Source organism: Vicia villosa, linkage group LG6 (assembly GCF_029867415.1).
Source record: "Vicia villosa cultivar HV-30 ecotype Madison, WI linkage group LG6, Vvil1.0, whole genome shotgun sequence".
NCBI lineage: Eukaryota > Viridiplantae > Streptophyta > Magnoliopsida > Fabales > Fabaceae > Vicia > Vicia villosa.
Window position 1 is genome coordinate 71,142,749 of NC_081185.1, and position 72,089 is coordinate 71,214,837.

Below are 72,089 nucleotides of genomic sequence, written 5' to 3' on the forward strand. Positions count from 1 at the left end.
TGACCGTTCAAGACAGTCACTAAATCTCATGGCCATTGAGAGGCCGATCGACGTATGCTAACGAAGTTGTCCCTCGTGCGAAGAATGTGATCCTGGAAGTAGAATCCCTACCGGTTAGGGAGTGCGTAGATGCAGGTGCAGGGTGACTGTTCAAGACAGCCACTAGGTCTCATGGCCATAGAGAGACCAATTGACGTGCACAAATGGAGATGTCCTTTGTGGGAAGGACATCATCTTGAAAACTGAATCCCTACAGGCTAGGGAACGCGTAGAAAGACCTGCAAAATTAAAACGCAAATGTTCATAGTATATAAGTTGTAAACATATAATATACACATAAGCATATAAGCCCTAAGTTCATAGGTTCGACGCGACGGCTTAGGGAGTCTACCCTTCCCATTCGTATATTCTAACAAGGGTCTCATGGGGCCGTTCGTAGCCTCCGAGACTTTTTGTCTCTTTGGATTTTAGAACAGCTCATTTACCCATGAGGTTCAAGTTTTAGGGGTAGGTTCTCAGAGAGATCAGCCAAATACCAAGTCCTGCCCTCAATAAAGTCAAGCCTCGTTTTGGACATTCCCGTATATTCAACCCACTCTGAGTGGAATTATCAATAAGACTCGTAGGCGATGTAAGTCCCCCATGGTCTTAAGGATAATTCCCACACTTATGTTTTAACGCAATTTATAATGTCCCACAGTGCAATATTACTATAAACAATTAAACACTTATGCAAATAATTGTAAGTAAATAAAAATATAAATAAATAAATAAAAAGAGAAATTAAATATTTATTGATAAAAAGAAAAGAAAAAAAAAAACTAAACCCTAATCCAAAACTCTAACCCTGGCAAATCAGCCAAACCCTAATAATTAACCAAAAACCTAAATAATTAACCAAAAACTTAAACCCTACCAAAACCTAGGAGCATAATAATTCACCATTAGTGTATCCCCAGCAGAGTCGCCAGCTGTAGCAACCTGCCCTAAAAATTAAAGAATTTTAGAGTCGCCACCTATTTTACCAGGGCGAATAGGAAACCCTACGAAGTTTTAGAGAATATGGGTAAGTTATTATATTCAGGTCAAGGGAAGGTGTTAGGCACCCTTAACCCTTTCCTAAGGTTTTAAGTTTAAGGCAAATGTTTATGACTTGAGAGTATTAAGGCAAGGTTTGTGCTTTCAAGGGTGAACGGTAAAATTCGAACCTAATTAGAATTTTGGGGAAGGGGACTCGCCTTGTTACCAAGTGCCTACGTACCTCCTTATGGAGGATCAGAGTCTATGTAGTTCGGGGCAGGGTTGTACGCCTTAGAATTAATATGAGGTTGTTTGAAGGTATTTTGAATTACCTTATCGTAGTTTTGAAATTCGTAGTTTGCAAGGTATTTTGAATTACCTTATCGTAGTTTTGAAATTCGTAGTTTGTGAAAGGGATTTGTGTTTTGATGTGGCGTACAACCCTGATCATAATATGTTCTATTAATCGCGATGATTAATAGGTTTAATCACCATAATTAACAGATTTAGTAAAGAATTGCTATTTATTCTAATCGATTGATTCGATTATCACCATTAGCAAATTGAAATGTTTTAATAGATTATTTTAATTGTTTTGGGAATTGAATTATTTTATTATTAATCATCGCAATCAATTGAGTTGATTAAAACGATTAATAAATTAGAGAAGTGTAGCGGGGAAAATCTGATATCGAAGCCATGGGATTGACTCGAATCAATATTTCATTTGAAATCGCCACCGCGCTTTATTTTTTCAAAGGAAAAGGGAAAAGAACGAAAAACCCAAAGTTTTGTTTTTAAAACAAGAAAGAGAACTCAGGTTCGGGTGTTGATTATATGAGGGGAAGGTTTAAAGCACCCCTCATATCTATGGTACTCCACAGGAACCTTTTTGAAAATCTGTGTCGTGTGTGCTAAAAAAACGGGTTTGTTTTATTTTTAAAATAAGCTCGGCAAAGCGTTAAGCTTTGTGCCTACATACCTCCTCGGTGCAATGGAGAAGTCAGAGCTAATGTAGTTCCGCTTAAAGGGAAAAACGTTTTAAAAAACGAATAAACACTTTATCGTCGTCGGAGAGAAATACTCAGCCATTGATCTTGAGCATGAGAACAAATGAGTTCTTTGCTTTGCAAATGAAAGAAGGGCTCCAACTCGGATAAAATCGACGAGTATGCCACTAGCTCTCTCACGCGGAAAAGATCTCATTATATCAATCAATTTCAAAATCGTGGGGTATAACCACTCGTTCCGACAATTAACAGTGTCTAAACTTTTGAAGAAACGAGGCCACTAAGGGCAAAAGATATTTTTTAAGAAAAAAAGGTTTTGAAAAAGATTTGCAAACATAAGAATATTTTGAAAAAGGGAGAAGATTTTGAAAATTTAAGAAGTGGGAGGAGATGAAGAGGCTATCCTATTGCGTAAAATAAAAGCTAAGGAAAAGAACGGTCTAACCGAAGAAGAAGCCAACACTTGACATTGTGAGTCAAGGTAGATTTCCCATCCTTTGGACTTATCAATACCAAACCAAACATCATCACTTGGGGATCCAGATGAACTTATTGTCTTAGCACCACTTTGCATTAAGCACATTAAAATTCTGACAAAAATCGGGCAGAGTAACGGCTGTTTTCGGGTAAAATCCTTATCTCAATGCCTTGGAATTAACCATCAAGGGCTTTCAACGAAATACCTGCACACATAAACAGACAACAATCCAATGCCAGACAGACAGAACAATCACAGAGTAATAACAGAATGAGAGTCCAGAGGTCCTAAGTCCATAAGTCCGAGTCTCCAGAATGCTAGGGATAGTAACCAATAGTCCAAAAGAGAGCCTTAGGTGTTTTTTAGATTTTTGTTATTTATTATTGTTTTAGCATAAAAGTAAAGTATGGTCCAAGTGGACAAAATAAAAATAGCGGAAACATAAACATATGTCCAAATGGACAAAGAGAAAAATAGCGGAATGTAAATATGATGAAATGATAAAATAAAGCGATAAAGCGAGAAATATAAAGAGCGGTATAATAAATTGCGGAAATTAAAGTCAATTGTTAGATGTTAAAGATAACCATCTTGAAACTTGTCAAGTATGTTATCAAAGTTAGTAGTAAAGATCGATGGTGAGTGAAGGATGTTCTCGGATTTAAATTCAATGGAACTTTATCAGAAGCTTGATAAAATCATAGCGACTACACGATAAATTTCCATAAGTCTTAAATCAACCGCATACAATTCTCTTCCATATTTGATCTTTTTTATTCGGGACACGAAATATTGCGCTATGTTAAGCAGATCGCCAAGTGATTTATGTAGAAATCACCCTACAACGAGGCCGGTCAAAACTTTATGTGCTAATGCATGCGAGAGAAATGATATGTAGATCATTCTCCGAAAGCAATACCGCACGAAAAGAAAATAGGTAACGATCTAGTCTTTACTAAGAATCCATAAGAATTCTCAAAGTATTAAGACTTTCATCGATCAAAAGAAAAAAGGAGAAGAAGAATAAAATCATAAAAGATAATCAACTCACACTATCATTAATATCATTCATCTAATATTATGGATTTGGTCATTTCAAACCTATCAACATCCTAGATCCAATGATATTAATGAAGTGGAGGAAGAAGGAAGCCAAAACAAGCATAAAAAAGGCAAAAAACACATTCTGTCCCAGGGGAAATCGATTTGCCTAAGGAGGAAATCGATTTCCTTAGTGCAGGTTTTCAAATCAGGCGCAGTAACAGAGTGGAAATCGATTTCTGCAAGGAGGAAATCGATTTCCTCTGTGCAATTTTCAAAAACACAGCATTAAGAAGCATAAAACTTGACTTAAGCAAACATACAAACACCTTATGATCACATATCAATTGGAGCACGAATTTTCCATCAAATCACCATCAAATAGGACCAATATAGCATCAAAGATGCATCACACACAAGCACAAAAGAATCACATTATGGTAGATGAAAAAGGATGATGAAAATTACCAATTCTTGAACAAAACTTAGATCCACTTCAAGAATCACCAACACAAATCTTGATCTCTCAACAATATGAAGAAAAAAGAGTGAAATGGATGGTGGTTTAGCTCAAAGTTTGTGAGGTTCAAGGTGTGACTCACAAACTTTATGAGAGAACAAAGAGCTTTGGTGAATTTGGTAGGGATGAGAAGAGAAATTGCAAGGGGTTTTTTGGCTCTCAAAGCTTGAGAAATGAGAGAGTAGTGGCCTCTATTTATAGGATGAGAGCAAGAGTAGTGGCAATTTGGTCATTTGCTCTTGGTTAATTAACTTGTGTTTAATTGGTGATTAAAGTGGCATTTAAATGGTAAAAAATGGTAAAATGAGGTTAAAATGGAATTAATGAAGGGAATTATTTTGGTGAGGTGGAAAATTGGTAAAATGACAAAAATGGTCAAAGAAAATAGGTGCCAAAATCAAATCAAGCTTCCCTCTTTATTTTTTTGAATTTCGCCTTAAGGAAATCGATTTCCCCCAGGAGTGAAATCGATTTCACTCTGTTCCAGAAGAGAATTTGGCGCAAAATACACTAGGGAAATCGATTTGCCCAGGAGGGAAATCGATTTCATGCTGTCCAGAATGTGATTTTGTTGAAAATTGCTGTAGGGAAATCGATTTCATCAGTCCAAAATGTGGAAAATGCCTTGTTTATTGCATGTCTTGGCTTGGTACCTACAAAACAAAAGCCTACAAAGAAACAAAGCAATATTTTTGGTATTTGGGTTAGTATAATATGCATACAAGATAAACAATCATTGGTGCTTGACGGTCCCTCTTATTGATGAGGTGAGTGCAACACCACAAACAAAACTTCCAAGTGAAGCTCTTGATTAATGATTGGGATATGAATGATATATGATCTTAGGGTCAAAAATTGGGGTATGACAGATGCCCCTATTTAAGTTTCTTCGATCCGGAGGTACGATGATTGCAAATCTTCGTTTTGACGAGATTGAAGAGACTTAAATATATAAAACACACAATTTTTGATCCTAAGATGCAATGCAATGTTTAATGAATGCATATGATAATGATGAAACATAGCAACACTGGGGATGCAACGGAAATTCACTGGGAACACAAAATGTCTTTGTGGGAAGAATTCCACTGGGGAAGATAAGAATCTGTTGGAGAGACGAAACTCTGCTGGGAAAAGAAATTTCACTAGGGAAAACAATTCGTGCCAGAGAGCTTAAAGCATCACCTTTCACTAGGGTGAGAAAAGGGGACATCCTCTTTCACTGGGGATGAGAAATATGCATCCTCTTTCACTGGGGAATCAGAATACCTATCCTTCGTTAACAGAGAACACACCATCGTTCCACTGATGATATGAATAGAAATGCATCGACGTACCACTGACGATGAAGATAACAAAATACACCCACGTTCCACTGAAGGTGAACTACCAACGTCCCACTGGAGGTAGAAAGAGATGTATCGCCGTACCACTAACGATAACATATACCAACGTTCCACTGAAGGTATTGAAGAAAAATACATCGACGTACCACTGACGATGAAGATAACAAAATACACCAACGTTCCACTGAAGGAATTGAAGAGAAATACATCGACGTACCACTGACGATGAAGATAACAAAATACACCCACGTTCCACTGAAGGTATTGAAGAGAAATACATCGACGTACCACTGACGATGAAGATAACAAAATACACCAACGTTCCACTGAAGGTGAACTACCAACGTCCCTCTGGAGGTAGAAAGAGATGTATCGCCGTACCACTAACGATAACATATACCAACGTTCCACTGAAGGTATCGAAGAAAAATACATCGACGTACCACTGACGATGAAGATAACAAAATACACCAACGTTCCACTGAAGGTGAACTACCAACGTCCCACTGAAGGTAGAAAGAGATGTATCGCCATACCACTAACGATAACACATACCAACGTTCCACTGAAGGTATTTAAAGAAAAATACATCGACGTACCATTGACGATGAAGATAACAAAATACACCAACGTTCCACTGAAGGTGAACTACCAACGTCCCACTGGAGGTAGAAAGAGATGTATCGCCGTACCACTAACGATAACATATACCAACGTTCCACTGAAGGTATTGAAGAAAAATACATCGACGTACCACTGACGATGAAGATAACAAAATACACCAACGTTCCACTGAAGGTGAACTACCAACGTCCCACTGGAGGTAGAAAGAGATGTATCGCCGTACCACTAACGATAACACATACCAACATTCCACTGAAGGTATTTGAAGAAAAATACATCGACGTACCACTGACGATGAAGATAACAAAATACACCAACGTTCCACTGAAGGTGAACTACCAACGTCCCACCGGAGGTTGAAAGAGATGTATCGTCGTACCTCTAACGATAACATATACCAACGTTCCACTGGAGGTATTGAAGAAAAATACATCGACGTACCACTGACGATGAAGATAACAAAATACACCAACGTTCCACTGAAGGTGAACTACCAACGTCCCACTGAAGGTAGAAAGAGAAATACATCGACGTACCACTGACGATGAAGATAACAAAATACACCAACGTTCCACTGAAGGTGAACTACCAACGTCCCACTAGAGGTAGAAAGAGATGTATCGCCGTACCACTAACGATAACATATACCAACGTTCCACTGAAGGTATTGAAGAGAAATACATCGACGTACCACTGACGATGAAGATAACAAAATACACCAACGTTCCACTGAAGGTGAACTACCAACGTCCCACTGGAGGTAGAAAGAGATGTATCGCCGTACCACTAACGATAACACATACCAACATTCCACTGAAGGTATTTGAAGAAAAATACATCGACGTACCACTGACGATGAAGATAACAAAATACACCAACGTTCCACTGAAGGTGAACTACCAACGTCCCACTGGAGGTAGAAAGAGATGTATCGTCGTACCACTAACGATAACATATACCAACGTTCCACTGGAGGTATTGAAGAAAAATAAATCGACGTACCACTGACGATGAAGATAACAAAATACACCAACGTTCCACAGAAGGTGAACTACCAACGTCCCACTGAATGTAGAAAGAGAAATACATCGACGTACCACTGACGATGAAGTTAACAAAATACACCAACCTTCCACTGAAGGTGAACTACCAACGTTCCACTGGAGGTAGAAAGAGATGTATCGCCGTACCACTAACGATAACATATACCAACGTTCCACTGAAGGTATTGAAGAGAAATACATCGACGTACCACTGATGATGAAGATAACAAAATACACCAACGTTCCACTGAAGGTGAACTACTAACGTTCCACTGGAGGTAGAAAGAGATGTATCGTCGTACCACTAACGATAACACATACCAACGTTCCACTGAAGGTATTGAAGAGGAATACATCGACGTACCACTGACGATGAAGATAACAAAATACACCAACGTTCCACTGAAGGTGAACTACCAACGTCCCACTGGAGGTAGAAAGAGATGTATCGTCGTACCACTAACGATGACACATACCAACGTTCCACTGAAGGTATTGAAGAAAAATACATCAACGTACCACTGACGATGAAGATAACAAAATACACCAACGTTCCACTGAAGGTGAACTACCAACGTCCCACTGGAGGTAGAAAGAGATGTATCGCCGTACCACTACCGATAACACATACCAACGTTCCACTGAAGGTATTGAAGAAAAATACATCGACGTACCACTGACGATGAAGATAACAAAATACACCAACGTTCCACTGAAGGTGAACTACCAACGTCCCACTGGAGGTAGAAAGAGATGTATCGCCGTACCACTAACGATAACACATACCAACATTCCACTGAAGGTATTTGAAGAAAAATACATCGACGTACCACTGACGATGAAGATAACAAAATACACCAACGTTCCACTGAAGGTGAACTACCAACGTCCCACTGGAGGTAGAAAGAGATGTATCGTCGTACCACTAACGATAACATATACCAACGTTCCACTGGAGGTATTGAAGAAAAATAAATCGACGTACCACTGACGATGAAGATAACAAAATACACCAACGTTCCACTGAAGGTGAACTACCAACGTCCCACTGAAGGTAGAAAGAGAAATACATCGACGTACCACTGACGATGAAGTTAACAAAATACACCAACCTTCCACTGAAGGTGAACTACCAACGTTCCACTGGAGGTAGAAAGAGATGTATCGCCGTACCACTAACGATAACATATACCAACGTTCCACTGAAGGTATTGAAGAGAAATACATCGACGTACCACTGATGATGAAGATAACAAAATACACCAACGTTCCACTGAAGGTGAACTACTAACGTTCCACTGGAGGTAGAAAGAGATGTATCGTCGTACCACTAACGATAACACATACCAACGTTCCACTGAAGGTATTGAAGAGGAATACATCGACGTACCACTGACGATGAAGATAACAAAATACACCAACGTTCCACTGAAGGTGAACTACCAACGTCCCACTGGAGGTAGAAAGAGATGTATCGTCGTACCACTAACGATGACACATACCAACGTTCCACTGAAGGTATTGAAGAAAAATACATCAACGTACCACTGACGATGAAGATAACAAAATACACCAACGTTCCACTGAAGGTGAACTACCAACGTCCCACTGGAGGTAGAAAGAGATGTATCGCCGTACCACTAACGATAACACATACCAACGTTCCACTGAAGGTATTGAAGAAAAATACATCGACGTACCACTGACGATGAAGATAACAAAATACACCAACGTTCCACTGAAGGTGAACTACCAACGTCCCACTGGAGGTAGAAAGAGATGTATCGCCGTACCACTAACGATAACACATACCAACGTTCCACTGAAGGTATTGAAGAGAAATACATCGACGTACCACTGACGATGAAGATAACAAAATACACCAACGTTCCACTGAAGGTGAACTACCAACGTCCCACTGGAGGTAGAAAGAGATGTATCGCCGTACCACTAACGATAACACATACCAACGTTCCACTGAAGGTATTGAAGAGATGCCCCTTTATACCAATGACGGTGAAGAGCAATCAATAATACTTTTTTCAATGATTTGAGGATGCAAACACAAATGCATAATCTCAATATTCATCGTCCAGCAACCAAAATTCAATCCATGACCAAATGGAAAGAAACTGCCAAAAAGACTGGACTAAGTGAGAGAGGAACCCACTAGTTTTCTGTTCGCAGACATCTGAATAGAATAACTGAAACATATTATCCACCTTGAAACAAATTCAGTGGGGATTTTCAAGGAAAGTGAGCTTTTTCTGCTTGACTGCAAACTGTCACTTATACTGAAGCGACTTACCATTTGCTGAGCTTCTTCCACTTGACTGCAAACTGTCACTTATACTGAAGCGACTTACCATTTGCTGAGCTTCTTCCATTTGGGAATCAAGAAGTTCATAAAGCCTGAGAGATTATCACTTGCTTTGAAGATAATATTGATATGTGAAGACATACAAACTTGCTCAAATAAAGAGGCTTGTATTTGTTGTCAACAAAACATGCTGAGGACAAAACCTGCCCCTTGCTTTCAAGTTCAAATTCCAACGGAGTGCAATGACAACACTGCTGGGAAATAAGCCTTTCAATATCTGATAAGAACATCAATCACAAATGAATTCTCCATTATTGGGGAAAGCTGAATCCTCAAGAGGTGCAAAATAAATGCCTTCTCAATCTAGGTTTCCCAGCCTAGAGAGGTTCAAAATAGTATTGTAAGAGACCAAAGTTCAACTCCAAGAACAAACTGGATAGAAACGGTCAATCAAAGCTTTGCCCCTTGAGGAATAAACTCAACGGGGGATTAATTCCATCCTGAAAAATGAGCTGAGGAGGAACACCGAAGCAAAATTCTTCCACGAGGAACAAACTCAGTGGGGATTATCAATCTCTGCAAGGAATTTACAGATCATCTTCTTCTTATCAAAAAGATTGGACTCTACATCAAGCTCTATTATGGGGAATCAGAGAAAATTTCTTTGGAGAAAATCACCGTTCCGGACTTGCAGAGGAACTAAGAAGTTAACATCAAAGCAAGCAAGTTAACATGCGGGGGATTTTAGTTCAAAACTCAACACAAGGTGAGAAAGAAAACCCCACAGTCAACCGTTGTCTCAAAATGTCTTGGTAGAGAGTGACACACTCTGGACTAATCATGGCAACAACCTTTGTACTTCAAGCTAATGAGGTGATCAAGGTAACTTCTGATTCACAACTTGCCCTAGACTACATGGTCTATGAAAGGAAACTACCTCAAAAAGGTTCATAGAGATCCTTGGCGTCATAAAGCCTTGGAATAATCTGCCCCATATCAACAGATTCTTGGAGAGATTTGTCAAATCTCGACGTAACTGCCCCAGATTGACTAAACTTGGCACATTCTTTTACTCGACAGAGTCTTCAAGATTTGCCCTATGATGGTAATCAAACTTGCAAAAGCATTATACTGGGAAAACAACATGCCCCTGGCAATGTTTTAGTTTTCTACTGATAATCAGATGTAAACTTCCTGGATGTCAAACAAATGTTTACAAGCAGAAAAATGTTTATTCTGAGAATGATAATGAAAATGCAACAATTATGTAAGTCTTGAAGTGTTATTGAAAAGATGTCACAAAACCTTGTGAATGGATCACTAGTTAAGAGATGACATTGATTTTTGTATGCATATGATACCAACACGAGTTTTCAGCATAACTGATAGGAGTCAGGAACGCTTTCCTGTTTAAGTATGCTCTCGAAATAAACCCTGCTTCAATTAGGACTTTTGAGGGTTGTAACATGGCCTAGTTCACGGTTTTCAGAAAAAAAGATTTTTAGGCTCAAAGTTTATTTAGCCCACCTCGTGATGTTCTCCAGTCCTATGTTCAGTCAACTCAACATGAGTATTCATCTCTCAAAAGTTTTGTGCCATTAAGGACCTAATGAAGCTTTCTTGGGAGTAGCAGTCACCTCTTTTTGTCTTCGTTTTTGTATTCACACAGATTTGTTCATTTTTGAGGACTTTTGCTTTGTAGTCCTTTCTTTTCACTTTTCACTCTTTTCTCTTTTTTTTTTATTTCCCTAACTTTTTCCTGGACTGATTCTTTTGAATTGGTCGTCCAGCGGGATGCTCTAACTTTTGCCTAAGTCACTTGTTTTCAAGTTTTTGACTTAGCGAGCTTTTTTCTTCTTTCTTTTTTTTTTCTTTTTTATTCTTTTGATTTGAACAAATCGTGTGACATTGACTTTGTCTTGACTTGTTGAGAGGGTTGTGACTGCCTCATTTCTTGGCTGATGGAGGATAACCATTGTGGTTTCACATTTTCCAACCTTTTGATGCGCGGGGAATAACCATTGTGGTTTCCCATGATCCATCCTTTGATGTGGATATGACATGCTTGACCCTTGGATGCACAATCCTTTTTGAAATCTGAACACTCGGTCAAATCAACTGAACACTACCCTGCCCCAGGTTAAAAATTAGGGTTTTTCGTTTAGAAAAGAAACTCCTACTACAAGGCTCAAAAGGGGTTAACAAGGGATTATCTTCCTTATATCTCCGGTGTTTGGGAATTTGAAACAATGCCTGTACATCATCAGCAGGGTTTTATTCAAAAGCATACAACCAGAAATTTTGCGTTTTCAGATCATCATCCTCCTTCCAATCTTTGCATAAGCAAGAGTTTGGCAAAAGTAATTGGTATCATAATGCATAAAAACAAATAAACATGAGTGAAACGAATGGATTACTTCAAGACAAATATTATCATTGTATTAGCATTAACATTCAAAAATAAACAAGTTTCTACATGCAAACAATGCATTGAAAAACAAGAAATATGACAAATGGAAATCAATAAGAATACTAACAACTGAGAAAACTCTCTCCATCTGGGTTTGTGCTGAAGGAAACATCTTTCAAACTTCAGGCTACCATCAATAGTGATTCAATCATGTTTTGGCAAAGAATTGGCTTGAACATCAGAACCAACATCTTGGAAAGTCAAAATACCAGCATGGATTAATCTTTGAACTTCATTTTTTAGGGACCAACAGTTTTCCAAATCATGCCCAGGAGCATTCTGATGAAAAACACAAGTGACATTAGCATTGTACCACCAAGGGAGTTTCTCGGGAACAGGAGGCGGTGATCTTATCTGAACCATATCCTTACGAATCAAAGCAGAGTACAATTCTGTGTAAGTCATGGGGATAGGACCAAAATTCTCCTTTTGAGGTTGATTTTGCTCGTTCGGTGGAAAAGCTTGTTGATGAGTACTCTGCTGATAATTTGGAATTGCATGAACTGAATTGGATACAGGAATGACATGGGAAACATGCTGATGTTGATGATGATTGTTTCCTCCCCTGATTCTCTTCTTTGAAAAGTTATTACCAAACTTCTTCACACTACCAGCTGAGTTACCTTCTTCAAACAAACATTCCTTTCGGACATCTTTTTCTAGAAGCGCTTTCATATCCACCTCTCCATGGGAGTCAGTAGGTGTACGGACTACTATCCCCTTAGGAAAGGATGAGTTCAGAGTTTCAAGAAAGACCTTTGCCATCCTTTCTTCCTTCATAGAAGGATTGACTTGGGCAGCAACTAAAGCCTCAACTAGAGCAGTCAGATGCTCCATACCAGCCTTCAAAGTAACCACCTCTTCACGGAGCTCAAGAATCTCTTGTTTTATGCTTTCCATTTCTTCTTAGCAAGAGTGTTGTACTGATGATACCAGGAGAAAGGAAATAAGGCTCTAGAAAACTTCTTTAGAAAGTAGAACCAAATGCAGAATGATGCATGCAATGCAAATGATTTGTTTTTTATTTTATTTTTATTTTTGAGTTTCAAGGAATTTAAGATATTAACTTGTAAACACACAAACATTGGACTAAAGCTTCGATTAAGTTATCATTAAAATCAATCATCCATTTTGGTGGATTAGAGTTTTCACCCTATCAACACCCAAGATCCATTGAGTTTGATGAAACTTATGATGTTTACAAGGAAAGACCTCTAAGTTCCTTGAAAATCAAAAGAAAAAGAGTTTTCATGGATGCATGAATGCATGGTTTATGCATCAACCACAACCAAGAGCATGCAAGGTCACATAAGATCATAGTTCAAAGGTTCGACGTCACGAGCATGGAGCCATGGGTCCAACCATCCCAAAAGGTATGATCTAAGGAATTTTGTACCTGCCGATCGGGTTCTACGAAGGTTCCCAGAGTTTTCAATCTTCTATCGGATATTACCGGCCCACACAATTGCTCATGGGCGCCAATAATATGCCTAAAAAGACCTCGTCTGAGCGTAGTATCGCATGACAACAAGCTCAAATTGGTACTTGATCTTGTTTCTGCACTACATCCTAAAAAGGCTTAGATGGGTTAAAAGGTTCTAGGCCATTCAGCTTCTACGGACACTCACTATTGAAAGTAATAGCGTTATCACGATGGTTCGTAACAACCTCTACTACCTTCCATGAGGCCTCCACTGATTGGGGTTCCACCATATGACGCTCATGGTAAGGATTGCTCCTGACATGCGACTATTGGTCTTACCACCTCCTATCTCAAGTTACTCACAAAAGTCCGGGTTAGAACTTTATCTCATCATAGAGGAACCATCGAGCACCAAAAAGAAAAAAAAAAGAAGATAAACAAACAAAGCACGCAACAATATATACAGATAAAAACACACAGATAAACAAAAATAGGCTTAACACACTTAAAACTGGGTTCCCCAGTGAAGTCGCCATTTTTCTGTAGCAGGGAAAATCTGATATCGAAGCCATGGGATTGACTCGAATCAATATTTCATTTAAAATCGCCACCGCGCTTTATTTTTTCAAAGGAAAAGGGAAAAGAACGAAAAACCTAAAGTTTTGTTTTTAAAACAAGAAAGAGAACTCAGGTTCGGGTGTTGATTATATGAGGGGAAGGTTTAAAGCACCCCTCATATCTGTGGTACTCCACAAGAACCTTTTTGAAAATTTGTGTCGTGTGTGCTAAAAAAACGGGTTTGTTTTATTTTTAAAATAAGCTCGGCAAAGCGTTAAGCTTTGTGCCTACATACCTCCTCGGTGCAATGGAGAAGTCAGAGCTAATGTAGTTCCGCTTAAAGGGAAAAATGTTTTAAAAAACGAATAAACACTTTATCGTCGTCGGAGAGAAATACTCAGCCATTGATCTTGAGCATGAGAACAAATGAGTTTTTTGCTTCGCAGATGAAAGAAGGGCTCCAACTCGGATAAAATCGACGAGTATGCCACTAGCTCTCTCACGCGGAAAAGATCTCATTATATCAATCAATTTCAAAATCGTGGGGTATAACCACTCATTCCGACAATTAACAGTGTCTAAACTTTTGAAGAAAAGAGGCCACTAAGGGCAAAAGATATTTTTTAAGAAAAAAAGGTTTTGAAAAAGATTTGCAAACATAAGAATATTTTGAAAAAGGGAGAAGATTTTGAAAATTTAAGAAGTGGGAGGAGATGAAGAGGCTATCCTATTGCGTAAAATAAAAGCTAAGGAAAAGAACGGTCTAACCGAAGAAGAAGCCAACACTTGACATTGTGAGTCAAGGTAGATTTCCCATCCTTTGGACTTATCAATACCAAACCAAACATCACCACTTGGGGATCCAGATGAACTTATTGTCTTAGCACCACTTTGCATTAAGCACATTAAAATTCTGACAAAAATCGGGCAGAGTAACGGCTGTTTTCGGGTAAAATCCTTATCTCAATGCCTTGGAATTAACCATCAAGGGCTTTCAAGGAAATACCTGCACACATAAACAGACAACAATCCAATGCCAGACAGACAGAACAATCACAGAGTAATAACAGAATGAGAGTCTAGAGGTCCTAAGTCCATAAGTCTGAGTCTCCAGAATGCTAGGGATAGTAACCAATAATCCAAAAGAGAGCCTTAGGTGTTTTTTAGATTTTTGTTATTTATTAGTGTTTTAGCATAAAAGTAAACTATGGTCCAAGTGGACAAAAGAAAAATAGCGGAAACATAAACATATGTCCAAATGGACAAAGAGAAAAATAGCGGAATGTAAATATGATGAAATGATAAAATAAAGCGATAAAGCGAGAAATATAAAGAGCGGTATAATAAATTGCGGAAATTAAAGTCAATTGTTAGATGTTAAAGATAACCATCTTGAAACTTGTCAAGTATGTTATCAAAGTTAGTAGTAAAGATCGATGGTGAGTGAAGGATGTTCTCGGATTTAAATTCAATGGAACTTTATCAGAAGCTTGATAAAATCATAGCGACTACACGATAAATTTCCATAAGTCTTAAATCAACCGCATACAATTCTCTTCCATATTTGATCTTTTTTATTCGGGACACGAAATATTGCGCTATGTTAAGCAGATCGCCAAGTGATTTATGTAGAAATCACCCTACAACGAGGCCGGTCAAAACTTTATGTGCTAATGCATGCGAGAGAAATGATATGTAGATCATTCTCCGAAAGCAATACCGCACGAAAAGAAAATAGGTAACGATCTAGTCTTTACTAAGAATCCATAAGAATTCTCAAAGTATTAAGACTTTCATCGATCAAAAGAAAAAAGGAGAAGAAGAATAAAATCATAAAAGATAATCAACTCACACTATCATTAATATCATTCATCTAATATTATGGATTTGGTCATTTCAAACCTATCAACATCCTAGATCCAATGATATTAATGAAGTGGAGGAAGAAGGAAGCCAAAACAAGCATAAAAAAGGCAAAAAACACATTCTGTCCCAGGGGAAATCGATTTGCCTAAGGAGGAAATCGATTTCCTTAGTGCAGGTTTTCAAATCAGGCGCAGTAACAGAGTGGAAATCGATTTCTGCAAGGAGGAAATCAATTTCCTTTGTGCAATTTTCAAAAAAACAGCATTAAGAAGCATAAAACTTGACTTAAGCAAACATACAAACACCTTATGATCACATATCAATTGGAGCACGAATTTTCCATCAAATCACCATCAAATAGGACCAATATAGCATCAAAGATGCATCACACACAAGCACAAAAGAATCACATTATGGTAGATGAAAAAGGATGATGAAAATTACCAATTCTTGAACAAAACTTAGATCCACTTCAAGAATCACCAACACAAATCTTGATCTCTCAACAATATGAAGAAAAAAGAGTGAAATGGATGGTGGTTTAGCTCAAAGTTTGTGAGGTTCAAGGTGTGACTCACAAACTTTATGAAAGAACAAAGAGCTTTGGTGAATTTGGTAGGGATGAGAAGAGAAATTACAAGGGGTTTTTTGGCTCTCAAAGTTTGAGAAATGAGAGAGTAGTGGCCTCTATTTATAGGATGAGAGCAAGAGTAGTGGCAATTTGGTCATTTGCTCTTGGTTAATTAACTTGTGTTTAATTGGTGATTAAAGTGGCATTTAAATGGTAAAAAATGGTAAAATGAGGTTAAAATGGAATTAATGAAGGGAATTATTTTGGTGAGGTGGAAAATTGGTAAAATGACAAAAATGGTCAAAGAAAATAGGTGCCAAAATCAAATCAAGCTTCCCTCTTTATTTTTTTGAATTTCGCCTTAAGGAAATCGATTTCCCCCAGGAGTGAAATCGATTTCACTCTGTTCCAGAAGAGAATTTGGCGCAAAATACACTAGGGAAATTGATTTGCCCAGGAGGGAAATCGATTTCATGCTGTCCAGAATGTGATTTTGTTGAAAATTGCTATAGGGAAATCGATTTACCCAAGAGGGAAATTGATTTCATCAGTCCAAAATGTGGAAAATGCCTTGTTTATTGCATGTCTTGGCTTGGTACCTACAAAACAAAAACCTACAAAGAAACAAAGCAATATTTTTGGTATTTGGGTTAGTATAATATGCATACAAGATAAACAATCATTGGTGCTTGACGGTCCCTCTTATTGATGAGGTGAGTGCAACACCACAAACAAAACTTCCAAGTGAAGCTCTTGATTAATGATTGGGATATGAATGATGTAACATCCCGATTTTATTAGCTATTTATTTAATTAGTTTTATTTGGTGTTTTACTAATTATTCATGTTATTCAATTATTTAGTATGATATTATTTAATTTGAGATTTGTGCTAATTGGATTAATTGAATTATTAGTAATATTATGAGATATTAGTTGATGGGCCTAATTAGTTAGAAAGAATAGATTGTGGGTTAAGCCCATTTATGTGAGAAAGATAGTAAGAGAGAAATTAGGTTAGTTCTCATAACATTCATTTTTGGAGAAAGAGGCAAAAAGGAGAAGAGGAAGAGAAGAGGATTGTGAGATTCTTGAAGATTGAAGGAGTTTGAATAGAGGTAAGGGTTTGAATACAAGTTCTTATAGGCTATATGATTGGGTAATGTGTTTGATTGTGATTTTCTCTTCATCTTTGCAATCTCATGGAAACATAGAAAAGTTAGGTTTTTATGAACAAACACATGAATTGATGATTTGAAATGTGCTTAGTTGATGTTTGATGATGGTATGATGTTATAAGACCCATAATATGTGTTGTATTTGTGTCCATATCATGTATTCTGTAGTTGTTTGTGATGTGTGATGTTTTCCAACTTGATTGGGTTAAGTTTGGGGATTTTTGAATGAGTTTCGTATGCTGTTTCTGTGTTTTGGGATTTTCTGAAAATCGCCAGTTCGCGCCGCGAACCACTGTTCGAGCCGCGAACCTCTTGGCAGAAACTTGGGAAAAACTGGATCTGCTCAGTTCGCGCCGCGAACTATTGTTCGAGCCGCGAACTGCTTGGCAGAAACTTGGGGATTATTTGATTCACTCAGTTCGCGCCGCGAACTATTGTTCGAGCCGCGAACCCTGTTTTACAGCACTTTTCCAAACTTTGAAAGGCCATAACTTTTGATCCGTAACTCCGTTTTATGTGCCGTTCGAAGCGTTGGGAAGCTAATGAGATTGTCTATATGATAGGATAGAATGGATTGACACTTGTTTTATAAATTATAATGATAATTGAGAATAACATTTACCTATATGTGTATGTTATGGATGAATCGTGCATGATCAATGTTCATGGATGTATTATGTGATACGATAACCGTGATTTATGTGATTGAATTCTAAATGATAGTTAATGTGGAATAGTTTAAATTGGATGTTAATATATGGATAACATGTGATTACTTATGTGTGTGTTATGAATTATGACTTGTGGTTAATATTCATATATGTGTTAAGTGATGTGATATCCATGATCTGATATAATGAATATAAATATACATTTATATGTACTATTTGATTGTGTCTTGTTGATAATGATCATTTAAAGGTGTATGTATTGAGATGTGGATTGTATACTTGTAAATGCTTTTATGTACGTTACGTTTTGGTATGTAATGAATAACAACTATTGGTAAGATGTGTGGTAATATATGCATGATGATTGTGATTGGATATATGATGGTTGTTATGCCTTGTTGTAAATGTTAATTGTGTTGTGAATGTTGTGTACAATTGGCGGATAATTCATAGAGTTGGATTATTGTGGTATGCGGTAAGTTAAGATTGATGAGATAATCTTAATTGCATAAGTTGTTGATAATTGTACATACATTCATAGCATGGTCGGCTTTATGGTGGAAGCGGTGAAACTTGGGTTCACATGGTAAGAGACGTTGATCCTTGAATGGAAACAGGCGTAGCAGACGTGATCCTTAATTGGAAATAGGCGTGTTGGCTTTGATCTTGTCCGGATCGGGAGCGTGGCTTGGATTCTAAACATTGAATCGGAAAGCGGTGAAACATTGGATTCACATTGGGTACCACATGCATAGAGTCACATGTCTTGCATTGAGTCACATTGGTGTTATGTGATGTTTGAATGTATGCAATTATGTGATTGTTATGTGTGTATGAGATGTGATATGTGGATTTGGTGATTCATTTGATATGAATTGTTGTTGTATTATGAATGTGATATATGTGATTTGGAACACATGTGATATAGATGTGAATTTATATGTATTAATGATATATGTATATATATATGTGAATATGTGAATCATGTTTGATCACTTAGAATTGAATGAGCTATGTTGTATGACATGAACATGTGAATCTTGATTAATGGCATATGATGCATGTTTATGTGAAGAGTGATGAATTCTTGAAATGTATTCTTATTGTGTTTTACATTTCCCATTATCATGTTTTCTATAAGAAGTTGAATTCTCACCCTTCTGTTTGAATGTTATCCTTTGTTGGTAACGTGCAGGTTTCATGGATAGTGAAGCTTCGAAGGAGGCTTAGCGTCGAGATTTAGATCTCTAGTAGGGTGTCGTGACTAAGTAGTCACTTGTGCTCTGGTCATATGTAACACATGGGAGTTGGGTTTTATGTTTTTATGACTCGATGTTATGAGATGTTTGTTTACTCATATTGTATTTGTATTTGAATATGTTATTCTAGTTAATGTGTGGCCTTGAGCCAAGATGTTGAGACATGGTGGATGATGTATGGGAATCATTCTATTTTACCATTTATTCGATGAGATGATTATTCCGCTGTGGTTTGCATGTTATTTAAATTCCCGTGTTATTTGGAAATGACCATTGCATGTTTAAAGATAAAATATTTGTTCTACTTTGAATTATGTGTAACGCCCTCGTGAGATGCATGCTTCTTTACTCTGATTTATGCGAATATATGCCTTATTTGCTTAGTATAGAATTGGGGGTGTTACATAGTGGTATCAGAGCACGGTCGGTCAGTTGGCCAGGTCATTTATGTTTTCCTATCCCTTTTGTATTGGATTTGTGTGTCTGACACGATCAATACTGTTTATTTGTCGGTTGTTGGACGTCTTAGGACAATGGCTGCATGAAGGAATGTTGACATTAATGTTGAGGCGGTGATGAGGTGGGCTGGTGCGATTGGACAAGTGCCGCAAGAGAATTCCGGTTATGGAGGGAAGGATGAGTTATGTGCTTTTGGAGAATTCCTAAGGTGCAATCCGCCGACTTTTGAAGGAAAGTATGGACCGGACAAAGCACATGCATGGATGAGAGAAATGGAAAAGATTTTTCAAATCATGATTTGTACGGATGTACAGAAGGTGCAGTTGGGTACTCATATGCTGACGAAAGGAGCTGACGATTGGTGGAGTAATACTGTGCAGAGATTTGAAAGAGAAGGTATTGAAGTCACTTGGAATCTTTTTCGTGATGCATTTTTGGAAAACTATTTTCCAGAAGATGTGCGTGGGAAGAAAGAAGCGGAGTTTCTAGAGTTGAAACGAGAAAGAGAACAATCCAGTGGGAGACCTTATGATGGCAAGAGGAAACAATCTGGTTTTGGCAAGAAGCTAAGTGGGGGAGGGACTCCTACTCCACTTAAGTGTTTCAGATATGGTGTTGAAAATCATCATGATGCTGAGTGTAAGGAAGGGGTTTCTACCTGTTTCAAGTGTGACAAGCCGAAGAAGGAACAAGCGGAAGGAAAAGTACTTGCATTGTCTGGTGCTAATACCATTGCTAAGGATAAGCTAATATGAGGTACGTGCTTTATTATTGATAATGGTGCAACGTATTCATTTATTTCTTTGGATTGTGCTAAGAGGTTGAATCTTGTATTATCTGATATGCGTGGAAGTATGGTTATTGATACGCTTGCTATGAGTTTTGTTTCTACTTCTTATGTGTGTTTGAATTGTCTGTTGAGTATCTGTGGTAGAGATTTTGAGAATTGATTTAGTTTATTTTCGTTAGAGCAAGTTGATGAGAATTTTGGTATGAATTGTTTGGAGTTGAAGCAAGTAATTGTAATCTTAAGAGGAATTTTGGATCTTGGTGTTTTAAGTAATTTTGAGTGCGAGTTCGAAAGGAACACTATTATGGTTTAGTAACGACGGTTTATGTTTCACTATGATTTTCGATTGTCTATTGACAAATTGAGGACTTGATCACCCTTAATCTATTGTTGATAGAAAACGAGATCTTATTGGACGAGATAAACTTCTCTTACTAACTTGGTATTGTGTAAAGCGACTAAGGAGAAGTTGAAGATTTATTACAAGAAGTTCATGGAAGGATTTTCTAAGTTATCTTTTCCGTTGACGTTGTTGACTAGGAAAGGACAAGCTTTCATTTGGACTTCGCAATGTGAAGCAAATTTTCAAGAGCTTAAGAGAAGATTGACTTCTGCTCCTATTTTGATTTTGTCGGATGTGTTTGAACCGTTTGTGGTGTATTATGATGCTTCATTGTAGGGTTTGGGAGGCGTTTTGATGCAAAAAGGGCAAGTGGTAGCTTATGCTTCAAGGCAACTTAAAGTTCATGAGAGGAATTATCCGACACATGATTTAGAGTTGGCCGCCGTTGTGTTTGTGTTGAAACTTTGGAGGCATTATTGTTTGGATCGAGAATTGAGGCACGTAGTGACTACAAGAGTTGAGAATGAGGTAAAGAAGATGGTTAGATTCTTGAGAGATTAGGATTTTGGTTTGAATTACCATCTTGGAAAAGCGAACATTGTAGCCGATGCATTGAGTAGGAAATCATTGCATATCTCTATGTTAAGGGTTCAAGAGTTGAAAATTGTTGGAACAGTTTTTGAGATTTGAGTTTGGTTGTGAAGCGACGTATTCTTGTGGTAAGCTTAGTATTATTGAAGCCTACGTCTGGTGTTCTTAACGAGATTAGAGAGAGTCTGAAATTGGATTGCAATTGGTTGACGAGATGACATCGATTAATCAAGGTAAAGGTAATCACTTTCGGATTGACGAGATTAGAGTCATGAAAGGTCATGATCGAGTTTGCATTTTGATACTTCGAAGTTGGAAAAGAGAATTTTGAATGAAGGACATCGTAATGGTTTGAGTATACATTATAATGCTACTAAAATTTAACAAGATTTGAGGAAACTGTTTAGTGGTAAAGTATGGAGAGGGATATGGTAGAATTGTGTATATGAGTTGGACTTGTCAGAAACTGTTTAGTTGGTACAACAGTTATCTATTCAGGTTTGCCGAGAACGTCGAAGAATTGTGAAGCGATTTGGATTATTATGGATAGACGGACAAATGTGCTCTTTTTTTTTTGTGTGATAAGGATGGATTATTTGATAGAAAGACCTGCTAAGTTGTACATCGAGAGGATTGTGTGTTTGCATGGTATTCCGTCAAGTATTGTTTTGGATAAACTCCGAGGTTTTCTTTTAGATTTTGAAGAAGTTCGCGGAGTGATTTGAGATTAGAAGAGAAAATACTTGAAGGTTGAATGAAGGATTTGTACTTGGGGTTAGTGCTTGAAGAGAATTTTCGAGGACGAAAATCTTTTATGTGGGGGAGAGTTGTAACATCCCGATTTTATTAGCTATTTATTTAATTAGTTTTATTTGGTGTTTTACTAATTATTCATGTTATTCAATTATTTAGTATGATATTATTTAATTTGAGATTTGTGCTAATTGGATTAATTGAATTATTAGTAATATTATGAGATATTAGTTGATGGGCCTAATTAGTTAGAAAGAATAGATTGTGGGTTAAGCCCATTTATGTGAGAAAGATAGTAAGAGAGAAATTAGGTTAGTTCTCATAACATTCATTTTTGGAGAAAGAGGCAAAAAGGAGAAGAGGAAGAGAAGAGGATTGTGAGATTCTTGAAGATTGAAGGAGTTTGAATAGAGGTAAGGGTTTGAATACAAGTTCTTATAGGCTATATGATTGGGTAATGTGTTTGATTGTGATTTTCTCTTCATCTTTGCAATCTCATGGAAACATAGAAAAGTTAGGTTTTTATGAACAAACACATGAATTGATGATTTGAAATGTGCTTAGTTGATGTTTGATGATGGTATGATGTTATAAGACCCATAATATGTGTTGTATTTGTGTCCATATCATGTATTCTGTAGTTGTTTGTGATGTGTGATGTTTTCCAACTTGATTGGGTTAAGTTTGGGGATTTTTGAATGAGTTTCGTATGCTGTTTCTGTGTTTTGGGATTTTCTGAAAATCGCCAGTTCGCGCCGCGAACCACTGTTCGAGCCGCGAACCTCTTGGCAGAAACTTGGGAAAAACTGGATCTGCTCAGTTCGCGCCGCGAACTATTGTTCGAGCCGCGAACTGCTTGGCAGAAACTTGGGGATTATTTGATTCACTCAGTTCGCGCCGCGAACTATTGTTCGAGCCGCGAACCCTGTTTTACAGCACTTTTCCAAACTTTGAAAGGCCATAACTTTTGATCCGTAACTCCGTTTTATGTGCCGTTCGAAGCGTTGGGAAGCTAATGAGATTGTCTATATGATAGGATAGAATGGATTGACACTTGTTTTATAAATTATAATGATAATTGAGAATAACATTTACCTATATGTGTATGTTATGGATGAATCGTGCATGATCAATGTTCATGGATGTATTATGTGATACGATAACCGTGATTTATGTGATTGAATTCTAAATGATAGTTAATGTGGAATAGTTTAAATTGGATGTTAATATATGGATAACATGTGATTACTTATGTGTGTGTTATGAATTATGACTTGTGGTTAATATTCATATATGTGTTAAGTGATGTGATATCCATGATCTGATATAATGAATATAAATATACATTTATATGTACTATTTGATTGTGTCTTGTTGATAATGATCATTTAAAGGTGTATGTATTGAGATGTGGATTGTATACTTGTAAATGCTTTTATGTACGTTACGTTTTGGTATGTAATGAATAACAACTATTGGTAAGATGTGTGGTAATATATGCATGATGATTGTGATTGGATATATGATGGTTGTTATGCCTTGTTGTAAATGTTAATTGTGTTGTGAATGTTGTGTACAATTGGCGGATAATTCATAGAGTTGGATTATTGTGGTATGCGGTAAGTTAAGATTGATGAGATAATCTTAATTGCATAAGTTGTTGATAATTGTACATACATTCATAGCATGGTCGGCTTTATGGTGGAAGCGGTGAAACTTGGGTTCACATGGTAAGAGACGTTGATCCTTGAATGGAAACAGGCGTAGCAGACGTGATCCTTAATTGGAAATAGGCGTGTTGGCTTTGATCTTGTCCGGATCGGGAGCGTGGCTTGGATTCTAAACATTGAATCGGAAAGCGGTGAAACATTGGATTCACATTGGGTACCACATGCATAGAGTCACATGTCTTGCATTGAGTCACATTGGTGTTATGTGATGTTTGAATGTATGCAATTATGTGATTGTTATGTGTGTATGAGATGTGATATGTGGATTTGGTGATTCATTTGATATGAATTGTTGTTGTATTATGAATGTGATATATGTGATTTGGAACACATGTGATATAGATGTGAATTTATATGTATTAATGATATATGTATATATATATGTGAATATGTGAATCATGTTTGATCACTTAGAATTGAATGAGCTATGTTGTATGACATGAACATGTGAATCTTGATTAATGGCATATGATGCATGTTTATGTGAAGAGTGATGAATTCTTGAAATGTATTCTTATTGTGTTTTACATTTCCCATTATCATGTTTTCTATAAGAAGTTGAATTCTCACCCTTCTGTTTGAATGTTATCCTTTGTTGGTAACGTGCAGGTTTCATGGATAGTGAAGCTTCGAAGGAGGCTTAGCGTCGAGATTTAGATCTCTAGTAGGGTGTCGTGACTAAGTAGTCACTTGTGCTCTGGTCATATGTAACACATGGGAGTTGGGTTTTATGTTTTTATGACTCGATGTTATGAGATGTTTGTTTACTCATATTGTATTTGTATTTGAATATGTTATTCTAGTTAATGTGTGGCCTTGAGCCAAGATGTTGAGACATGGTGGATGATGTATGGGAATCATTCTATTTTACCATTTATTCGATGAGATGATTATTCCGCTGTGGTTTGCATGTTATTTAAATTCCCGTGTTATTTGGAAATGACCATTGCATGTTTAAAGATAAAATATTTGTTCTACTTTGAATTATGTGTAACGCCCTCGTGAGATGCATGCTTCTTTACTCTGATTTATGCGAATATATGCCTTATTTGCTTAGTATAGAATTGGGGGTGTTACAAATGATATATGATCTTAGGGTCAAAAATTGGGGTATGACAAGAAGGATAGTTAATTATCCTAATCGATCGATTCAATTATAACCATTAACAAATTGATTGTATTTTAAATGGATTATTTATTGTTAAACATCGTAATCAATAGGTTTGATTAAAACAATTAACGAATTGGAGAGGGATTACTAATCATCGTAACCAATTGAATCGGTTAAAACCCTTAGCAAATTAATTTGTTTTTTAGATTAGATTATTTGAATTGTTTTTAGGGTAATCGTAAATTGAATTTGAACACCTTAATTTTAATTGATTAAAAAAATTCTAATTAAAACTAATTAATTAAATTATTTATTGAAATTCAAACCTTAATTAATCTAATTACTAAAATTCTAATTAAATAATTTAATTTTTTGTTTTACCCTAAAACCAATTATTATTAATTAAGTTTAAAAGAAAAAGAAAAAAACATTATTAATAATAAAATTATAAAAAAACTAGTGTATGCTCTAGTGTGGTAAGCTTGTGAGTGTCCATGATGTTCCTTCAATCTTGATGCATTAGATCTAGAAAGGAGGAGATCGTGTGGTGCAGGGTTGAGGGTGTACCATGGCCTTGCATTGATGGGCCACGCAGGATCTGTGAGCAACATAAAACGTAAACAAAACAAAAGTGTCATGGGTAAGAATCGAACCCCAGACACTCTAGTTACCAACACGCAGTGTCCTTTCCAATTGCGCCTAACTTCATTTGCTGTTAAGAATATGATCAATAATAAACATAAACAACACGCAGTGTCCTTTCCTCCTTGCGAATTCGTTTATCCTTCATTCCTGCACAATCCCTATTCGTGAAACACGACCCATCAATGACAAACAATAACATGGATTAACTCAACACAACATGCCGAACACGATGGCACTCCCAGCATGGTCCAATTTCCCCTAAATCAGAAAACCCTAATCCAAAGCTTGGAACCCTAACAATGGTGGATTCCCCAACCTGCAACGAAACTCAAAATTTCCAATCCAGAAACCTTCCATACAATCATACAAACTCAAACATGTAATCAAAAGTCATTTATGAGGTATATTTTGGCATAACCGAATTTAAAATTTTCTTGACAAACAGTGACGTATGGGCGATAATCCTGAGCTTGTTGGACGTTTGTGAGGAATGAATCAGCTTCAGGGAACACCAAGGGTGCGTGTTTGATCCTCAAAAAGCTTTGAATCTTGCTGCAAGTCAGAAAACGTGTTTGATGAAGATTTTAAGAACTTGACCAGGGTCCTTCTGGCTGCAAAAAAAACCTCCTTCGCCTATAAATACATTCATATATTTATATGTAAGTGAATAAATCAACAACTTGAATAAAAACCCCATGATTTGGTTGATTGATTCCTTGATTGAAGGAAGAATAGTTTTTTGTTCAAATCTTACTATACTTGGCCAATATTGCATATTCTCTCACCAATCTCAATCTCCACGAATTTGAGTCACAAATATGATCTTTGGGTGATTGGATTTGCTTAGAAATCAAAACCAAATCAAATCTTGCATATTTCTTTCATTTATTTTGATTTAAATTATGTTTTAAATGAATATAAATTCACTAAAATTATAATAAAAATCAAATAGTCGTGGGATTGAGTTTGGAGCTTCTTAGTAACTTCATAACCAAGTTTGGATCATAAAAGGATAGGCCCATTTGTAAAAATATCCATTTTGAACCACTTTTGTTTCACATTTTGCCTTCAAAATTGTCCAACTTTGACAAGGTATATCTCCTTAATATTTTAACATATGGAAGACTTATAGGACTTTTTGGAAACCCCAAGATGTCTTCTTCAAGCCATTTTGGAAAATATTTTCCATTTGGAGATTTTATCTTAATGATATTGCTCCTGACAAAAAACAGCTTTTTGCGATCTCCTAGAAGGACCTGTAATGTTTTGGCTCATATCTCCCAAATGAAGCATTTCTGGCCTTGGCATGTGAGAGACAAAGTTGTAGAGAAACCAATTTCATTCAAACTAGGCTTTGAGTGAGAAATTTCTGATGTTCCATGTGAAAGTTATGCCTCGTCAAAGTACAGTTGACTTTTTAGACCAAAACCCTAATTTAGTAACTATGCCCTTTGTTGATTTTGAAGCTTTTCCTTGATGAATCATGATCAACCTTTGATCAAATGATGAATGATACTTCATAATATTGATGTCAATAAAAAATCAGGAGTTTTGACTATACTTTAACCATAGTTGACTTTTAGGTCAAACTAGTCGATTGTGGATCATCTGAGCCATTGAATGAGCAACACTTGGAGTTGAAGCTTGACTTTTGACATGGAGATAGTTTGAAACATAATGAGCCATCTGAAATCCATTGGAGACCTTGATTCATCCCTTTTCTTAGGAGAATGCAAAACCCTAGTTCAGGAGGTCCTTGATTAGGAGAATGCCTTGAGTAAACCCTTGAGCCTTGAACCCTCGAAGATGAAATGAGATGGGAAAATTTTAGGGTATGACACAAAGATGCCATTATCTCATCAAGGTCGACATTCAAAAATGGCATCTCTGGGGGGCATTTTGTTAGTGCAAAAATCTAGTGAAATGTGTTGATGGCGCAATTAATGGAAAAGTCTCACAAATCAAGGGTTTGAGCCCTACAAAGTGGATCTATAAGGGAGTTTAAAAAGATGGAGAAGAGTTCAAAGGTTCAAGTTTCCAAAGAGGGGAAAGTCGACACATTCTGGAAAATGGGTCGATCCTTTTCTATCGACCATATGAAAAGTTAAGACTTAGAAGAATTTTGTGATTAAGTTTACGCTAGGGGATAACATCGAAAAGAAGACTTGAGCGGGCTAATTTGAAATTCAAACTCCAACGGTTAGCAAAGGGTTGGTTCCTAAAATGAGCGCAAAAAACATAAGGAACGATTACTTAGGATCGTGCAGCCAGTCGTTTGGCTTATAGGCAGTTACTTTGCAGTTATGTAGCCTTTAGGCAGTTATTTTATTGTATTATAAATAGGAGATCCCACAAAGGGCTCTGGGTGTTCACTTGTACTGAAATCATTTGTAAAAACTTCAAATTCCCAATGCGAGGAAGCAAAGAGTTTCAAGAGTGCTAATGTACGTGAATCACCATTGTTATCTAAATGCAATTTCCTTATTTATCAGTCGTTCCTCTTGAACATTTTATTTTACTTTCATTTACGTTTGAACTATCTTTTTACATCATCGTATACGCTGTCGACTGTGGTTCTGTTATGATAATGGAATTCACTATAGAGGCTTTCGTTGTGTATCTTTTCTAAATGTTATAGCGTGCTGTCGGTCACGAGTCACCTTCAGTTGATAACATTAATAAACTTTTTGTGGAAAACTTTGCTTGTTTAAACTCTTTGTAGGAAACAATTTTCTCTTAGAGTCAAGTTTGTGTCAAATTGAGCAAGTCAAATCTTAGTTGCATTAGCACGTGTCTTAGAATAAACTAGTTGATTCTGCAAGTGACCCTTAGTTTGTAGGCTTTGGGAGGACTAGCAGTTGTTTACCAATTTCCACAGTAAACAAGACGGATGATGATTTAAAGGTTATGTGGAGTACTTTTTATCAATACTCTACTAAGGGTCCAATTGAAGTCGATGCGAAACTTCAAAGATCTGGAGAAGATGTTATCAAAATGTTACAACATCCTCAGCTACCCGTTTATAACAATATGTAATGTTAAGTTTATGTTCCACTATTTATGTAATTTCGACTATCTATGTTAAGTTGCTTTGATTTTAAGGTGTTTGTTTATGTTTGATAGTCAGTGTTTGTTTTGGATACGTGTGTCCAAAAGCTACTATTTAGTGCCTTCAAATATCCATCTCTGAACGTATTTGATAAAAAAAACTAAAATATGACGAGTTTGAATATGCACATCTGAATTAAGAGAGTATTACGTGAATTTTGTCAAAGACCCTTAAGAACTCTTAAGGGTTTATTAAGAAACTCCGTCATACTTTTGCTATTCACATTGTAATACCTAACTTCTAACTTCTGTATACTCCTATCTATCCAAAACCCAACAACTCAACTGCTTAAATTTGTTTATGTTGCTAAATTTATTTGGTCCATTTTACATTCATCGGTTTTAAGGTTAGTACTCCCTCTGACTATTATTTTAAACAAATATTTTCTTTTTATATTTATTGAATAATGAATGTATCTGATCTTTTATGTAGACAAAATACATTCATTACTCAATGAACTAAGAAGAGAATATTTACTTATAATAATGATCGAGAGAGTATTAAAAAAATCAAATCAATTTTATTAATTTGAAGGCTTAATTATAACTTTAGACCCCATATTTTGTCCTTTTTTTTTATTTTGATCTCTATATTTTAAAAATCACTATTTTAATTATTTTTTAAAATTTTTTGTGCAAATTTCGTTCCCTTATATTATTTTTTTCTGCAAATTAATCCATATTTTTGTCCCTTTTACAATAGAAAATTCAAAAAAAAAATTTGTAATTTTAAAAATTAAAGGATAAAAATAATAAAAAAAACAAAATAAAAGAATCAAAATTACAATTAAATCTAATTTAAATTAAGTTGTAGAAGTTATTTTTACATCTAGACATATATGTCGGTTTTATAGTGTCTTCCGGATGATCTATCTCTCAGTTTTTTTTTTTTTGAAACAATCTATCTCTCTCAATTGCTAGACAGTCGTGTCGGTGTGATTAATCCTACAAAGCATTATTTTCTCTGTTACGCATCAATAAATAACTTTCCACTTTTTGTGTTTTTTTTGTCACAAAAGTACCTTGGAATCTAATCTATGCACCAATCTAGATATTTTCCTTTTACACAAACGGCTAGTTTTTCCTCTCAGTTTCTGCTAATTCGTACAATGTGTTACCTTTTCAGACTCACTAATGCATCACACCTACTTTTCCTTTCCTTCTTCGAAACTCACCCAATACTCATATACAGATATACTAATGACTAAGAATTTATTTATAAATCTCAAATTTTCAGAAAAAAAACTCATTAAGAAAACTATTTATCATATTCTTAAAAAAAACATTTCAGAAACTAAAAAAACATTTCACAAAAAAAACATATTTTGTCATCTATAACTCTATAAGTAATTTATATATAACCAATAAAAAATTATCTTTATTACTATTCTCTGTCGTTTTCCCTTTACATTTTCTTTCTACGATGAAAGTTGAGACAAGTAAAAAAAAAGTAAAATATTCTCTCAAAAAGTAGTCGTTGCTTTGTTCAACTCATTAATGATATTTTTTCCACTTTATTAAACAACCCTATACTCATTCCATCTTCCCATACACACAACCCAACACACCAATTTCCACGTTCCATCCATTTCTTCCTCTTCTTCAACTGTGTGACTCTCTTTTCTTCTTTCTCTACTCTTAACAAGTAAACACAATATATGGCCACATTTCCCACCTTCTAAAACAGTCAAAATAAAAACATACCACAAACAATAAAATGAGTCTGCTTCTCATCCTTCTGTTCTCCATTCTATTCATCAACATATCAAGTAAGTACAAAAAAATCACTTATATATTTATTCATTTACTTGTTTATTTATTCATTTACTAATGTTTACTGTACTTGACACTTCACAGGCACTTCATGCTTCTCATCTCAGCCAGGAATCTGCTACGGCCAACTCGGAAACAACCTACCAACGCCTTCAAAATCAATCTCCCTAATCAAATCCCTAAACTCCAAACGCATCAAACTCTACGACGCAAACCCACAAATCCTAACCTCCTTAAAAAACACCAACCTCCAAGTCTCAATCATGCTCCCCAACGAACTCATCACCAACATCTCCACCAACCAAACCCTCTCCGACCAATGGATCAAATCCAACGTCCTACCTTTCTACCCACAAACGCTAATCCGTTACCTTCTCGTAGGAAACGAAATCATCTCCTCAACACCAAACACAACGTGGCCTCACCTCGTACCCGCGATGCGACGAATCAAACACTCGTTGAAGAAACTCAGAATCAAGAAAATCAAAGTCGGTACTTCTTCCGCTATGGATGTTCTAGAAACTTCTTTTCCTCCTTCAAACGCTACGTTTCGGAAAGATATAGCGGTTCGGGTTATTAAACCCATGCTTCGGTTCTTGAACCGGACCAAGTCTTTTTTCTTTTTAGATGTTTACCCGTTTTTTCCATGGAGCTCCGACCCGGTTAATATAAATCTGGATTACGCTTTATTTCGAGCTAATAGTACTGTTACGGATCCGGGTTCTGGTTTGGTTTATACGAATTTATTTGATCAGATGGTTGATTCGGTTTATTTCGCAATGGAGAAACTTGGGTTTCCGGATATTCGGATCTTTATAGCGGAAACAGGTTGGCCTAATGGAGGTGATATTGACCAAATTGGTGCTAATGTTTTTAATGCTGCGACTTATAACCGAAATTTTATTAAAAGAGTTATGAAAAAACCGGTTGTTGGGACTCCGGCTCGACCGGGTTTAGTTCTGCCGAGTTTTTTATTTGCTTTGTTTAATGAGAATCAGAAAACGGGTCCCGGTACAGAGCGGCATTTTGGGTTATTGTATCCAAACGGGTCTAGGGTTTATGAGATTGATCTTTCCGGCGAGACACTGGATTCGGAGTTTCCGGAGCTTCCTCCACCGGAGAATAATGAGCCGTATAAGGGGAAGATTTGGTGCGTGGCAGCGCGTGGGAGTAATGTGACAGCTTTGGGAGAGGCTTTGGCGTATGCTTGCTCGCAGGGGAACCGGACATGTGACCCGGTTCGACCGGGGAAAGAGTGTTTTAAACCGGATTCGGTTTTTTGGCATGCTAGTTATGCATTTAGTTCTTACTGGGCGCAGTTTAAGAAGATTGGAGGAACTTGTTATTTCAACGGGCTTGCTACTCAAACTGCCAAGGATCCAAGTAAGTGCTTTTTTTATTAAGCAAAATAATTATGCCACTTAATTTATTTTAATTCTACTTGGTAATTGTTCTGTGCTTATATTTTATCTTGGTGTTTCTTAATTTTTGTAGGTTATGGATCTTGCAAATTTCCAAGTGTGACTCTTTGAAGCATGAGACAAATAATGAAAAAGGAATTCTCTTCATTTTTAGTTTTAATTATTCATTAATTTACACTTCTATGATAGAAATTAGAAAGTGTATACTTTGATTGTAGTTTGATGTTAGTTTCATTTCATCAATGCCGGTTCTTCCTAATAGTAACATTGAACCTGCCAAGGAGGAACTTACATTGATGAATGATTTTCAATATTTGCATAGCAATGGACAATGGTAGCCCATTATTTGAAATCATAGTGCTAGAAGTACTTTGTTTTTACTTGCCACAATAACATTCATTCACCTTGCACAAACAATATTGATCCATATTACTATCTCATTACTATCTCCTTTTCATATTAAATGTTCTCTTTTCAATTTTTTTTTGTCTCGAGTTATTTATATATTTTAAAGTGGTATTTATTACTTTCTTTTCATTATTAAACTTTTTTTTTTAAGTTACATTCCATTGAGAAATTGTCTTAAATAACTTCAAAGTTTGTGATAACAAATGGTGCTCCCCTCTCAAACGTTAAGTCATTCATTCTTTCACATTCTTCTTCCTCCTCCTTCTCAAACACTATGTCATTCATTCTTCTACATGTATGTTCTGTTCCCTAAAACCAATGCCATATGTAACAACAAAAGAGTCATACAAAGCAATGTAAGATCCATCTTCATATTCCTCCTCCGTCTCAAACGCTATGTAATCCATTCTTACACATTCTTCTTCTTTCTCCTCTCCCTCAAACACTATGTCTTCCATTCTTCCATAGGTATTCTCTGTTCCTTGAAACCAATACCGTAAGTAACAACCAAAAGATTCATACAAATCAATGTGGAGATTTTAGGGAAACAACAAAGTCCAAAACTTTTGTTGACACGGTAGATAATGTCTGCAACATCCCTAGCCGTTATAAGTGCCAAGTTTAAAAGGAGACTGTCTTGCCATTACTATTTCAAAAAAACAATACAAACTAGACCTTGTTAACACAAAATCCATAGTAGGATCTTATGGCCTAAAGGCTTAACACTTTTAACTGTTGTTAGAGCCAAATTAACTACTCAATATTCTCCTATTGAAAAATGAGGGGTAACATCTTTAGACAAAATATTCTAACTGTTGTTAGAGCCAAGTTAACTACTCAATGTTCTCCTATTGAAAAGTGAGGGGTAACATCTTTAGACAAAATATTCTATGATCTTATGGCCTAAAGGCTCAACACTTCTAACTGTTGTTAGAGCCAAGTTAACTGCTCAATGTTCTCCTATTGAAAAGTGAGGGGTAACATCTTTAGACAAAATATTCTATGAGTTCACTTTCTCAAGCGTTGAAGATGTGCAGAGAGTCAGATCCATAAATTCATCGAAAATAAATTCAAATATCCTCAAACTATTTCCTTAGTCTAAAGATTTTGTCCCTTTAAATGTTAATCAAAGATTAGCTCAGGTTTAGGTTAAAATAATATGCATAGAAACACCAATAATATTCACAATAGCAAGCAATTTAAGAACATCAATATACATAGATTCTACCTCAAGTAAATTGGCATTGGATCGTTCTATTGGCCATTTTGTCAAGGTATTGATTGACATGGATTTGCACAAAGATTTGAGTTACAAAATCGTAGTAGAAAGGGTGAGATTTGTTTTTTTTTTTAGAAATTGAATGTGAGAAACTTTCAAAGTTTTGTACTCATTGCAATGTGATTGGTCGGTTGTGACATGCAGAAGGAATAATGCAATTCCAAATGAAAATTCTAAAAAATCTAAGAAAAAGGGAAAGAAAGCTTATGTTGCATGAGAAGATAACAATATAGAATCTTCTGACGCTAAATAAGAAGGCAACACCTGTCTCATGATAAATTATCTTAATGATAAGGCAACCTCTTAATTTTTTATCATAGTCTTTTTCACATATATATAAGAAGTTTACAAAAGAAACAAACAAACTCTCATATATAGCCTAGTAAGAACTAGCTCCCTATTTTCTACGACAAACACTCTTGGGTTCTCCATCTCTGTTTCTGCCACTTCTAGGTTTATCACCTCCGCCTTAGTTCGGGTAGATGCATCACTATTTTCTAAATCACTACCAAGTTCGATAAAAAGGGTTTCTTGATCCATCACTTAAGAGTTAATGCAAATCAAAATAAAAGAAAATGGATAGAAGCAAGTATCAAATGTGTGTTTACAAGTTCTAAAGAATGAAGAACAAAGCGATGATGAACACATAACTGGAAACCTAGAAAGTTGCAACAATAGTTACTAGAATTACAAATAGAGGGTAAAAATTGATAACACTAAGAAACAAAAAAGTCATAAAAGAGAAAATTAAAGTCCATAAACAGTTAGGATGAAGTCTCGGTTTTATAATGGCACTCATGTGCACTCAAATACTCTAAGTGCATCATCCCCTTACCATAGCCACACGAGGGTATGTGGTGACCTTCTGCAAAGCAGCTTTTCAGCGACACGATGGACATTACCACAAAGTCTCTCTCTCTCTCTCTCTCTCTCTCTCTCTCTCTCTCTCTCTCTCTCTCTCTCTCTCTTCACAGACATAACTCATCAATGAAACTCATGCTTGGACCAGTCTAATAAATATCAACATCAATATTCCTCACTACATTACTAATAGCAAGGACTTGAGGACAAAAATTTCAGACTAGGCAAAGGCCTAACAAGACCAACTTAATCTAGCTAAAGCACTCACATGATTGATAAATAGGTGTACCTCCATTGTATAGCACCGCATTGGAGCACACCCCCGCTCTCATCTCCACCGTTAGAATACATACAACAAATTTATGCAATCTAAGTTAGATTACTCTGAAATGTTTTAATTGTCACCCTATATAAGCATGACTCAAAGTCACGCCTATGTATTATTTCCATTCAAACTTGCATAGTTCCACCTTTTTCAAACATTGACTTAAGCGTTAGAGTTTTAACCTTGCAAGTACTTCCCTCTCTAACTATCAAAGATCTCAACCATCGTATCAGAAACCTTTGTGTGGTGGTCATCTTCTACATCTCACCTATTCTCTGTTCTAGTACGGAGTAACTAATAATTAAAACCCATATTATTAACATATTTCAGATGACTAAAAATCACATTCCTTCAAAGCATTCCTAATCCTAATTCTGATATTGCTACTTTGACACTGAATAATAACAACTCATTATTGGTTACAAACCAAGAACACACATAATATTCCACGTCGCCAAAAAGTAAAGTAAGATCACACACCAGCCTATACCTTCATAATTCAAATGGCTGTTGTGATTGTTGCTATGGGTGGTATGCATTGTTTTTCAATAAAAATGATCTCTGTCAATATCTGTTGAATTTCCTTGTCTCTTGTGTACATTCTAAGTCTAACTAAAAGATTAGAGCCTAAATTTATGAAAAATGTTGGCTTAAATGCAGTGTTGGTCCTCCAAATTTCTCAATTGTTTGATTTTGATCCCTCAAGTTTCAATTGTTTGATTTTGGTCCCCTGAGTTTTTTAATTGCTTGATTTTAGTCCCTCAAGTTTAAATTTCTTGATTTTGACCCCTCAAAATTTTCCCCTTTTGCATTTGTAGACTAAACTTCTTTTTTTCTTCTTCTTCACTTTTTCTCTCTTTTTTTTGTTTAAATTTTATTTTCTACAATTCTATTTTTCTTCTCTTTTTAATGGTTGAGCTTTGAACGTAATATCTTGAACATATGTCTAACGGAAAATTGTTTTGACAACTAAAAAGATAGACTACTAACTAATTAAAATAACAAACTCTTTGTCCAATAACTCCCTCATATTTAAGCATAAAGTATCAAAGTCTAACAATCATATTGGTCATATAGAATTTCAATATTTTCATAAGGGATATTGTAGGTTTGTCCCTATATTCTAAAATAACTTTGTTAAAAGGTTCACACATGTTATTGGTCGAATAGTGTTATTCTAATTAGCTAGTGGTTTATCTTTTTTGTTGTCAAAATAATTTACCATTAATTATATGTTGAATGAAATAATTAAGATTTTCAAGATAATTTGTTCAAAGTTTAACTATTAAAAAGAAAAGAAAAATATAATTGTAGAGAAGAAAATTAGAAAAAATGAGTAAAAAAAATGAGAAAAAGTAACAAAAATGAGAAGTTTATTCTCCATGTCAAACAATTGGCAAACTTCAGGGGACAAAATCAAGCAATTGAAACTTGAAGGGTCAAAATCAAACAATTGAAAAACCTGAGGGACCAAAATCAAACAATTAAAACTTGGGGGGCCAAAATCAAACAATTGAAAAACTTAGGGGGTAATAATTGCATTTAAGCCAAAAATGTTCGAAGAGAAATTTTTTTTTTTTTTTCAAAAGACTAACAGCTTTTGTTTTATTATCCCTATGTTCAAAAGCATCTATGGTAATATACAGTATACTACACATTGCACAAAGACAAACAGTTTATACACTACATAATCCCAAATTCTAGAATATCAGTAAGCCACGGTTAATTGGAAACTGAAAAGGTCACTGCAATGGACAAATTCAAATAGACATTATATATGTAATGAAAAAAATCCAAAACCCATGAGACTTATATATCCCTCATTTATATCAATAGTACTTTTATTACATCAAGAGCCAGAGGTAACATAAAGGTTAATGTTTTGTTTGTAGCAGCAAAAAATGAGCACAATTTGAAACAAAATACTAGCAAAATTTGTTGTATATTTGGCCAACAATAAGAAATTTTCAAAATTGCTAGATGAAAAATCACTCCCATGAAAACAATACATCACTTCATTCCATAACCACATTAGCACCAAGAGCTTTCAATTTCTCTATTATCTGCTCTCCTTCTTCCTTTGAAACACCTTTCTTAATAATAGAAGGTGTTTTTTCAACTAAATCCTTTGCCTCCTTCAAACCTAATTCAGTAAAACCGCGGACCTCCTTGATGACTTTAATTTTGGAAGCTGCTTCATAGGACAACAGTTTCAATTCAAATACCGTTTTTTCTGGCTTCTGCTCCTCCTTGGCTGCTGTTGGTCCTTTTGCTGCCATTGCAGCCAAATTTACAGATCCTGGTTTCATATATCCCACATTAGGCATCTCCTTTATCCCCATTTTCTTCATCAGAAGGAGACCCAATTCTGCAGCTTCAGTTAGTGTTAGAGATGCCACTTCATCAACAAGCCTGAAAACTTTCTCTGATGGAGGGCCACGATGGTCAGTAGGATCAAATGTTGCTGGATCAAAATCAGTTGGGAGACTTCGTTGATCAATTTCAACTTCCTCTACATCTTCTTCCGGTTCTTTCCTTGCAGCTTGACCTAGGTTTCTTGTAAATACATTTAATTTCCTAGCATTAAACCCTACAATGCTAGCATTAAGAGGTTGTCTATATAACAAACCATTGGGTAAACAACGTCTTATTCTTAAAAGCATGCTCATTATTGGCTTGTCCACGTGCTACCTCTCAAAATGGCAAATCAGCTACTTATGACAGACATTGCAAACTCCTAGTCCGGCATATAAATATCCTGAAAGAAGAATTTGTTTAAACATTATTATCCAAAGTCTATTGAAGTATTGTTTATTGTATACATATTAAATTGTGCAAGTGTCCGAAAAAATTGTATTGCATATTGGTTTGAGTAAATTACTAAATCTTGAAGAAATATAGACCCAATGGCAGTACGCCGTACATATTCTCAGTTTATTGATGATTTTATAAAAGTGAACTATGCTTGAAGATTCAGAAACCAATTAAAGCTAATAAACAGAGGCCGAGTGCAAAAGGCTCCCTCTAGGTGGAGTCTGGAGAGGATAGATGTATACAATTACCCCCATGGACAGAGGGTCCGTTTTCTCAAAATCCAATAGTGTAACAAAATATGGAAATAGAAGAATGATGAGCTGAGAGGAAAACAAGTTATACAACAAATCACACGACAAACAAACTCCTTAACACCACTTCCAAATAGGTATGGCAACGGAGCAACTCAATGGTCTATTTTACCTTCCTTCTTCCAACTCTATGTCTCTAACTCACAAAACTAACACCAATCCAATACATATCCCCGCCATTCCCTACTAGAAGTGGGAAAACTAACTGACCCTCCTTCTCCGCAATTTTTTTTTAAATTCTCAATCACCATGTTCTACTCCTAGTATGTAAGAAAATAGAGCAAATAATATACAACAAAATCAACAACTCAGTCTTATCCCACTAAGTCGGGTCGGCTACACATATCAACTTCACCAACATAATATTCTTATCCATGACCATGTTTCTATCCAAATTGTTAAACTGGAAATCTTTCTTAATAACTTCTCTAATATTCATCTTATCTATGCTACTTACCACCGAATCTACCGGGTCTTTTCTCTATATGCCTAAACCACCAAAATCTTCCCACCATCTTTTCGAGTAAATAATATAATAAGCATAAATTAACTTAATCAATAGAAATTGAACCTAATCAAGCTATGAAATTAAAAATCAAATCATATTAAAATCCAAACCTGTAAATTCATAGAAAATAAGAAAAACAAACAAACTTCATTGCAAATCTTACTGAGACTGAGACTAACATTTCTAATCCACCAAGAATACAAATTGAAAGAGGCACATATAATTCATCAAGTTACAAAAAGAGGAAGATTCATTCTTTTGAACAAGAACATTGTAAAAACCTCGAAATGTAGTTGTAGATATGTTAAATAAATACTCAAGTGAATCAAAGCATACGCAGAGAAAGAGATTATGGAACCAGAGAAAACCTGAAGAAGTAAGTTGGTGAAGAAGATGCAGTTCGGCGGCGGCGTGAGACGGTGAGATGTGGCAGCGGGAGGCGGAGATTTCGAAAATGAGATGCTGCGTCAGACGATGGACGTCAGAAGTGTAACCGGAAACCTAATGTGTCTTGTCCGGATGTTTATAAATGTGTTTAAACAAATTGGGTAAATCAACTTAATCACTCTCGAAAATTAATAATCTGTTTAGGATATGATTCTCCGTCAAAATTTATATAATAGGATAATTAGATAATTTACATGTGCTTCGTGTGTATAACACCGTTCTTCGAAAAATGGTAAACTCAATAAAATTTTAATTCATTCTGAAATTAAAAATACAAATACAAAAATTAAATTAAGTCCATCTTCAAATTACAAATATAATTAAAATAAAATTTTAGATGAAAAATGATAGAAAATTATAAAAAAAATTGTAAAGTGAAACACGGATGATGTGTTTTTCTTGTTTTGCATTAATTATTTATGGAATGCAAGTATTTGATAATTTTATCGGTTTCATAATTTTTTTAAATGAAAATCGAGAAGCAAGTCAAATTAGTTTGACTTTTATTGATTCAATTTGATTTTTGAACTGAATCAGAGTTGGTCTTCCCTTCTTGCTTCTAGAGTTAAAAGAGACACTAGAGTTATTATGTATTCCGTCAAATCTTCCATTGGGAGTAGTATTAACGAGTGTTATAGCACGGTCTTGGATAATTGTTATTGGTTAATTGGTACTGGCTCTCGAGTCAATTTTTGGCTTGATAATTGATTAGGTGAACCTTTGGTCTTCAAGTTTAGAATTCTCTCTAAGTATCGTAACTTTCTCACCTCTAAAGTTAGTGATTGGTTGATTAATATGTCTTGGGTTACTCTTCCCGACATTCAAAATGTTATCCCGAATCTCCTGCCTCACATATCTTCTTTGCAAATTCCCAAGCTAGATTTTCAGGACGTGCTTGTCTGGAATCGTACTGATAACGACCAATTAAGTCTCAATTAAGCCTTTAATTTCATTCAGAATCCTAATCCTAGTGCTTCATGGTCTTCATTCCCGTGGGATAGCGACATTCCCCTTTCTCACTCGATGCTTGTTTGGCGTTATTTTCATAACAAAATTCCAACAGATGAGAATTTGACTCTAAGAGGTTTTTCTTTTCCCTCTATTTGCTCCCTCTGAAATTCGAATCAAGAAACATCTTGCCATGTGTTTTTTGACTTCCCTTTTGCTATGAGTCTTTGGAACTGGTTGAAGAATAAGTTGTAGTCCCATTCTTCCATTCATAATTTATTGGATTGCAAGCTTGTGTTGAATGCTTATTGGTCTCCCCAATTCTTCCAATGAAGATATCAAAATTCATTGGAAGAATTGTATTTCTGCTATTGTTTCTCATGCAAAGTTGGTTGGAAATTGTTCTTCGAAAAGATCAAATTCTTCAATTTCTAATTTTACTTTTTTGAAAGGCTTTGACATTTCTATCTATCCTAGCAAGCCTTTGATAATCTTAGAGGTTTTTTGGTCTCCTCCTTCAGGGTGGATGAAATGCAACATTGATGGACTTGCTAAAGGTTCTTCTATTCTGACTTCTTGTTCCTACCTCGATGTGGGGACTTCTGAATTGGCAGAATTATTGGCCGCTTTAATTGCTATTGAGAAAGCTAGATAGGTGAATTGGAAGAAGCTTTGGATAGAAACGGACTGCATTCTTGTGGTGAAAGCTTTCTCAAACTCTAATCTCGTGCCTTATAAAATCAAGTCTCGTTGGCTTAATTGTTGGTCTTACACTCTTCATATTGATTTCATGATCAGTCATATTTATAGAGAAGACAATTTTCGTTTTGATTTTCTAGCTAACCTTGGTTTTCACACCAAGAGTTTCACTTGGCTACCTCATGTTCATAGAGATATTATTAGTGTTTACTTATTAGACAAGGATGATACTCCTAGGCTTAGACTTTATTCTTAAGGGGTCTTGGTTTGGTCCCCCCTTGTGTTCCTTGCTTCCTTTTAAGTAACTAAATATGTGAAAGGTCGTCTGACCTTCCATTTAAGTGTTTTAGTCTTTTTGATCAGTTATTTGTAAAATAAGCAAGAGTAAGTCTTGAATTACTAAGGCGATGCACACATGTACTATTTTGTTCTCTCTTCATCTATTTTTCATTTCTTCTAAAATCCAATCATGACGAGTGCTTGATCGATTAAGTAATTATGATCAAATTAGAAAAATTAATACTGTTTTCTAATTAATTAGAGCTTTCTTTTAATCCATTGAGGAACGTGTTAGCCTTCTAATCGATAAGGAAGCAATTTATAGATAAGGAGGGAAACTGTTTCAGGGATTTTCTTTTCTAATTTAATCTAATCAATTAGCTTGTCGTTTCTAATCATTTAAAGAGCGGTCAGACCCATTCATTGTTTTCTTTTTGAAATAATTTTTTTCCTATATAAAGAATTGATGCGTCCACTTCTAAAGTACAAAATTTTGAAACCATCTATTCTCATATCTCACTCATTTTTTCTCTAAAATTAGTTTTATTCTATACACATTATCTTATTGCTAAGAGAGTGAAAAACTTATCGTGAGAAATGTGTATTTTTGTTGTTGTGCTTTATTTGTTTATTCAAGATCTTAGTTCTCTTGTGCATTTTTAATTGACTTGAAGGTTGCAAGTTAAACCTGGAAAAAAAACTTTGTGTAAGGAATGTTGTTGGGCTGAACATGGGTAAAAGGTCAAGTTGTTGATGATAAAAATCTCAAGAGGAAATTCTTGAGAGTTGGAGTAGACTCCATGGTTTAAGGTCGAACCAGTATATTCTTTAGGTGTAATATATTTTTTCGTCTATTACTGATCGGAAAAATAGCAAGTGTACTATTTTCACCGATGTAGTTATAATGGGTTTAACCCCAGTATCGATCTCGAGGACTACGTAGGAAATACCGATTTTTATATTGATTCAATTGAACAAAAACTGAGGTTTTGATTTTGTTGGATTAAATCCTTGCACAAAAATAAAGACAGAATTATAAAGATGAATGGAAACTTTGATCTTCAATGGTTACCACCCTTGAATCTCTTCGTCTCCGAAACCCTTGATGAAGTTATCTTCTCTCCTCTCTCTGGAATTCTATCGTATACGTCAAAAAATGTCTTTTTCCGTCTCCAAATCACTTATTTATCCTCATAGGTTTTCCAGTTCAAGTAAAATACCCAAACTGCCCTCTGGTCCTTAAAAACTCACAAAACGCTGAATTTCTAACATCTAACGCGCAGGCTGACACGGCCGTGTCACTTGACACAGGATGCCCGTGTCACCCTCGGGTTTTTCTTCCTCTTCTTTCAGTAGAACTGACACGGCCGTGTCAGCTGACACGGGCTGCCCGTGTCAGCCTCTGCCCCTGTGCTCCTATTGCTTCAAATGATAGCTCCTTTTGCACTAGCACCTGTGAAACTTTTAAATGACCCAGAGTCAACCTACAACCACCAAGTAGAGAGATCAAAAACTCCTAAATAGACATGATAATCGAAGAAATAACGTAAATCAAGATAATTAACGAAACAACGGGAAATCAATGAAAACTCAAAATAAACAACTCAAAGTGTTACCGAACTTGATGATTTAGTGCCGAATTCATAACAAAAACTAGGTAGAAATGGTGACCGATCAATTATCTCGTCTATTATCTATAACCCAGGATCCATTTTGCTCTATTAACTTTTGAAAAACCATTTTAGTTCATTTCGCTTCAATTCACCTACACAGTTTTTTTCTCCATCGTCTTCCAATTCTCTTAAAATTTTTGTATTTGAGGTCATACTGAAAAATGAAATAAGCAGTTAAGCACCATGTGAACAAAATATAGACTATACGTGGTAATTATAATTGACTTTGACTAACAAAAAAGAAAAATGTGATATGTTATGAATAAATTAGGAACGAGAAAGAGTATTATGTCTTTATTTTTTTTCACCGCCTAATTCTCTATCTTTTTTATTTTCTTGACATCAATTAACTTAAAGTCAATCTTTCGAAAAGAAAAAAAATATTCAAATTCAAATATCACAATTCACATTACTCGTATGTTTGAAATGGCTTGTTCTATACAGCCTTCATAAAATTAAATGACTCGCTCTAAATTTGACAAATTGCTACGTTCCTAAGAAATCAAAAAACCTTATTTAAAATTGATGAAAAACGTATACCCATAAGAAAGCAAAATTTACTATAACAGAATGCAGATTTGGGGAATACCGAGTTCAATTTTTGATACCGAATTTAATTTTTGATGGAAATAATACTTGACCTGTACCATAACCTCTCGGCATGAGCTCTAGTCTCATTCCTCTAAAAACCAGAGTCCATAAAGAAAAAGAAAATTACCATAAGAGAAAGCATGTTTTTTCTGTTAAAATAATTGTTAGGAATAGTGGAAAACTAATATCCTTAAGAATGATTCAACCTCCGACCAATATTTATGATAAACAGTGGATAGTTAATCGGAAAACAATCATAAATATCCCAATGGTAGAACTAGCATTCTATATATTCTCATTATCCATTTGAAAGAAAACTGTTGGTCTTATTACTATAAACACATTCTCAAACAAAACCAAAAACGAGCCTCAAAGAACATGGGGTGAAGCATAATTTTAGTGTCAGTGTTGCTTAAATTCTTGTCATGTTGAGAACAACTCCCTGCCCAGGTTCTATAACCAACCGAAACGCTGGCGAATGGCAGTAACTTGACGAAAGAGAGAACCGAAACTTCGACAGGACAAGAGACAAAATCACCTTCAATTCTATCATAGCAAAATGCTGTCCAGCACAAACACGGGCACCGATTCCAAATGGCATATAAGCCTGTGGAATCTTGCAGGCTCCAAGCACACCGTTCGCAAATCTTTCGGGGTTGAACTTGTAGGCATCAGGACCCCAAAGTTCGACGTCTTGCTGCAATATCGAGATTGGAATCTGAATATTCATTCCTTTTGGAACTTTGATACCTTTTATGGTAATATCTTTGAAAGCTGTTCTGACAACAAAAGCTGCCGGTGGATAAAGCCTCAAAGTCTCTTGAATCACCATAGTTAACTGCGAATTACAACGTATTTATAGAAGATCTTTACGTAATGCATAAAAATGATAATGAGGCTTTGAAAAGACTATTAAGCGTATACCGTTTTCATGCTTCTAAGCATACTTGCATCTAGATTGCCATTTCTGCAAACTTCAAGCACCTCTGCACGAGCACGGTCTTGCCAATCTTGGTATGTAGCTAACAACATTAAGCACCATGATGCAGTAATTGCAGTAGTTTCATGTCCAGCAAAGAATATATTTTTGCAGTTATCTATAATGAACCTGTCTCGCGAAATTGAATTTGATAAGAGGCCATCACAATTCCTTGCACCCTCGAGTATCGTTTGCAAGAGATCTTGCTCATGACCTTCATCTTGACGTTGTTTTACGAGGTTTGATATATTTGAGTTGATCTCTTTCTCTAATCTCCATATCTGTCTATTGCTCTTGTTTGGAAAATATCTAAACCAAATTATGATAACATTTTCCACATTAGAATCATATCATATCATATCATATCTAACAAGAACAAGAAAATGTCTGTAATGATTCACGACGCATACCTAAAGCCCGGAATTCCAACAGATATCTTTGAGAGGAGTTTTTGAAGATCTCTAAGCTTTGTGAATATTTCCTTTCCTTGTGCATAATTGCTCCCAAAACAAGCTCTAGAAATTATGTCAGCCGACAGACTTCGCAGATCTTCATCAATTTTAATCTCTAAAACGACTCTGTCTCTTTCTATTCTACTCTCCCAAGATCTCAGCATTATGTTTGTTGAGTCAACTATTTGATCAACCATTGCCTTCAACATTATTCACATAAAAAGAAAATTGTTAGAAAGCTATTCCAAATTCTAATCAACATTTATAAGCAGTTACTTGTATATGACAGCAATGCCGATACGATTGCATACACTTACCTTCACCTTATCTAGATACAGTTCCGGCGCGATTATCTTCCTCTGATGAGCCCAAATCGGCCCACTTGATGATAATATACCTTGGCCCAAGAGAGGGCCCATATCTTTTGAAAGATAAGAAGGCTTCCCTAGATTCAAAGAGGTGTTTAGGAGGATTTCCTTCACTATCTCCATTTCTGCCACCATTAACCATTGTATACTCCCAGAAGAAAACAAATATATTGGACCTGCATGTACCAAATTAAAATCAAAGACTTGTACTTAAAACTAACAGCATAACTTATCTTTCGTCCAAACTCCGGGAGTTAAGGACAATCTATGTAGCACAGACACAATCTATGAAGCACAAACACAAACACACAGACACCAGCAACGATACTGACACCAACAATAATTAATAATTGAACGTAATCACAAATATTAGTGTTGCATCGATGTTGGTGTCCGAACTGACACGGATACTGACATGATTTTTTTCAAATAAGTCGGTGCTGCAGAGAAAATGACACAATCATTTCACATTTTGGAAGAATCTGATAAACTATAGAACATTTCTACCACTTAACCAACAAACTAAAATATCACAAAAATCCATTGGAAGTTTAGTTTAGATTTCTTTCTGTATTCAAAAAAGAAATAAGTATGAGAAAGAAGAGAGTAATTGACCGTATTGATTTGTCCAGTTGTGAATATGTGGGAACAGATTTGAAGTCCATCTATGAGATATAGAAACAGGAAACTGTTCATCTTGTTGTTGTTGTTCATGTTGTTGGAGTAAAAGGGTTTTGATTTGTGGGATGTTGCCAAAGTAGAAGTGAGGAGAAGGTCCATGAATCCCTTGCCTATGAAGCTTTGCTCTAAGTGATTTTGGTCTCAAAACCAAAACATGTAGAAAATGGATGAAAACAACCAAAACTGCTCCAAGAGACACTGCAACTTCAACAACTATGCTCATTCTTCAACACTTGTTTGTCTCTCCCACTACCAATTGTTGCTTCGCTTTCTTCTTTGATTTGTATCACAAAACGTTCCAACTTCGAACTATGTTGTATTGTCCAAAAATATAACAATAAATTATGTAAATTGCCCGTGCAGCACGAGTTATTACAATGTATTTAGACATTTTTTATGGAAGGTAAAAAAATAAAAATTTAATATTGAATAAAAGTATAGTTAAATTAAATATTTATTTGAATATTGTTTTGAATGATACCATTACATACTCAACATTTGTTTTCAAAATTAGACAAAAATATGCAATTTACATTTAGTACTAAATAACAATGTGAAATATGAAATAATTTAAGGTAGAAATTTAAAAATCTCTATTATGATATAATATTACTTATACTCTTTTAAAACATATTCTCTAAAGAGTGTCGTGTAATAAGAAATGTGGTATCTGGATCAAACTCTAGTCTCGACGTGGATAATTTTATGGTTCGATAGTAATCGAATATGTGCACGCCGTAGTCGTAGTCTGTTCTAGCATGCAATTGTCTAAGTTAGTTTATTGTTTAAGTTAGCATGTTGAGTTGGGTCAGTCTATTGGGCCAATTGTTTAGTATGTTAGTTAAATCTAAGGTTTAGTTTTCTTATAAATAGAATACTAGTCATCACTTCTCCAATAATCCCTGATAATCCTTATTGAGGAAGAAAGTGGTTTGGTTGAGATTTAATCGTAAACATTGTATTTAATGTGTAATTGAATCAAGAATCCAAGGTTTTATACCACTTTGAATTGTCTTTCTCTTATCTACTCTCAATTTTCTATCTTTGTGGTTTTTTTGTTGATAAAGAAACCGATTATACACCGTTATTCTGGCATCAATTTCATAATAAATTGGTGCGGTGAGCTTGGAGGAGAAGATGCCGTCAACAAAGTGTGCGATTGAGAAATTCACCATAGTGAATGATTTTAGTCTATGGCGCTTGAAGATGCAAGCCCTTCTTGTTCAACAGGGTTTGTTAGAAGCATTTAAAGGATCAGAGAAGATGGATGTTTCCATAACGAATAAGGAAAAGACGGTGATGATAGAGAAAGCCCATAACGCCATCGTATTGAGCCTTGTTAATAAGGTTCTCCAGCAGGTTTTGAAGGAGAAGACAAAGACAGGTGTGTGGACGAAACTCAAAGGTTTGTACATGACCAAATCGTTGGTCAATCGCCTATACCTGAAGCAAGATCTGTATTCATTCAAGATGAGTGAAGACAAAGTCTTGACAAAACAACTAGATATGTTTAATAAGCTGATTCTTGATCTAGATAATATTGAGGCCACCATTAGTGATGAAGATAAAGCATTGATGGTATTATATGCTTTCCCAAGATCTCATGCTCACTTCAAAGAAACCCTCTTGTATGGAAGAGAGTCTCTGACCTTTGAAGAAGTTCAATCAGCCTTATACTCAAAGGATTTGAACGAAATAAATGAGCACAAGTCATCATCTGTTGGTAAAGGATTGTTTGTAGAAGAAAAATTCTCGAAGAAGGATGGTAAGTTTGAGAAGAAGAAAGGTAAAGGTCCATATAAGTCTTATGGTGGTGATGCTCCTGTTATTAGGTGTTACCATTGTAAGAAGGAAGGTCATACCAAAAAAGTGTGTTCTAACAGGTTGAAAAGTTATGACGATGACAAGGACAATGGCAATGCAACCATTGTTTAAGATGATTATGAATCATCTGATGTACTGGTAGTTTCTAGCAGAAATTCTAGCAAGTAATGGATTATGGATTTAGGTTGCACTTGGCACATGACTCTAAACAAAGATGTGTTTGAGGAATTATGTGATCAAGATGGTGGATCAGTGTTCTTAAGAAACAACAAAGCCTACAAAGTTGCAGGAATTGGATCTGTTAGATTCAAGCTTTGTGATGAGTCAATAAAGTTCTTGATTGGTGTCAGGTATGTACATGATCATAAGAGAAATTTGATTTCTCTTCGTGAGTTCGACCAAAAAGAAGATGTTTACAAATGAGAGAAAAGTATCCTAAGGGTAATGAAGGGGTCAAAGGAAGTCTTGAGAGGCATCAAGAGACAAGGTTTGTATACCCTTGCAGCTGAGCTTGTAAGTGGTTCAGCAGATGTAGCATCCACAAAACTTGTGTTGAAGACAAAGTTGTGGCACATGAAACGTGGCCATGATAGCGAAAGAGGCCTAGTCAAATTGGGAAAACAAAATCTGCTAGGTGGTGACAAGGTCGAAAAACTGAAGTTTTGTGAACCTTGTGTATTTGGTAAATCCTGTAGGGTGAAGTTTAACAGAGGTAAACAAAGAACACATAGATCTCTTTCCATGTTGATTTTTGGGGGCCTGCAAGAAATCCCTCACACTCAGGTGCTAGATATTTTCTATCTATAATTGATTATTACTCATGAAAGTTGTGGGTATTCATTCAGATAGTTAAGGATGAAACTTTTGAAAATTTCAAAAGTTGGAAGAGTCTAGTAGAAAACTAAACTGGCAGAAAAGTCAAGAGGTTAAGGACTGACAATGGTCTTGAATTTTGAAGTGATGCTTTCCACAACCATTGTGTTGTGTCTGGTATTGTAGGGCAAAAACTACTGTAGGTACTCCCCACCTAAATGGTTTAGCTAGAAGGTTTAATCGAACCATTTTGAAAAGAGTGAGGTGTATGTTGGTTAGTGTGGGGGTTAAATAAGGTTTTTTATGATGAGGCAGTCAAGACTACAATACAACTTACCTAGTAAATAGGTGTCCCTCGACTGCTTTGGGGATGGAGACACCTGAATAAGTTTGGTTAGGTCATCCACCACACCTTGATAAACTTGGTTGTGTAGCATATGCTCACATTAAGCAAGACAAGGTCGAACCTAGAGCTCTGAGATGTATGTTCTTTAGATGCCCTGAAGGAGTCAAAGCTTATAGGCTGTGGTGCCTAGAGTCAGGTCACACGAGGTGTATCACAAGTCGAGATGTAGTTTTCAATGATGCTGAATTGGCTTTCAAGAAAACTGATGACATTGATTGAAGTACGAAGATCTCTGAAGAAGAGCTGAAGCAGAAGGAGTTTCTTGTTGAGATGGATCATGTTGATGCTAAAATGCATAACCTAGATGAAGTTAAAGAAGAAACACAAGATGCCGAAGAAACTGAGGAAACTGTTGATGAAACATGTTGGCAAGAGACAGGTCTAGAAAAGTCATCAAGCCACCTTAGAGACTTGGTTATGCATATCTTATAGTGTTTTCTCTAATCTCTGCTAGTGAGGTACTTGATGAAGAACCTAGAGATTACAAGGAAGCTGTGAGGAGTCAAAACAAGACTGAATGGTCAAAAGCCAAGGATGATGAGATGAAATCTCTTCATGATAACCACACTTGGGATCTGATCGTGAAACCTGCAGGATCCAGGTTAGTCAGCCATAAGTGGGTTTTTAAGGTTAAGGAAGGAATCAAAGGAGTGATGTCAAAGAGATTTAAGGCAAGGTTGGTTGGTAGGAGGTTCACTCAAAAAGAAGGAGTCAACTTCAATGATGTGTTATCACCTATTCTAAAACATAGATCCATTTGAAATATGTTGGCCCTGGTGGCACAATTCGAATTAGAACTTGAACATATAGATGTGAAGACCGCCATTCTGAATGGTGATCTAGATGAAACAATTCTGATGAAACAACCTAACGGGTATGCAAAAAAGAGCGAGGATTATGTGTGCAAGTTGAATAGGTCATTATATGGCCTGAAACAAACCTCCTCCACTGCCACAACACCCCCTCCCTCTCCACAGCTACACCTGATACCTCCTCATCACCTACACCACTGGTCTAGTTTGCACCACCTACTAGGACTATGGCCACCCGTAACATGCAGGGTATCTACAAGCCCAAAAAACTCCTTAATCTTTTTGTTATCATTGATTATCCGACCATCTCACCTTTTACTTAAAATACCAAACTAACCCTATCTGATCCAAATTGGAAATTCACAATGCAATATGAATTTAATGCTCTTATTAAGAATAATATGTAGGATCTGGTTCCACGACCTTGTGATGTTAACATTATTCACTGTATGTGGATTTTCCATTATAAAAAGAAATCTTACATGTGTTTTTAACGATATAAAGCTTGTTTTGTAAGTGATGGCGGGTCACAAATTGTAGGTGTAGATTGTGATGAGACGTTTAGTCCTGTAGTCAAACCCGTAACTATTCGCACCGTTATCACCATTGCTCTATCCAAGTCATGACCTATTCATCAGCTAGATGTTCACGATGCATTTCTACATGGTGATCTTCATAAGAAAGTCTATATGCATCAGCCACTAGGTTTTTGTGATACTCATCATGTATGCTACTTACTAAAAATCACTCTATGGTCTTAAACAATTGCCTCGTGCCTGGTACAACGCTTTGCTGACTTTGTTGTCGCCATTGGATTTCAGCACAACACCTCTGAACACTCACTCTTCATCTAGCGTCGTGGCTCCGACATGGCTTACATCTTACTTTACGTTGATGACATAATTCTCATCACCTTCTCTTATGACCTACGCAAATCTATCATGTCACTCCTTGCCTTCGAGTTTGCTATGAAGGATCTGGGACCGTTGTGCTATTTTTTGGGTATTGTAATGACCAAACATGCAGAAGGATTATTTCTTAGTCAGAGTACCTACGCTAGTGACATTATTGCTCAAGCAGGAATGACTTCATTCAAACCATATGCTACTCTAGTTGACTCAAAGTAGAAGCTCAGTACCTCTATCGACACTCCATATGACGATCCTACATTATATCGGAGTCTTGCTGATGCTTTGCAGTATCTCACATTTACCCATCCCGATATCTCATATGCTCTTCAGCACGTGTGTCTTCACATACATGCTCCTTGCACTGAGCACATGTTTGCACTGAAACGCACCCTGTGTTACATTTAGGGCACCTTACAATATGGTTTTCATTTATATTCTTCTCCCATCAAGAAACTTATTTCCTACAGAAATGCTAATTGGGGTGGTTGTCCTGACACTCGTCATACTACTTCGGGTTATTGTGTTTTTCTTAGTGACATCCTAATTTCACCGTCTTCCAAGCGACAACCAACACTTTCCCGTTCTAGTGTAGAAGCTGAGTACCAGAGTGTTGCTAATGCGGGTTCAGAATCATAATGGCTCCGCAACTTTCTCTTGGAGCTTCACTTTCATGTTTCCCAGTCTACTGTTGTGTACAATGACAATGTTAGTGCTATATACCTATCCGCCAATCCTATCTAGCATCAGCGAACAAAACACATTGAGATAGACATTCACTTTGTTCGGGAGAAGGTCGCTCGTGGCCAATTCCGCGTTCTCCATCTTCCTTCCCGACACCAGATTGCCGATATCTTCACCAAAGGGCTCCCTAAAGTTCTCTTTGATGATTTTTGGACCAGCTTAAGTGTTCGTCAACCTCCCGTTTCGACTCTAGGGGTGTAATAGAATATGTATTTATTTGTTAATAGAACTTGTGTGATACACGTGCATTCGCACGGGTACCCGTTCTAGCACGCTTATTTTGTTTAATATTATAATTATTTATAAAAAAGAAATTTATGTAATTATTATTATGATGTATTTCGTTCAATAAAGATACATAATAAAATTGATAAAGAATATATATATATATATATATATATATATATATATATATATATATATATATATATATATATATATATTAGCAAAATTATAAACGTTCGCACGGATACCCATTCTGACAGGCTAATATTTGAGAAATATAAAAATTAAATAAAACATAATAAAAATGAAATTGATAAAAGAATTGAATATATATCTTTTGTAGTAGCAAAATAATAATTGAGTTGGATTGATATGTATTTATATTTTTATATAAGTTCTTCATCGACTATAACATGTCATAAACTGTAAATCTCTATATATAAAATAGTCATCTTATTATCTTAATATCTCTCGATATCTTACAATGGTGAAGAAATTTTAATCTAAACCAGAATGAGAGTTGAACCACTGCGTCGACGTCACCAATGAAAGATGAGTTATTCTCGCACACCCCTTAACTAATCACAAATATATTTTAGATTTGGCTAGTCCATAATTTAATTTATGAGATACGCATTTGTTAAGAATTTGGAAGTGAATCAAGCTTATAGTCCATTGTGTTGTTTTATACTATGTATTTAGCGTGTATTGGAACTCTAGACATACTTCTGCAAAGTCAAACATATTGATAGTTTATGCGATATTAGATTTTAGAAAAAAGAGTTTTACAGGCTTTCTATTGAGAAAATAACATATTCAGTACCAACTATTGATATGGTTGTTGAGTAATGAATGCTTGCAAATCTAAATCCAACTTGATTGGGCTAGGTGAGGTTTTATTTTGTTCTCATTGTCAAAATTGTCAATTAACTCAGCCAAACTTAACCATATACGTATCTATGAAGCAATTTGCTTGGACCCACCTCATAGTTGAGATCAGGATTTCCAAAATCCATTCAGGCCATTCCTCCATATCCACCATATTGTTTGTATTTTCAGGATGACTGCAAGCCAAAAGTAGAAGATCCTAAAATGCCGTGCTCTGCAATGACCTAGGTGCAAGTGGAAGGGAATGCAGCAACCCCAATAAAAGTTATGAACGCTCAAAATGTTAGAAAATTAAAAACTAATTTCTATAGAATGGAATCGAGGCTAGAATCGTGAACGGAATCACTTTTTTTATAAGTATTTCAAGCACTCCCAATTTGTCTTGGAGTTTCTACGCAGGAATACCCAGGATAATTCAGCCTTCTCGAGTCCGCACAGGACGGGTGAAAACTCGAATGTACGAAGAGTGTATGGAATTTATTCTAGAGGATTTGCATTTTTGTGTTATGTTTTTCTAAATTCAGAATGAATTATTTATAGACCACATTGGTATTGTTTCACAAGGTAGCGACCCTTGGTGAAACAATGTCTTTTACCAAAAGTCACAATGATTGGCCTATAACAACACACTTCAAAAGTTGCATGGTTTCATTTTACAACACTTCATGAAGTGTTGCCATTTTTCAAATCCACTTCTCTTGTCATTTTGGAACAACTATTATAATAATTACAACAATCCCCCAATTGTTCTAATAATGACAAAGATCAATTCCAGAAAGTAGAAAGCAAAAAAGTGTTAATACAGTTAGGTATCTTTCGATTTGAACTTAACCTTAGTAAAGACAACGCAAAGCCTAATCGGAACGTTAGGTAGCTATGCTTTGAACCGTCATCCCATGTGATCAGACCGGCGTTACTATAAACACACTCTTTAAAGGTTCTTCGCCTATCTCGCCTAGCACTATTTATGGTCATGTGCTTTTCCTGTTTTCATGAATTTTTCATGAGAGAAACTCCAACTCTCACTATAAGACGGCACCATCTTGAAATTCATATAGGTGAAGTTCAAGTTGTATCTATTTCTTGAGATACATATCCTCCTCGATATAGAACTTCATTAAGATTTTTTAAAAAAAAAAAAAAAACTCAACCCTCAATTATGTAATAGTCAACATTGTCACAAAATGTTGCACTAACTTCCAAATCAACGATTTGTTGTTACCCATTGAATCTTAGATTAAGATGTATTAACTTCATATTTGGTTGCTATCATTGTCGGAGCACTTATTCAAGGAGTTTCAATCTCACACCTCTCGAGGTTGTCTTTACTAAACCCCTGGCCAGTAGTTTAGTAAATGAATTATTCAAATTATAGAACAATCATATATATATATATATATATATATATATATATATATATATATGTGTGAATGAAATGATTACATGTTTAATCAATTTTCTCTCGGAAGACTGTCTAAGGCCTTAGTGCCCAGACTTTTCATTTTACACTTATCTGAATTCTCTTGCTAAATTGGCTTAACTATCACATCGTGTTAACACCTTTGAAACATTGTCTTTAGCCAATGGAACTTCCAACAGAAAGCCCTTCAACCATTCAACTTCTTGAGTAGTGGAAGCGAGATCCACACACTATGGCTCCATAGTCAAGAGAGTGGTACATGTTTGTTTCTTGCTCTTCCAAGAAATCTCACCCCCAACTAGTGTAAATATCCACTTAGTTATAAATTTATGATCTCTAATACTCGATATCCAACTCATATTGGTATATCCTTCTACTATGACAGGAAACCTACCATAATGGAGGTCAAAATTTGGTTTTAAAGATAATCAAAATCCTTGTGATGTCATTCCAATGCTCACCATTTGGATTGCTAGTAAATCTACTCATTTACTATTTGCAACTGCTATATCGCATATAGTACATTGCATTAGAAAACCAATTTCACTTGTGTATTTTAATATAGCCATAACTCTTCCATCATCATTTTGACACTAAGATCAAATTAAATATTCACTTTTTGAAATATGACAGTTTGAACTTATCAAGAACTTTCTCAACAAAGTGTATTTGACTAAGTTCGTAACCCCCACTGTTTTTGCATTACTTTGATCCCCAAAAGAGTGTCAACTAGTCCAAGATCTTTCATCTTGAATGTGGAAGTTTTCTCAATATAGTGTATTTGACTATGTTTTAAACCCCCACTCTTTCACTTTACTTTGATCGAAAAGAGTGTCCACTATTTCAAGATTTTCATCTTGGTTGTGGAAGCTAGAAACCTCTTTGTTTCTATGATTCCATTCATCTCTTTGATAATGATCAACATGTAATCAACATAGAGACAAAGGAATATCATAATATTCTTACACAACTTTGTGTACAAACACTTATCACAAGAATTAGATGAAGAGGTTTTTAGATAATTGTGCATGATGATGCAAGAAGGTTTTTAGATGAAGTGAGAGATAAAATTATGAGCAATTTAAAGTAAATAGTATGAATTGCAATGAGTACCTTAGTTATGTTCACTTCTCTCAAATCTTCTCTTGAACTTCTATGTTCAACCTTCTTGATCAACTACATCATTGATGTGCATGACACTTTTGATCCTTTTCTTCTTTGATAACCTTTGTCTTCATCATAACTAAATATAAGATATATTCTTCACAATCTCCCCCTTTTTGATGATAACAAACTCTTTGAATTCTTATTTTGAAAAGATTGAAAATTCTCCCCATAACTTGTGTGTCTCCCCTTTAATTTGTGAACTTTGCAATGACAAAGTCAAACTTTTAATGTCATTGTTCCAGTGCTTGTTTTAATCCATACAAGGATTTAACAAGCTTTCACACCTTTTGTTCATTACCTGCAAGAAGCATATAACCTTATGGTTTCTCTGTATAAATCTCCTCATCGAGATCTCCATTTAGGAGTGTCATATTGACGTACATTTGATGAACTATAGGGTCATACAAACGAAGCTCCAATTTTCGTTGTGCTTGCTACTAGTGCATATGTGTTGAAATAATCAACACATTTCTTTGGTCTAAAACCCTTGGCTATTAATCTAGACTTGTAGGTGTTTAGTGTACCATCTTTATGATACTTCCTTCTAAACACCCATTTGCATCCAACCAAGTATGATTTGACATTGTTGAATCCATTTCATCTTAGATAACATCATTCCAAGAGGAGTCCTTTGAAATTATTCCTTATAAATCTTACGATCATCTTCCACTTGAAGAATAATAGGAATCTTACAAACAAAACTCTCACTATTTCCTTCTACACAAGAGAAATAAGTCGAAAGACAATTTTGTTCGGTCCTAGATCCTTAGCATTTCAGACTCTATACCTTGTCCTTAGTTCGGAATATGTTTCAACAATTCGTGAAGAACTTTCCGTTCAACAAGCCGTGTGGAAAACCTTTCTCACGAGGTTCTTCATTTGTGAGAAACTCGAATTTCTTATCCTCCACGACAAGGTTCTCAAAATTAGAATCCAAATTTAGAGGTCTGTATTAGTCATGATCCATCTATGAATAATCTTTATATGCCTTATAATGATAAGTCTCGTTGAATACAAATAAGTATTATCATAGAATCCAAATTAAAATTCATTTGCATAATTTAGAATTATAAACTTTAATAAATCTAATCACTTTAATTATTCTGTAAATTTTCATACATTAATAATAATAATAATAACAGTTAAAAAGATGCAGATAAGTTGATTAATTTTACATTAATAATAATAATAACAGTTAAAAAGATGCAGATAAGTTGATTAACTTTACAAAGAGACATATGATTTTGCGCCTTTATAGGTTATTATGTGCAACAAGTAAAATGTAAAAACACTATTTCAAGTGCAAATAAATACACTCATAAAGTTTATATATGTTGTTCTTTAGTGAGAGTAACATCTTTCTCTTTCACTGTGTATGTATATATTGAAAGTTTAAGTTTCATAATACACAATTAATGTACAGTGTCTTGTAGTAATATTCTTTCTGGAATACGTACACCGGCCATGAAAATAATATTATTGCAGCCCCATCATATAAATTTAAATTTACACAGCCATATCAATAGCAACGGACACTTTGAAACGATTTAAAAAAGTGTATTCCAGTGATATATATATATATATATATAACAGAATTCCCAGTCGGCATCATAATTTGTTTTAACTTTTAGGATTATTTTCATCTATACATATCAATCACAATTTTCTACTACAAAAAATTATAATAGGAATTATCTCTATACAATAAATATATATTTTATATATATACTGAATTTGTTTTTCATTATGAAAATGCTACTAGTACTACTTAGACCACTTAACATTGTTACTGGACATCAATAATACTTAAACAAAGTAATATTCAATTAATTTGGTTTTTCTGTACATTAGCGTTATAATTTTTTATTTTTTTTCAAACCTTCATATGCAAGTAACAAATTTCAAACTTAAAACATGTGCATGTAACAGAAAGTTCTGAACCGGGTGCAGTTACCGTGCATAGATAAAAATCTATGCACCATGCATAGATTATTATGGACCCTTGGATCAAATTCTAGACATCAATTGTTATTACTCAATACTCAATACTCACCACTCAGTACTCAATACTCAATACTGGATTTCCAATGACTTATGTAGGCTTATGTATGGTGCATAAGTAAATCCTTATGCATATTAGCCAAAGTCGTTTTGAACCGATATGAAAATTTAATAATTTTCGTACAGGATCAACACAACATTTTACATTGACAAATATAGTCATTATTCAAATATCAATTATTAAAAACAATCGAGGGTACTTGAATCCATAATGTCAATTTTGTTCTTCAGTTTTATATCAAGTTTTTACGGTGTTTTAATTTCTATAAGAAATAATAAAACGTACCCGGTGTAGCAACCTGCCCTAAAATTGAAGGTTTAGAGTCGCCACCTATTCTGAAGGGAGAATAGGAAACCCTACGCAGTCAAGAGATCGGGGTAAGTTATTATAATCAGGTCGAGGGAAGGTGTTAGGCACCCTCAACCCTTTCCTATTGGCTTTGAATCTAAGGGTCAAGTTTTATGGCTAAAAGTTAAGGTTAATAGCTAAGGAATTGAATAGGGAAAAAAATGAGATTTAGAGGGAAGGGGACTCGCCTTGGTTATCCAAGTGCCTACGTATCTCCTTAGGGAGAATCAGAGTCAACGTAGTTCGGGCACAGGGTTGTACGCCTTAGAATTTGATGCGGAGGTGTTTGAAGGCTTTTTGAATGGCCTACCGTAGTTTTGAATTTGATTTGAAAGGCATTTTGAATTGCCTGATTGGGAGGGATGAAAATCCGTAGTGTCGTGGTTTAGTGTGTTTTGAATGTTTGGGTTTGGGCGTACAACCCTGATTTAGTATGTCACCGTTAGTTGTGATGATCAATAGGTTTGATCATTATAGTTAATGGATTGAATGAGCATTGCTGGTTACTCTGATCGATAGATTCGATCGTCGCGGGCAGCAAATTAAATGTATTTTAGGTTTTTATATTTTATTGCTTTATTCAGATATTTGATCAGTACGACATAGAGAGTCGACTATTTTGAAGGCGGGACGAAATAGATATTCATCCGTCATTTATCCGTTAAAGGGGAAGTTAGAATTGATGTTTTTATTATTGGATTTGATTAATTAAATTAATCGATTGTTAATCATTGCGACCAATAGGTTTAGTCGGAACGAGTAACAAATTAAATCCTAAAAACTTCGGCCAAGTGGCCAATGGGATTGGGCGAACCCTAATGGACTTAATAGATTTTTCTAGGGTTTTTGTGATTTATTAATTAAATTAATTAATTAAATCAATTAAGTCAGACAATCAAAATAATCGAATAATCGAAAATATTATAATCCTAACCCTAACCCTAATTTAATTATTCTATCCTAATTATATTATTTTTGATTTAATTTAACCATTAATCTAATAAGAAAACAAAATAATAAAAACAATAGAAAAAAAAACAAATAAAACAAAAACCTGGGCGCCGATTGCATGTGGGCATCCTCTGAGGGTTCATGATGCGCTTCCAGTCCTGGGTGCGTTGGATCCGGATGGTAGTGAGATCATGTGGCATATAGGTGAGGACGTATGATGGTCCTCCGTTGGGGTATTGTACAGGATCTGCAAGTGGATTAATTCAACAAAATATATGCAGGGACAAAGGATCGAACCTGCACCCCTAGCTTCGTGTGCCATCTTCTTTACCAACTCAGACGCGTGCTTCAATTGTTAATAATACGCAAACAACGAATGATATAGGTAACATGGAAATTAAAAAAATAATTACGCGCGAGGACTGTTCTTCTTCTTCGTTTACCCATCGTTCTTGGTAATGACTTTTACCAACAGTCAACAACCATAGCCATAGCGCCGGTCCCCTTCAAAAATCCACATAAGCCACCTGAATCAAAAGCAAAGACATGGTTCGCTCGCAAATTCCCTCCCGATCACGATGAGCCTATCACCTTTATCCAATTCCTCCTGTAATCAAAACCCCTAAATCGTACCTCAAAACCCTAACAATGGCCAATAGTAATTCCTACACTCAAACAACAATTCAATGGCATAGAAAGTTTGAAAATATGATTCTGAACGTGAATATGTATTCAAATACAATTTATATTGAATGTATGGAGGAAATCGAAAATTTCAACATGATGAATAAACGTGAGGTACAGAGCGCGTTTCCGGGTTTGTTGGATGTCTGCGATGGACGAATCAGTTTCAGGAGATACCCAGGATATGCGTTTGATTCTTAAAAGGCCTTGAAATTCGCTGCCATTGAGAGAATGATTTTGTCTTTTTTATGAAAATGTTCAGAACTCGGTTATGGTTCTCCCGACCGAATTTTCGTCCCCCCTTGCGTCTAGGTTTATTCTCTCTATATATGGGACTCGTTTTTTGTGGTTCCAGAATTGAATCTTTTCATTTTGGAAGATTGAGATTTGATTCTATATGAAATCCTTCCACTTTGGTCTTTGATGCATAACCTTCACGATTCTCCTTTCCTGAAATTTTCCCAATAAATCTTTCCAGCCCTTTTCTGATTGGTTGGAGCGAATTAAATATTTGGGACCTTTGACCATTTAAATCATGATTTTCCTTTTTGATACAAATTAAATAAATAATAAAATATATATACAAAATATACACAAATAATTAAAACAACAAATATAAAATCAAATAATAATGATAAAATAACAATAATGATAATTCTATTATATATAATTACTAAATCCTAATTAAAATAATAAACCTAATTAATCCTATTAATAAAAAATTAATAATGCTAAATACAAGTAGTTAGTCATGTTAAAATAATAATAATAATCAAAATGTTAGTAAAACCCCGAAATACCCTCAAAACTGATAAAACCCTTGTAATAATTAGGCCCCACGTTTGGGTCTTAAACACCTGTTAATTGCGCTCCTGTTTTAACTTAACCTGATTTATAAGAGAGCGGGTTTGACAATAGAAATGTCAAACCCCATGACTCTTAATTTTGACCTTGATAAATTAACAGACGTAGATTTGATCGGGCAAATTTTGGGGTATGACAGTTGCCCCTGTTCAATCTTCTTAAACCTGAGGAGTTAGATAGGCACGTCTGCCTATCGTGATCTAAAGGTAGAAGATGATTGATGTCATACCCCAAAATTTGCCCATACAGTTTTCCCCATTTCAATTCAAAACAATACGCAAAGCCCCAAGTCATCTTTTTCAAAAGAACACACAAGGAGCATGGAAAATTATTTTGACATGGGACCAAATACATTGGTTAAAGGACTCTTCCAGCTTTCTAAAAAGCCCAAGAACACTAAAAAATATGGAAAATTGAGGAAATTATAGGATGTGAAAGTTGAGCAATTTTCAAGAGATGTACAAAGAGAAATGTGGTCCAAAAACGATTCTTCTTCTAAGTGGGCTTGATTTCTTTTTGTTCTAACATCATCTTAAGCCCATCGATGACCCATTGGCCCTTACATTCATTTTTATTATTTTTATTTATTTTTATTTTGAATTTAATCACTTAAATTCAATTTAATGTGAATAAAATAATGAAAATAATCAAGGATTTGAATGGAATTATATTTTTATCAAATATTGAGAACTAAATGGTGATCAAATCATGGGAATTTCTGGGAGAGAGAAAAAGATATAATTTAAGCCAAAATAGCATGTTTTTGCATGATTTCTCAATCAAATATTTTCTCCATCAATGCAATATATTTTTGACACAATTCTTAACCTAATTCAATCCACTATATATATATGCAAGGATACCAGATGCTCAAGAGGACGAAAAAAGAAGAGAAGGGCTAGGGTTTCAAAGCTTGAGGAAACTTCAAGAAAAGGAGAAAACTTGCACCACTGCTTCCAGCCAGCTACAAGAGATTCGCTCGTCTTACTCCATCTCCAAGGTAACAAAGAACTTGAATATACTCATAACTCATACCCATGACACGTACAACATGCATACCAATGGTTTTTTTTTCACATAGTCTTTGAATTCTTATGCTTTACTATCCATGCTATTTAAATGAAATATAACCATGTGCCCGAGTTTATGCTGATAATTAGAACATGTTTGAACCATTTAAGCAAAGCTCTAAGGCCATGGATGCAATTTGCCATTGTTAGGGCAAATTGAGTTCTTCGTTCGGGTTACCACTTGCAGGCGTTTTTAGCCCAAACGGATGCCACCATCGTCTTCAGGAGGAGATTTTAAGTCAACCTGGGCCTGTACTATTATTTTTATTGATCGTTCTCACGATTTTCACGTGTGCAGAATCTTTTCTACGAAAACATGGCTTTTCCGCAGGTAAATCCATACCTGATTCCGCAGGTAATTCTGCAAGGCCATGCGAAGAAGAAGATCAACAGTGGTGGAGACTCATTGACTCCATGCGTACGATTTCCATTGGATGGTCAAGAGGCAAACCCTCTCTCTTCGCGCGTGTCAGCGTATTAGTGGCTGGTCAAAGATTCCACAACTATCTCCCCTCATGCTATTGGTTCACGCTATCCAAGGGGGTCCCACTTTGACTTCTTTTTTTTTTGACTTAACCATTAAACGTTTGTTTCTTATTAATTGTTTGTTGTTGGTTTTCTTTCAGCGAAATCAAGATAGTCCAAATGGCAACAAGGAGGCGTGAGGAAGGCCAAGGGTGTGGGTTCGATCCCCACACCACGCAACTTTATTTTTCAAAGTATTTCTTCATGAATCCGGTGCGCCTCCCATACGAAGACCACGGTACACCATCAATCATAGCCATCGGATCCCAGCAGCAAAACAATCCAACGTCCCAGTATATGCAGTAACACCATGGGGCATCACAAGCCATACACGCTAGATCCAGAGCTAAGTCTTCTTTATTTATTTTTTGTTTATTCTATTGTTTTTTTCTTCTTTCTTTTTTTTTGAAAAAATCCATCTTTTTAAAATAGCTTTTTTTACTACTCTTAAAAATGATATAAATTCTTACCAAATTATTTTTAAAAAATATATATAATTTGTTTGAATTGATTTAATTACATGTTTTAGTTAATGATTTTAACTAATTTAAATTGGGTTCAGGTTGTAATTAATTAAATAATTTAAATTAACTGATTAATTAGGTTTATAACCAATAATTGATTTTAGGTTTGTTAACCTTGATTTTAAAAACCCTCTTTAATTCGTCTTTAAGTTTTTCTCTGACCCTTGTAGGCTTGTGATAATTAAATTAGGGTTTGTTAAATAGAACTTTCATGCACTAACATTTCTCTTCTTTGTGCCAAACTTTTAGGATTAATCAACAATCCTTCAGCCACGCGCCATCAATCAAAAAGCTATGTTTCTAACTCTCTTTTTGTTTAATTAGCATTTTAATTTTTATTTTGCCTTTTGCCCAAAATAAGGTTTGCCTCGAATAGTCAATACACTCACCCTTATTTTATTTTCTTTTTTTAATTTTCAGGGTTAGAGGAAGATTAAAGCGTCCAGGGATGTTTAAAACTAATTATTGATCCTCTTATTTTTCTGCCTTTTAATTTCCCCCGCCCCGCAGGTGTTTATTGTAATAGCGTAGGATTTTTTATTTTTCTTGCCTTTAATTTTCTACAATTTTAAACTGCGTGGTTAGTAATTTAGGGAGTGATAACATGAATTGAACGTAGATCACCTAATTACAGATAAATGTCATCGAAGTTAACCACGTGATTGTTGCACCCACACACCTTTAGGGTAATTCCTCTTGTTGCCTTTGTTACCTGTTGCCTTTCTGTTGCCTCTAAGTGTACTAAATAGTCAAGTCCCTCGATTCCGAGGATACCTGAAGCAAGGTTGCCTAAAGAGATTAAAAATCATCTAGTCCCTCGAAGTTGCCTCGGTAAAAATGATTGTCCCAGTTGCTAAGGTATCCTCGCATGATGCCTAAAAAGATAAAATGACTATTATATCCTTCCCTTAGACTACCTGCCCTCTTTATGGCAAAGGACAGTCTTATGGCGAGCGATAACTCGACGACCCTTCAACATCCAATTGAAAGACTTCCTGCCCTCTCATGGCATGGATAGATCCTTTCGCCCGAAAAACTAAAAGAACGTTCTTTTCAAACTTAGGGAAGTTGCTACTAATTGCTTGCTCTATTTCAAATTCAAAATCAAATTCAAACTCTTTTTCCACTATTTTTCAAATACTTCTCAAAAGACTACGCTTATTTACAAGCTAAAGTTCTTCTTCAGAGTTTTACTTTTCACACCTCATTTTCAAAACAATTCAAACAAAGTGAGCTAAGAAATTAAGAGCCCATGGAAAACCATGGATGCAAAGGGTGCTTTTTAAACCTTCCCTTTGTATAACCTACCCCCGAACTCAAAATCTTTTCAAAGGTCTTTCCTGTTCTTTTTGCCTTTCCAATTGGATAAAATAAAAGTCGGTGGTGACTCTTGCTTACCGCGACATTTTCGATTATAAAAGTCAGTTCACCGTATTACAATTGAACACTGAGAATGCCCTGAAATTTGCATTTGTTTGGGAAGAAGTTCCGTGGGACATGGGCTTATAGATGCCCCCCAAGGTAGATACCCCTTTTTTCCTCTAGAACGTGAAGCAGACGCTTTTGAAAAGAACCAGGTGCTTTGATTGTAGCACGACCTAAAAAGGCAACCTGAAATTCATGTAATGTTATGATGCATGCGATGTATGATGCAGCGAGCTTCTCAAAATAAATGAGGGCGATGTATGGATATGCATTATGTAAGTTGAATGATGCATGATTGTTAGTTATGTCAGTTGAAGTATTTTAGTAATTCTAAAAAGAAAGATAAAAACTTTGTGTGTTATTGATGATGTTTTGGAGAATATCACTGCCGAGGGACTCACGTGATAAACCCAATTGAAGAAACCTTTGAAAATTTTGTTGTAGAACCCTTTGCAAAACCCCTTTGCTCGAGTGTGAGAGAAAAGAATCGTCCTGCTAAAGCCTGAGTCTTACATAGCGAGGACTTGTAAGAGGGATCACTTGTCACCAATAGGATCCTTTGCTAGGGTTATAGCAAACTCACCTGCACCAATAGGATCATTTGCGAGGGTTATCGCAAACTCACCTGCACCAATAGGATCCTTTGCTAGGGTTATAGCAAACTCACCTGCACCACTAGGATAATTTGCGAGGGTTATCGCAAACTCACCTACACCAATAGGATTATTTGCTAGGGTTATAGCAAACTCACCTGCACCATTAGGATTATTTGCTAGGGTTATAGCAAACTCACCTGCACCATTAGGATTATTTGCGAAGGTTATTGCAAGCTCACCTGCACCATTAGGATTATTTGCGAGGGTTATCGCAAACTCACCTGCACCAATAGGATAATTTGCGAGGGTTATCGCAAACTCACCTGCACCATTAGGATTATTTGCTAGGGTTATCGCAAACTCACCTGCACTAATAGGATAATTTGCGAGGGTTATCGCAAACTCACCTGCACCAATAGGATTATTTGCTAGGGTTATAGCAAACTCACCTGCACCAATAGGATTATTTGCTATGGTTATAGCAAACTCACCTGCACCAATAGGATAATTTGCGAGGGTTATCGCAAACTTACCCGCACCAATAGGATTATTTGCTAGGGTTATAGCAAACTCACCTGCACCAATAGGATTATTTGCTAGGGTTATAGCAAACTCACCTGCACCAATAGGATAATTTGCGAGGGTTATCGCAAACTTACCCGCACCAATAGGATTATTTGTTAGGGTTATAGCAAACTCACCTGCACCATTAGGATTATTTGCTAGGGTTATAGCAAACTCACCTGCACCATTAGGATTATTTGTGAGGGTTATCACAAACTCACCTGCACCAAGGAATTACCTGCCATGGTTCTGACAAGCGTACCTGCATAAGAGGAGATCATTTGCTATAGTTCTAGCAAACTTACCTGTATCAAAGGAATTGCCTTCCATGGTTCTGACAAGCGTACCTGCATGAAAAGATCATTTGCTATAGTTCTAGCAAACTTTTACCTGTATGAAAAAGATTCACTTGCTATAGCGCTAGCAAGTTTATCCGCATAAATTCCTTGACGGTATCCGGTAGATGTATGAAGATGATGCTCGTGACTCGAGGGTCGGAGAGGGAACGATATGTTTAGGAACTCACGACTCGAGGGTCGGAAAACACACCAATCACAACACGAGGGTTGGAGATTTTACGACTCGAGGGTCGGAAAACACACCAATCACAACACGAGGGTTGGAAACTTACGACACGTGGGTCGGAAAACACACCAATCACAACACGAGGGTTGGAAACTCACGACACGTGGGTCGGAAACTCATGACTCCTGTAGTATTTGAATGCACTTGATGATATGTATATGCTAATGCGTATGTATGTATGTTGATGCTAATGTCAGTCCCAAGATTTTTATCTCCTTATAGAACCTGTTGAACTTGTTTACTCCATGCTTGCACCTATACCATGACTATGCTTATGCGAGTGGAACGAAGTAATGTCTTCTATAAGACTACCTGAAAAGGTTTCTGGAATGGATATGAATATTTGTCTTAAAGAAGACTACCTGAAAAGGTTCTTAGCAAAGAATGAGGAATGTCTTTAAAGACGACTACCTGAAAAGGCTGAGAGATGTCTTTAAGAAGGACTACCTAAAAAGGTTTTTAGCAAGGATAGGAATTTGTCTTAAAGAAGACCACCTGGAGAGGTTCTTGGAAAGAGATTGTCTTAAAGAAGACTACCTAAAAAGGTACCTAGAAAGGATCGTGAGATTTATCTTAAGGAAGAATACCTGAAAAGGTTCTTGAAAATGACAATGATTGTCTTAAAGAAGACTACCCAGAAAGGTTCTTAGAAAAAAAATGTCTTAAAGAAGACTACCTGAAGAGGTTCCTGGAAAGGACAATGAATGTCTCAGAAAAGACCACCTAGAAAGGTTCTTAGAATGTCTTAAAGAAGACTACCTGAAGAGGTTCCTGCAAAAGGATGACAATTTGTCTTAAAGAAGACTGCTTGAGGAGACTCTTAGAAAGGATCGTAAGATTTGTCTTAAAGAAGACTACCTAAAAAGGTTCCTAGAAAGGATCGTGAGATTTGTCTTAGAGAGGACTACCTGAAAAGGTATGGCGTAATGTATCAACCAATGTATGTAATGCATGACTTATATGTTTTTGCATGATGCTCCAATGATAAGTTGTTGATCATCGAAGCGTATAGCTTGCTAGTGTTGTAAGGTTGTTGGATGCTAGCGCGATTCCCCAATACCTATTTTTTGAACTTTGAAGATCGTAGTTAGGAAAAAGATTTGTTCGATGTTTGTAGAGTGTGAGAACGCCTTTCCCTTTTTGCTGTGCGCCTTGCTCCAGTTTGACCCTTTGAATTACTCCACGCCTTTAACCTTTTGAGTCGTTTTACCTTATGGATTTGATATCCAATGCCCCAATGTTTAGCGGAAAAAGATGCCTATGATCTCCAAGCCATGAAGGAAGTGCCCCGAGAAATGACCTTGTCATATGCTTCGACATTTGGATTGAAGGTTATGCCCTTGATTTCCAGGATATGGAGGGCTACCCATAGTGTTCTATCCTTTGAATTTGAATTCTACCCCTGTTTGACATGCCCCTGTTTGTTATTGCTTTGAGGTGTGCCCCAAGTCGATTGAACCTTAGGAAGAACGACCCTAGTTAATAGGATGTTTGATTGTATGCCCCTGTAACCCTTGAAATTTTGCCCCTGTTTAGGAGAACCCCCTAGATGTGGTTCCCCCCATTCTAGAGTCTTTATTAGAAAGGATCACCTTTGATTAACCCATTTCGAGATCTCCTCGATGCTAAGTGTATACTCGCAGATGACGTTGTACCATTTGAGAAGTAACTCCAATGCAATGTGTATGCAAGTTTTGAAATCGAAGTCCGTTATGAATTAGGACTGGGTGATTTAGAAATGAATGCTTGAAGAAGCGCAGTGGTTAGAAATAGTTTTAACAAACTTAGGAGTCAGTATAGCAAAATCCTGCTTAATATGCTTTCGTAGTTAACCTTGCCTCAATTAGGACTTTTGAATGTTGTAATTTGGCCTGGTTCACGGTTTTAAGAAACAACAGATATAAGGCTCAAAATTTATTTAACCCATCCCCTTTCTCCTTGATGTTCTCCAAATCCTAAAAATTCGCCTAATCCAATGAGCGTGCTTTGTATGTAAGAGAATCGTTTCAGTTTTGATGTTGAGCAGAAGCTTTAGTAGAGATCCAAGCGTTGATGTGAAGCTTTGATGGTTTAGCAGTCACAAGATTATCCCTTGTATTTCGCCTTTGTTTTGATCCCTTACTTTGGCATGAGCCAATTCCTTTGAAATTGATCCATCGGGATGCCCTAATTTTTGCCTAAGTCGTTTTTGTTTTCTTTTATGGAATTTTCAATTTTGACTTAGCGGGCGTTTTTTTCCTTTTTTTCTTTTGAATGCTTCTTTTGAGATTGATCCTTGGATATTGAATGTTGTGAATGCCATATTGACTTTGATTTGCAAGCTTCGACTTTGATACTTCCTGAATGATGTATTGAGGAAGAAGATTGTTGTGAATGTTATCTCCATTGCTTCCTCAATCTTGGATGAATACGAGGAAGAAGATATGCTTGAACCTTTGCTTTTCTTGATCCTTACTTGGATTGACTGATTCTCTTGACAACCAAAATACACCATTGAATTAATTGAAATCTACCTTGCCCCTGGTTAAAATCAAGGTTTATTTGAAAAGTAGAAACAAACTCCAACTCCTGGCTCGAGGGGGTGACGAGCGATTAACATCCTTATATCTCCACTGTTTGGGAATTGAAAAAAATGCCTGTACATCGTCGGTTCGGTCTTACCTTGAAAACATATGTTAAGCTGGACTTAGTCATTTGTATTCTTCATTCTCCCTTAAGTTTGTTAATAATCCTAAATCTGAAATTGAAAATAGCATAGAAGTGTGCGAGTGGAAAGTCGTAGTATTGAGCAAATGGATTGACTCCAAAACCTGCATGGTCATCCCATTAGAATTGCTAATCCGAAGGTACAACTTTTATCTTGAGTGACACTTAGCGATCGTAGGGGTTGAAGTTCTGAGTATGATAAACACCTATTGATCCTAGGGACAACCTCCTTTGTAAACCCATTTACCTTGTTTTACTCCTTAGTTGATGAACTTGTAGAAGTGAAGGGTAACCTCGAGTTCTCCTTGAACACGTCAAATCTGTCGGGAATAAATTGTTAGCGGTGGGTTTTCGTCGTTTCGGAACTTCATGAGTTTCCTTATACTGAACCTCTTTTGCTTTTCTAGAGGATAGTATCACACCATTTGCAATCTCCAGGGTTTGTAGATTGATAAAGAAAATTTGTGACCCTTTTGCCCCTTGGTGTGGAGTCAACATATGTCGCCTTCCCTCCATCGTAGTTATGCATCTCCGTTCATGATATTGCCCCAGTTGGACTAATCCTTGCCCCCAGGTTATCGTAGAGCGTCCTTGTAAGTTTTGCTATGTTCATAGATGAACCCCCTTATGGCTAGATACCCCTTGTGTGTATCTATGAGGGAACTTCTTTGTTGAACTAATCCTTGCTCGATGATAACCTTTGTTGTATTTACAATCCTGTTACGAAAAGGCATAGACATATAACCGGCATGGCGAAAGGCATCCCTTTTTTCTTAGTAAGGCTCATTCCTCCTTTCTCCATAGTTTATGATCCTTTGATTTTCTTCGGGAATTTTGGGAAACCGGCTAGCACGGTAAGTGTGGGTGCTTGAAGCTACTAAAGCGCATGAGAGAATTTTGCACAATATAGATAGTATACTCCACTCACTACGCCAAATTTAAGCTGTAGCAGCGCAGCTACTAAAGCGCTTTTAGCAAAAGCGCTCTCGTAGGGCTCGCTAAAAACAAAATGAATAAACAAGGGAAAATGATGCAAAAAAAGCGCTCTGGTAGGGGGGTTATGAGAGCGCTTTCAAAAAGCGCTCTGGTAGGGGGGGGGGTATGAGAGCGCTTTTAAAAAGCGCTCTGGTAGGGGGGTTATGAAAGCGCTTTTAAAAGCGCTCTTATAGGGTGGGTGCTACGAAAGCGCTTTTAAAAGCGCTCTGGTAGGGGGTGTTATTAAAGCGCTTTTGAAAAGCGCTCTGGTAGCCCATTTAAAAAATTATATATTTTACAAACACACGCGTTTTGTTTCAGATCCAAAACACGCGAACCTTCTTCTTCCTTTCGTTGCTCCGCCGTCCTCACTCCCTCTCCAGCCTTCAACCGACTCCGCCGCCGCCTTCCTCACTCCATCGCCACCCTTCAACCGTCTCTTCTCTGTTCAGGTTAGGGTTTTGTGCCGGAAATTTTCCTTTTTTTCATTGTTTGCTTTCAAAAATACAAAATTTTATTTAGGGTTATAGTTAATATTATTGGGGCTTTTTTAATTTATCAGTGATTTAGGTTTTATCAGTGTGATTTAGAGTATTGAAGACAAAGTTTGTTAGGTTTTTATCAGTGATTTAGAGTATTGAAGACATGTATCAAGTAAGTAGAAGATGTTATTGATAATGAGACCTACAAGGGATTATATTTATTAGTGTGATTTAGAGTATTGAAGACAAAGTTTGTTAGGTTTTTATGCAGAAAAAAAAAAACTCAAGTAATTTGTTTTTGGAATAAAAGTTTCATTAGATCCGTGAAGTTAGTATTTACATCTATAGATGTATTATCTATAGTTTTATACACTTTTTAATTTAGTATGAATTGATTTAAAGGGCCTCCAGGATTGATCGCTTTTTACATGATCTTTTCTGGACATAAAGCATAGGACTTTTTGTTTTATTAGCCACTATTACGAGTTCCAATGTGGAACGTGTTGAGAACATTCATTTCTAGGGAACTTTTGAACTCTTTTAGCTTTCACATTCTAATTTTTTTTTCAATATAATGTATCTGGAAATTAACATTCTACTTTTAACTAGCCATAGATGACAATCATAAAATAAACTGAGCTATTAAACTTTTATAAATGACAAACTAATCATTTTAAATGACAATCTGAGCTATTAAACTTTTATAAAGCGCTTTTGTTAGGTTTTTATCAGTGATTTAGAGTATTGAAGACATGTATCAAGTAAGTAGAAGATGTTATTGATAATGAGACCTACAAGGGATATCTGTTTCATCAACTTTTACATGATTCAAGATTTTCTATATGTAGTTAGTAATAATCACGTTTTTCTATTGTAGGTTGAGCTTCAAACAGTGGATGGACTGGTAAAGGATAGAACACAATGTGCCCCTGCCGATTATGTTCCACAGAATATGAATCAAGTAATTGTACCCCGAAGTCTTCTGTGGCAGGATCCTTCGGGGTACAGTTATTTGATTCATATTCTGTGACACAATACAACTTGGATAGAAATGAGGCGATGCAGGTTAAGTCCAACAAAACCTTCAAATTTCTAGTCCAACAACCCCTTCTCATTATTGCAACATTTATTGATTGAGTAAACATACACCCCTAGCTTACACCAACACCGTAATTTTCTACATACAAGGTATACAATTCATTTTTTATTAATTTATTCTATCTTAATTTCTGTGCACAAGTATCTATCTGTGTTAAAATATACGGTGTAATATACAAGTGTAGGAAAATAAGTGTAGATATAACATAGCTCAAAGATGAAGGAAAACGCTGAAGGGTAAGTAGTAGTAACTAGTTGTCATGTATTATTTGTCATAGAAATTAATATTCAACTTTTATTTGTGTCTAATTTTTCCTGTCAATTGGTTGTGAACTTTACATTAATTGTTGTTGCAGAGAAACTTCTTATATTGCTAAGAGATAGTAGAAAGCTCACAAGGATACTGGGCTCTTTTGATCAATTTGGTAACAACTTCTCAAATTCTGTAATTGTTTGACATGCTGTTGGTTGAGTTTCTAATAGTGTTCCTATCAATAACATGTAGCTAATGTTGTTCTTGAGGGTGTCTGTGACAGGATTATTGTTAGTGATCTATATTGCTTTATCCCTCTGGGCTATATGACGTGGCTGTGTTAAATTTAAGGTAAACTTTATGTACAAAATTTGTTGAACTAATTTACAATAAATTATATTCCATTCCATGTATTCAAGTTAGATATATAAAGTCCTAAATATTAATAAATTAATTTGTATTTATTGATATATTTAATTTTATTATTCTTTTTACACGACATATATATATATATATATATATATATATATATATATATATATATATATATATATATATATATACTCGTTCTACTCTTTACCTTCTTATTTTAGAGCCTTTATATAATAATAATCTTATTTTGATTATATTATTTTTATTTTGCAGATTGTGAAGATTTTCAGTCATTTGAAGATGTTCAGACTTTGCAGGACTAGGACCGATTTAGTTGATTTAGTTGTTTAGGGATGATTTTCTTATTGTTATAATGTCATGTGAATTGGTTTAGTTGTTTTCATGTTAGAAATATGTGAATCGGTGTATATATATTTTGGATTAATTACAATGGTATAATTATAATGCATGTTTAGTATATAATCGAAATCGCTTCTTTGTTGAAATAATGAGATTACTGAAATAATGGGATTACGATTGTAAATTATAGGTGTATGGGATAACAATGGTAAATTACAGGTTCATGAAAGAATGCTGCCATAAATGCAGGTTTAGAAATTATAAAAATAATAGGTTTATAAAAAAAAAGCATAAAAAATAAAATAAAAAACGCAACCTACGAAAGCGCTTTTGGAAAAGCGCTCTTATAGGGGGGGCTATCAGAGCGCTTTTTCCAGAAAAAACGCTCTAATAGGGGGAGATACCAGAGCGCTTTTTCCAGAAAAGCGCTCTTATAGGGGGGTGTCGCGGGCGAAAAATCGTTTTGTTCCTCTTTTTTGTGGGATGAGACACCTGATGCCTTCTTTGGGCTCGAGTGCTCAAAAAAATGATTTTTCTTTGTTTCGACCAAACTTTTTATTATTTCCAAAGGAGGAAAAGGAAAAAAGCTGCAATAACCTAAAAGTGGGGGGAGAGATCTTGGGTAAGAGGGTTGGTTATACGAAGGGAAGGTATTAGCACCCAACGTATCTATAGTACTCTATAGGTTTCTTTG

At 35.8% G+C, this 72,089-nt stretch overlaps 3 protein-coding genes across 3 annotated transcripts; 1 reads left to right on the forward strand and 2 right to left on the reverse strand.

Moving 5' to 3' along the window:
- Positions 1–30,428: 30,428 nt before the first annotated feature.
- LOC131611636 (probable glucan endo-1,3-beta-glucosidase A6) lies at positions 30,429–32,473 on the forward strand. Its single transcript, XM_058883563.1, has 3 exons — positions 30,429–30,696; positions 30,785–32,083; positions 32,195–32,473. The coding sequence occupies exons 1-3, from the start codon at positions 30,645–30,647 to the stop codon at positions 32,230–32,232; spliced, it is 1,389 nt and encodes a 462-aa protein (XP_058739546.1). The 5' UTR covers positions 30,429–30,644; the 3' UTR covers positions 32,233–32,473.
- Positions 32,474–36,797: 4,324 nt separating this feature from the next.
- Positions 36,798–39,248, reverse strand: LOC131611637 (uncharacterized). Its single transcript, XM_058883564.1, has 2 exons — positions 38,996–39,248; positions 36,798–37,752 (listed from the first exon to the last, which is right to left on the reverse strand). The coding sequence occupies exon 2, from the start codon at positions 37,661–37,663 to the stop codon at positions 37,010–37,012; it is 654 nt and encodes a 217-aa protein (XP_058739547.1). The 5' UTR covers positions 37,664–37,752; positions 38,996–39,248; the 3' UTR covers positions 36,798–37,009.
- A 3,944-nt stretch (positions 39,249–43,192) lies between these two features.
- Positions 43,193–46,081, reverse strand: LOC131611638 (cytochrome P450 714C2-like). Its single transcript, XM_058883565.1, has 5 exons — positions 45,679–46,081; positions 45,013–45,239; positions 44,654–44,895; positions 44,189–44,552; positions 43,193–44,102 (listed from the first exon to the last, which is right to left on the reverse strand). The coding sequence occupies exons 1-5, from the start codon at positions 45,965–45,967 to the stop codon at positions 43,677–43,679; spliced, it is 1,548 nt and encodes a 515-aa protein (XP_058739548.1). The 5' UTR covers positions 45,968–46,081; the 3' UTR covers positions 43,193–43,676.
- Positions 46,082–72,089: the final 26,008 nt, after the last annotated feature.

Coding starts and splice junctions, on each gene's coding strand:
- LOC131611638 (XM_058883565.1), bottom strand. CDS start 45,967: ATGAGCATAGTTGTTGAAGTTGCAGTGTCTCTTGGAGCAGTTTTGGTT. Junction 45,240..45,678: donor CAACTGGACAAATCAATACG/GTCAATTACTCT, acceptor TGGTACATGCAG/GTCCAATATATTTGTTTTCT. Junction 44,896..45,012: donor TGTATCTAGATAAGGTGAAG/GTAAGTGTATGC, acceptor ATAATGTTGAAG/GCAATGGTTGATCAAATAGT.
- LOC131611637 (XM_058883564.1), bottom strand. CDS start 37,663: ATGAGCATGCTTTTAAGAATAAGACGTTGTTTACCCAATGGTTTGTTA.
- LOC131611636 (XM_058883563.1), top strand. CDS start 30,645: ATGAGTCTGCTTCTCATCCTTCTGTTCTCCATTCTATTCATCAACATA. Junction 30,697..30,784: donor TCTATTCATCAACATATCAA/GTAAGTACAAAA, acceptor GACACTTCACAG/GCACTTCATGCTTCTCATCT. Junction 32,084..32,194: donor TCAAACTGCCAAGGATCCAA/GTAAGTGCTTTT, acceptor TAATTTTTGTAG/GTTATGGATCTTGCAAATTT.